The sequence below is a fragment of the Heloderma suspectum genome, chromosome 3, assembly GCF_057233095.1.
Source record: "Heloderma suspectum isolate Gila_16-S chromosome 3, 16-S_ref, whole genome shotgun sequence".
Lineage (NCBI taxonomy): Eukaryota > Metazoa > Chordata > Lepidosauria > Squamata > Helodermatidae > Heloderma > Heloderma suspectum.
In genome coordinates this window covers 86,867,322-86,939,410 of record NC_139460.1, presented here as the reverse complement: position 1 = coordinate 86,939,410, position 72,089 = coordinate 86,867,322, and the positions used below count along the sequence as shown (strand labels likewise).

The 72,089-nt window shown below is 42.5% G+C and overlaps 2 protein-coding genes across 14 annotated transcripts in view; one reads left to right on the top strand and one right to left on the bottom strand.

The window, feature by feature from the left end:
- The window catches only part of RUNX1 (RUNX family transcription factor 1), a 243,420-nt gene extending 223,228 nt beyond the window's left edge, over positions 1 to 20,192 (top strand). For 10 of the 12 annotated variants that reach the window (XM_084843683.1, XM_084843682.1, XM_084843686.1 and 7 more), the window contains 2 exons: positions 4,034 to 4,195; positions 8,621 to 20,191. In XM_084843683.1, coding sequence (XP_084699809.1) covers positions 4,034 to 4,195; positions 8,621 to 9,114 — 656 coding nt within the window. In that variant the 3' untranslated portion in view covers positions 9,115 to 20,191. Of the gene's footprint in view, positions 1 to 4,033; positions 4,196 to 8,620 lie in introns of all 12 variants that reach the window. The other 2 variants (XM_084843692.1, XM_084843681.1) reach the window with 2 other exon arrangements.
- Positions 20,193 to 39,705: 19,513 nt separating this feature from the next.
- Positions 39,706 to 70,335, bottom strand: CLIC6 (CLIC family member 6). 2 transcript variants are annotated; one of them, XR_014789108.1, is made up of 7 exons: positions 68,860 to 70,335; positions 49,830 to 49,939; positions 47,861 to 47,986; positions 46,552 to 46,658; positions 43,300 to 43,481; positions 39,839 to 42,789; positions 39,706 to 39,783 (listed from the first exon to the last, which is right to left on the bottom strand). XR_014789108.1 is itself a non-coding variant. In XM_084843680.1 (6 exons), exons 1-6 carry the CDS (start codon positions 70,138 to 70,140, stop codon positions 42,628 to 42,630), a joined length of 1,968 nt encoding a protein of 655 aa, XP_084699806.1. In that variant the 5' UTR covers positions 70,141 to 70,335; the 3' UTR covers positions 39,706 to 42,627. The 2 variants fall into 2 exon arrangements, 1 of the variants encoding a protein (XP_084699806.1); XM_084843680.1 differs by having other exon boundaries at positions 39,706 to 42,789.
- Positions 70,336 to 72,089: the final 1,754 nt, after the last annotated feature.

Below are 72,089 nucleotides of genomic sequence, written 5' to 3'. Positions count from 1 at the left end.
GAAATCAAACACAACATTTTTGTGGCTGTAAAACATGACTGGGCATGAACAGTGGTGTAGTGCTTTGAATCCAATAGCTTGTTCAGCTGGAGGCCGAGAACTTGTGTCTAACTAAGCATGGTGTGACTTATGGTACTTTAGTTCTCACCCTGAAGTGTTTTATTGCAATAATTAACTGTTTACATATACTTTCTCACACTATGAAAGGCAGAATAGATAGCACTTGTTCACTGGGAAAAAATTGGTGTGAATCAGTAACTCTGAGGATCTTCTGGACCAGCTTTCCCCAACCTGCTGCCCTCCAGATGTGTTGGACTACAGCTCCCAGAATCCCCCAGCCAGCTATGCTGGAGGGCACCTGGAGGGCACCAGGTTGGGGAAAGCTGCTCCAGAGTAGGGCCGGCCCTTCCATTAGGCAGAGAGCAGCAGTCGCCTCAGGCAGGATATGGTGGGAGGTGGCAGCAAGGAGAGACAGCTGTGGGCCACACAGTCTGCCCTGCGCCCCTAAGCTGGCATGCTGCCTTCATTTGTGGTGGATGATGCTGTCCCAATGCGAGTGGCAAAGAAAGATTCAACTGCCAGTCCAATCAACTTTTGTACATGGAATGGGAGGGGGCGCCATCCTGTCATTTGCCTCAGGCAGCAAAATGTTTTAGAGCAGCCCTGCTCCAGAGGATTCCACCCTTTGCGCCTTTAATCTCTTTTTAAACCTTTCTGAAAACCTGTTTTGCTTCCCGACCAGAGGAGCCTCAATCCCATTATTTTCATTGCTTTTAAATTGGAAAAAATTTGTACAGTGTGGGTACTCTGTTATTGTGCATTAGCAAGAACCTAATGAGAGTTCCTACATTGGATGAGGCCACCAGAAGAGAGGGAGGGTTGATCTTCTAATTTGATTTGGGTGCTTTGTGTCAGAAAATGTCAGAAAATGTATTCTGTGTGTTGCAACAATGCTGGTGAAGATGCTTCTTGGCAGTGATTGACTCAACTGCCTGCCTGTTACACAGGGGGCTGGGCAATGAGAAAGGCATCTGGCACTGGCTAAATTGCTCTGATCCTGGATACAGGGCATAGCTAGATGAAGGTACTAGGGGAAAAAGGGCCAAAGAAGTGGAGGCCTAGAAAAATATGGACTGGAGAGGAAATGCTCCAGTGGAAGGAGGGGGAAAGGGAAGCTGAAAAAGAATCAGCAGAGGACAAGCGCATATAGGGTTGGATCCAGACTTAGTCCTATTTAGAGATCCATTGAAATCAATGGGATGGGAGTTAGTCATGACTAACTTATGCTCTATTGATTTCAAGGGGTCTACTCTAAGTAGGACTAAGCCCGGATCCAACCCAAAGTCAGGAGTTGCATGATGGGAAGGCCGAGCTTAGACATGCTTGAGGAATTCAATCTTTGCAAATTCCTATGTAAAGTGACCTAATCTGCACCTCCTAGACTAATATGCAGGTCATAACTTGCTTATCTACCAACTTTTGCACTTCCCAAATGTTCTGACACCATTCTCGGCTCAAAAACTGTATCAAAATATGTTTTAAAGTGTGTATTTTGGAGGGAAAGGTTTTTAAATACAACTTTTCATGCAGACTTTTGTGGGGGTTGGAGGGGGGAAATCATAGATGAGTGTAGAAATGGGATGGGATGGACTTAAGGGTGAACATAGACAATAAATAGATAGATCCACCCACCCCTAGCTGAACATTCACAAATTGGTTTGAAATCACTAGCCAGATCTTTGGCAGTAGGTGTCTGGTCTTCAGCTATGCTAGCTGAAAACAAAGGTTGTAGATACTTCCAGTTCTCTTGCACGCAGGCTTACTTCCTCTGACCTTCCCTTGAGATGATTCTCAGTGGCTATGAGCCTGTCTGCTAACATTTGACAAAAGCAGCTTGCTTGCCCTACTCTCCCTCTCTTTCTACCCCTAAATACATTTTCAGTGTAGTCACAACTGGCTACAACTGGACTGAGCACAAAGCCAAGATAGGTCCCTTTGATTTGGGTTGCTCAAAGGACAGGCGTTTGTCATCACCCTGAGTGGTGCAGAAGCACAAGCAAATGCAGACCACAAAGCAGTTGCTCAGCTGTCACTGCAATTTCGAGTTCTGCAAGCCAGACTTCCAGAGACAGTACAGTGTTTGATATCTGTCCAAGTAGGTTCTTCTGTTTCCACTTGATGTGATTTGTAAGGATAGCCCACAAATTCCTAAATCCATAGGACTGAAATAAATGTCCAAATGTCTCATTGAACTATGTGATACAATGCCATCAACAATGGCCCTTCTGACTGGTACAGCAGTCCCCTAGAAACCATGTTCTGCAGACACATATGGTTCTGTTACGATTCTGTCATGGCTAATTGAGTTATGGTTGAGAGAACAATACAACAAGGGGATACCTGCCCAAACATACACACACATACACAGAAGTTTGTATTTGGGGGGTGGGGGATGGAGAAAGCAGGCATGATATATAAGATGCTTTCCTTGGAGCCAGCATGGGCGAACAAGAGGAGTGCTACCTTTTCTTGTTTGTAACACTGATATAAGCAGTTTTTTAAGTTGAAATGTTGGCTGACTCCCATGTCACAGCAGCAATTCGTGGGTTGTTTAACCCAGGAATTGCAGAGAAGAGCAGAGCATACAAGCTGTGTGCTCATCATTTCTGCTTGTAATTAACAACCTCAGGAATGCCTTGTTTCTCGGTTGTTTTGTGACATGCAAACCAGGAAACTCTACAGTATTTATGGGTTGAACAACCCAGAGTTAACCAAACAAGCCATGGGCAATTGTTGGGTTAACCCTGGGTTGCTTAACCCATAAACAATCCAAAGTGTCTATGTTTGTATGTCACATAACTAATTAAAAGTAGAAACAGCGAGTGTGCAGCTCATACACTCTTGTTTGTCCCCACAATTCCTGGGTTAAACTACCCAGGAATTGCCACATGACATGCAATCAGTGCCCAAAAGACAGACAGACAGCTTGCAAGGAATCCAGATGTTAAAACTAACATGTCAGTTACTACAAATCTAAACAAGGAACTTGAAATAGTAACAAACTGTTATATATAACAAATGCACTCAAATGTGAGGACTGTATTCTGCCCTCTTCTGGTCAACTTACAGGGGTTTGTGCTTGGGCATAGAGAGCTTTGTTGGTCTTGGTAGTTCATTGACATATGAATGCAACTTCTGGATCTGAACAGAAAAACCCTGTTTAACGTGAAATGCTGAACGACATTAGCAAAGGACAGCTCTGTACACTGACACTTGCACCGTTGAATCCTTAACCATTTCCCCCTTGAAACCATCAATGTAAATTATTTAAAAATCTACATAAGAAAAAAGTTCTACTAATCCAAAAACAGGGAAGTACAAATAATGTTTTAAAATAAGCAATTCATCTTCAGGCCTTCTGACAAAAGGGAGTACTAGATTTTAAAATGTAGTTGTGAACAGTGCATAACTTTCTCTAAGTCAGGGGCAGTCTGATTTTAATCTTTCATGGTCTACTCTTTTTTGCAAACTCAGGATCTCTTACCAGTTATAGCATAACTAATCTGTGTTTCATGATGGTGAGTCTGCACTTTTGCTTTAGGGTGGTATCCAGTGTGACACTAATGCTAACATAAATTACATTGTGCTAGAGTAAGCAAGCTCTAGTGCAACAGCAATAGCATTAGCTGGCATGATGAGTTTTCTGGGGAATCCCAGCATGCCAGCTAACACTATTGGCATTCACTAGAGGTCACTTATACTAGCACAATGTAATTGACATTAGTGCTCATGTCACATTGGATGCTGCCCTTAGAAAAGAAATGTCTTGCTGGATCATATACTTCATCCATCAGCATGCATACTCTTTACAAAGGGTCTTTGCATGAATCTCAGCAACTAGCAGGCACTAGGTGGTCCACCAGAAATTGGCTATTGCTTCACTCCTGCTTTAAAGAATAACATCTGATGATCACAGCATAGGGCAAAAAAAAAAAAGAAAGACAATTATTTATACCATTTTCCCCCATGTCAGATACAAGGCAACTTCAGCCATCTCCTCCATGGCCTTACGACCCATCTTATCAATATTTGGGATCAATTGCAACTCCTTCAGTCCATCCAGCAACACCAATTTCACCTGGAAGGCCTAGTGGAATGACATCCCTCTCTGCAGAACTTTCAAGCCGACTGACAAGTAAGTCTCGGAAAGAGTTGGGTGTTTTTTTTAACTTACTCAACCCAGGATTCTCAAGGTCTGCGGCAGGCATCAAAAGGAGACAACAGCGATTGACAATGAAGGAAGAATCCTCTCCTAGACTCGTCCTCCACTTCATTTTAGTGCATATCTTTATTGGGTCATAAAGTAGAATCTGGCTTCTACTTTATTACATTCACAGTAATATGACAGTACATTATCTTACAGACATCAGTAATTGGACTTGAATCAATCAAGCATTCAGTAGCTGTGATGACGGATTGGTTAGCACCCTAGCCCAAAACACACTGAACTGGAACCAAACCCTCCAATTTCACTATGACTTTCTCCCAAGTTTAGATCAGGGCTTATGGAGAGCCAGTGTGGTCTAGTGGTTAGACTAGGACCGGGGAGACCTGGGTTCTACTCCTCACTCTGCCATGAAGCTCACTAGATGACTTTGGGTCAGTCACTGACTCTCAACCTAACCTACCTCACAGTAGGGATGGCAGAGAATTTCTCCCCGAAACTTCGGGGGCCGAGTGCCAACGTGTTCGGCCCCCCGAACAAGTTTCGGGGAGAAATCCTACGCACCCCCCCCCCCGGGACGGGACTTACCTTCGCCGAATGTCCCTCCCGGCGGCGGGTCCGGCCGGCGGTTCGGCGGGTGTTCGAGCGGGGCGGGAGCGGCAGCCGGTCTTTCGACCGGCCGCCGCCGCCGCCATTCCAATAAAAGAAAAGGAAAAAAAAACGCCCCCGTGATAGGCTACGTGACGATTAACGTAGCCTATCACGGCTAGATTTGCAAAGTCAGCCGTGATAGGCTACGTAAATCGTCACGTAGCCTATCACGGGTGACTTTAAAAAAAAAAAAGCGCGTACGGATAATGGCGGCCCCCATAGGGAGCTGCCATTCGCGTTCCTTATTTGGTCGCTGTAGTCTACATAAAGATTTACGTAGACTACAGCGACAAAATAAGGAACGCGAATGGCGGCTACCTACGGGTGCCGCCATTAGCGTACGCGCTTTTTTTTTTCTTTTTTTTTAAAGTCACCCGTGATAGGCTACGTGACGATTTACGTAGCCTATCACGGCTAACTTTGCAGATCTAGCTTTGCAGATCAAAGTTAGATCTAGCAGATCTAACTTTGCAGATCTAGCTAACTTTGCAGATCTTTGCACGTCTAGTGACGTGATTAATCGTCACGTAGCCTATCACGGGGGCGTTTTTTTTTTTTTTTTAAACAATGGAGTTCGCGGCCGGGCGAGGCGGGAAGCCTCCTCCCCGGCCTGAATTTCGGCCGGGCGAGGCGGGAAGCCTCCCCCCCGGCCTGAATTTCGGCCAGGGCGAGGCGGGAAGCCTCCCCCCCTGGCCTGAACTTCGCAGGGGGAGCAGCGAAGCGCCTCCCCCCCACCGCGAACAAGCTTCGACAAAAGGTAAGTGCCTTTCGTCCACCCCTACCTCACAGGGTCATTGTGAGGATAAAACAGAGAGGAGTAGGATCTTGTAAGCCAGCTTGGGTTCCTTGGATAAAAAAGGTGGGGATATACATGTAACAATAAATACATGTCCAGACCAGTATACCATTGTTTTGCCTGCTGGCTTTCCTTCAACAAACACAGCTGCTCTTTCCTTACTTTTAAGTCTATGTGGATGGGTTTTGCCCTTAAGCAAATGTAAGTGGTTTTGTAATTAACCTTTTGCATCTGGGCAATGATTTAGACTTTTAAACACCATTTTTGTACACACATTAAAAGCCTCTCATCTTCTTCCCTTACTAAATTCACCTTCTCATAGTGCATAAAACCTACATCAGTTTCTCCTTTTGCAGGGAAAACAGAACACAAATCTGAAGTTCATGATGTGTGACAGATTTTTAAAAATTAGCTTCACACACTGACTAAATAATAGGAGACACATAGCACAGCTTTTATATTTTGATTATTACATAATATGGATCATATCAAGAAAAATCAACCAAGATTAGGAAGAGAAATATTAGCTTTTCCACTAACACTGATGGGCAGCCAGCATAAAGCATCTGCCTTTTCTCTAGCATGTTTTCTTGGTCTTTTACTGTTCTGGGGCAACCAGGTGATCAACAGATGAAGCTTCTGTCACAGTACCTCCATGCTATACAACCGCATTACCAGTTGAAGATCTCCCTATCATGCAGCTTCTGAGGGCACAGGAAACCTACTAGGGAGTAAAAATGGGGCAATCCTCTTTACAGCTGACACTGAAAGTTGATGTGCTAGGGAGGGGTTCCCAGATGCTCAGTTGTGTTAAAGAGAAATCCAGATGGTTATTATACCTGGCACATCCAGAATTAAGATTATAGCATGTCACAGAAATCATCTGAGAAAACTGTGGAAATATGTCAAAGAGGCCTAGCTGCTGGGCTGACATGTTTTCAGAACCTGACACTACAGTATGTGTCTGCAGTGCCTTCTTAATCCAGTCACGGGTGCAGCTTGTTTTTGTTTCTTTCTCCCACCTACCGACTCTTTTTTTTCTGAACATACACATTCCTTTTATGCAGACTCTGTATTGCATCTCAGGAGGTGTTGCCATGAGGAAAGGTTTCTTTATTGTTATTTTAATGCCTTGTAATAGCTGGCAAGAAAGAGGAGCCAGGTCTCTGTTAACTGGAGCCTGTCTAGAAGCTCTCTTTTAGGAGGCCATTATCTCTTTAATCTGTTTTGGGGGGCGGAGGGGGACAGCAAGTGAAAGTTCTTCGATCAACATAGGAAAAGAGTTGCCATTCAACCATCATTTCAAACATGGATCATGTTGTTTGGAAAATTTCCATTCCCAAAAAGTTCAGTCCTTCCATCTCTTCTGGCAGAAGCAGCAACATAAATTTTGTAGCTGGTTGGGATGAACAGAAAAAGAGAGGGAAGTTCGATGTTCACAAACATTTTCCTCTATACTGAATGGTGCCCCCTCCTTAGGCAATCTTATGCCAAGGACAAAAGTTTGTGGCCATTCAGGAAGAATTGCCCTTAACAGGCTGCCCTTGCCCTCACCTTCCTGATTGGTTAGGAATAACCATGTGAACAGTCCACAAGCATTTAGTCCCTCTAAATGAGCTTTGTTGGCTTCAGCAAGATCAGTGCACAACCATATTGATTAGCTACATGGCATTGTGATGCCATTACATTCTCTGTGTGATGCCTGATTGGCAGAGATCACAGAGTGAAGGAGGAAAAACCCCTCTTCGAAGGGGGGAAATACAAAAGAGCAGCAGAAAATCAAGGAACAGTGGCTGCAAACATACATGGTGAGACAAGGTGAACATTATCAGTTGTTGGGATTTTTTCAAGAAATATTTGAGAGCTCCCCAAAAGCAGTATTTCTGCCTTGAATACCAAAATAGGTGAATGTTTAGCATGCTGCCGCTGTAATAGCTCATCTTAAGTAATTAGATGGAAAGGAAGATAGAGCTCATATACCCTTAGTAGTTGTGAAAGTATTTTGGCAGATGCAGCTTGCTAGGTAAGGGGCGGGGGGAAGCTGTACATGTTAAATTTTTCTCTTCTATACAGTATATAAATGTCCTGCCCTGGTTTGCATTAGGTCACTCAGCTGTAGGGTCAAAGTGGGTTAGAATCATAGAATCATAGAATAGTAGGGTTGGAAGGGGCCTACAAGGCCATCGAGTCCAACCCCCTTCTCAATGCAGGTTCTCTTTTGGCAGGCCAAAGATGAGCTGTCTTGTTTTGCTTGTTTGTTTCATGTGTTTTGTACCACTCTTCAGGTACAAGCAAGCTCTCACAGCACACTGTGAATTCTTGCTGCCACCCCATCACCAGTTGCTAACTCTTTGTAGGGACTGCAGGGTCCTGCTGCAGAGACCAAGGCTGCACGGTCCTGGACTTTCACCCTGATGTCTGGCCCTAATGGCACCACTGTCCTAGATCCATGCTCACCTCACCTCAGATGATGGATGGATCCAAGAAGGGCTTCCAATGGGTATCTTAATACCAGGCAGGAGGAAACAGACCTTGACATATGCTGCTCCTAAGCCTTTAGGGCTTTAAAATTTAAGTCAAGGACCTGGAATTGGGCTCAGAAATGGACCTGGAGCCGGTGCAGCTGTTTCAAGACTGGCAAAAAGTGTTCTATATACCCACTCCCAATTAGTAACGTAACTAGACATAATTTTTTTTATTACATAATACACAGGGGAGAAAAACGCTGCACCCTGGATAATGTGGTTTTCCCATTCATTCTGAATTTACAACACAATCTCCAAAATACCAATCTATTGCAAATGTTTCATTGTTGATAACATAATTTATTTTGTACTTTTCATGTGTGACAGATCTGGTTTATAATTGTATTTTTTTCTAAAGTGCAATGAAATCAATCTTATGCCTTATTACTTAGATCATTTTCTCTGTCCTCTTTCCCAAACCAGGTGCTTCTGACTTAACAGCATTCAGTGATCCAAGAGTAGGAATTGACCGTCCTTTCCCTGCAATTCCTTCAATTTCTGATCCTCGCATGCACTATCCGGGAGCATTCACCTATACTCCAACACCTGTCAGCTCAGGAATAGGAATTGGTATGTCTGCCATGACCACTGCCACCAGATATCATACTTATCTACCCCCTCCATACCCAGGTTCTTCTCAGGCTCAAGGTGGCCCATTTCAGACCAGCTCCCCTTCTTACCATCTCTACTATGGAACATCAGCAGGATCATACCAGTTCTCCATGATGTCTGGAGGAGATCGGTCACCCCCACGTATTCTTCCTCCTTGCACTAATGCTTCCACAGGATCTACGCTCCTCAATCCCAACCTTCCAAACCAAAATGATGTTGTGGACACAGAAGGCAGCCACAGCAATTCCCCTACCAACATGGGAACCACAGCAAGGCTAGAAGAAGCAGTTTGGCGGCCATATTGAATTATTAGTACAGATGTTTTATCTGCTAATGTCCATGGTTTTCTCATGAGCGGTTGAGGGTGCTGCCATGTTTATAGATCACACCAAGAAGCAATCAGTCCAGAAGTCAGTGTTTCTAGGAATGGTGTCATGGTGTTATCCAATTGATTTTGCTCAGAGAGGTGGTAACATTCCAGAAAAGTACACTTGTCCAAGGGCTGAACTTCTGAAGATGTTGACCTTTTAAGATGGTATAATACTCACTCACTCCGTCTATAGATATGGGGAAGGATAGATACTCAATATGGTTGCAGAGGTTGAGACTTCAAAACTAGTTTTGGCACTCCTCAAAGCTTTTTTAAAGAGTTTTTGTCTGGCATCTGCTTTTGAGGCTTAAAGCCTGACACAATCTTAATAATCTTAAATCAATCATTTTGACATGTTCGTTAAAAGGAAGTATAGGAAGATTCTCAGAGAGAAACTGTGAATGCTTCTGATTTAGCAATGCTGTGAATAAGAGGTTTTATATCCTGGAATTAATTTTTTTTAACCAAGTTGTATATTCCAAAGAGTATGGGAATTCTTTTTATTTGTTATTATTTTTTAGGATGCAACTCATCCTCCTTTGCATATCATTTTTTATTTTATTTTTGGCACCTTAAAAATTGCAAAACATTGTAATCTTTTTTTTTAAAATGTGCTCGCTTTTCTTGTACTTTGTCAGCTGAAGGCATCCCCCCAAAAAACCCTTCCAGGGAGGTAATTTAATGTTGTCCTTTAATATAAAAGAGTGACAGCCTAGAGTCCTTTTCAACTACTGAAATCATATATGATGAGTTGCTCGATATTTATGCTCAGCATTGAATTTTTGTGTGTGATACCTTTATTATTTAAATACGCTTGAAAGATAAGCACATGCATTTTGTAGCAACCAAAGTTTAAAATTATCACATATAAAATGGCTGGAATAATTATGGGTAATGTGACTTTTAATTATTTAGAAGTATTGTTTACATTTAGCTCCATTTCACTTTCATCAGTCATTTAATACCCAATGAAGTCATTTTTGTCCAGTTGAGAACCCAGAATTATTTAACTGTTGGTATGATGGACATAGTGTCAGAGTGTCTCGATTCTTTAAAAAAGCGGGGGGGGGGGGGGACTACTTTGCAGTACATTTTGCCACAATTTTATCCCACCAGTTTTAACACAAGGTCTGCAGCATGAATGGGGCACTGGAGGCAGGGATTGGTCTAAGAAAGAATACTTTGGGGTTTCAAGGAAAGCTGGATGTTCCACTCCATGTCATACTTCACCAACATCCTTAAAGGCAGAAGTGGGCAACTTGTGGCCCTCCATATGTTTTAGGCTCTGTTTGAAGGCTGCCAGAGGACCGTCCTCTGTTTTGAAGGCCTCTTCTGTTTAAAGGGCTGTCCAAGTCTGGTTTAAAGATAACAATTCATCAGAAGGAAGAGCTGGGCCTTGAAGTTGCCCATCAACAGCATCTGGGCAACAGACTGAGCAAGGAACACAGTCTGGTCACAGTCACAGTCACAGTCTTCCACACTATGGTGGGATGTACTGTGTTTCTGTTTAAATTATTATAATCATTTCTAAATTTGCATCTATTCACATAAATGAACATGTGCAAAGTTTATGTGAATTGTTCTCTTTTGTCCTTTTTTATTAGTATGCATTTGCTCTTCTTTGCCAATTCGTAAGTGGGCGCCTTACCTACAACTCCCATCACGGCTCACCGTTGACCATGCTGGCTAGGCTAGGGTTGATGGGTTGTAGGCCAAAACATCTGGAGGGCCACAAGTTGCCCATTCCTGCTTAAAGGCAACAGCAGTGAAAAATAAATCAAACCCCGCTAGATACCAGAATACTACCTTAATACTTCCATGTCTGTATATTGCAGGCAGAATCTGATGCAACCTGGACTTCCTGCTTTGATTCAGTGGGAAGTATGGGAACTTATTTGAGGCTGTGGCTCAGCGCAATCATTTGGACAGAAGTTCCACTGAAATCAATAGGACTGAGGCCCACACTAGATGTGAGGCACAGTTGCAAGTATCTTTATCGCAGCTTTAAACAACAGCAACTAAAGGCAACCTTAGGAGGCTGCAAGTCTGAGTGGAGGTATGGCATGGGTATGGGGCTGCTAACCCTTTCCCATTTGTCCACTCACCCATCCCCAGCTGTTTTTCATGCTGCAAGAGAAAAGATATGTATAGCTATATATTTTCTACCATGGGAAAGCAACTAGGCACTTTTGACTGGGAAAATGATGGGAGGGGAAAGGGTTAAGCAGCCCCTCCCCTACACCATCCCTTCATTCAGGCTTGAAGTTCCTTTTGGTTAAAAATAAGAGTCGGTGGACTACTTGTCACAGCCAGTTTGGAGCTCAGCTGCACATAAATGTATTTAGAATCTGGAACAGACTAGAATATGCTGCATCTTGCAAAACTGTGCCCATAGTTGAGAAAGGAGAATTAAATAACAGTCAAGACTGGTAGACTGATATAGCCCACCCTGTAGCCCATTTGTAACTTGATTGTAACAGTCAAGTCATAATAACTCAACTTGATTGTTGTTATGGAACTTTTATTGTTGTCTAATACACCTCAAACATACCAGACATCACTGTAAATTATAAGGCACTATTTAATGTGGAGGATTGATCAGAATGCAGTTGTACTCCTTGTTAAATGAAAAATGCTGAAGTGAAGAGATTCAGAAATATCTTTTGATTGTTAATCAATGGACCTTTAAAAAACATCCGTGGAACAATTGCAGGTCAGCTCTTGTGAGTATTTGAAAGCAGGCCTTTAAATCAGTGTTGGGTGTTTAAAAAAATAAATAAAGGATTCGGTTTAGAAAGATCCTTGGCTGCAGGCAGCAAAACAGCTGGACTTATTTAAAACACTTGTTTCTTTTATACATATATATATATATATATATATATTTGTAGATTTTGCTTTTGCATTATTTGTGTGTCTGATGCAGTAGCACTTTGGTATAAAATGTTACAGAGTTAAGCAACTCATGTCATCAGTAAGGTCAACTTCAAGCAGAAAATTATTTCAGCTGATCTCAGCCAAAACTCAAAAGATCACACAATGACATTTTCACCCCACTCAGATTAGTATATTACCTGGTTCTTGAAGGTGTGTTTCAGGCTTTATTTGAGTTAGTGCGTGTTTTGCAATTGGAGGATTTACGTTTGTTTGGGGGAGGGGGGTAACCCATTTGGACGAGATGAGATATTTCTGTGCTTCTGTCATAAAAAAAGTATTTCAAAATAGTTAATTATACAAAACTGTTGCAACCACCGCCTCTGATTTTTCCCATTTTGATTCCTTGTATCGCCAATGACATTTAAATGAATCTTTCATGATAACTTTTCTACAGGTTTCAACTTAAAGTACAATGCATTTTCCTCTACGCTACAAGTGAGTGCTTACTGTTGACATCCTTTTAGATAAAAATGACAATAATTTATTTTCAGTAACTAAGGCCACTGTATATTCTTTATGATTTATGCCTGAAAAAAATGTCTACCATTTTATCCAGTGTGAGAAGAATTCACTGTCTAGCCACATGCACCATTAATGATTGACAGCACACTCCTATGCAGCTTCACTCAGAAGCAAGTCCCACTGTGTTCAATGGGGCTCATTCCCAAGTAAGAATGCTTGTGGATGGTTTACCAGCACCATCCACAAATGGACTGAGATTGAACCATTTTAACCATTGAGTGTGACATTTCTCTGGCAGATAGTCAAAAACAATGAGTTTCAGCAGGACAAGATTGCGTGGGAGACTGAGGTTTTTAAAGCCCTACAGATGCCCAGCCAGGAAGCAGAAGGCCACAACTAGGCACATCATCTTCATATGAGAAGTGCAGTCAGTTGTAGGAACTTAGGAAGTGGCCTTTTAGTCAATTTATTTGTCCATCTAGCTCAGTATTGTCTATTCTAGCCTTCCCCAACCTGGGGCCTGCCATATGTGTTGGACTATAACTCCTATCATCCCTGGCCAGCATGTCATGTGATGATGGGAGCTGTAGTCCAGCACATATGGAGGGCTCCAGGTTGGGGAAGGCTGGGTCTGCTCTTACTGGAAGCAGCTTTTCAAGGTCTCTGGCGGAAAGAGGACTTTCACACCATCTTCCATATGTTCTTTTAACTGGAAATGGCAGGAATTTCACCCAGACCCTAGTGCATGCCAAGCATTTGCTCCGGCAGTGAGCTACCGTTCAGTTTCTGCAGGTGTGCTGGTTTCTTCTTACATCCATTCTACGTGCTTTCTATCCTCTCCTTTTTGCATATCATAAACATTAAAAAAGGAGTGGACTAATGTATAAAGGATCAGGCTAGAGAGCAGCATCTAGCATTTCACTTTTTGCTTCTGCCTTCCTTCCATTCACTCTGCCAGGCTCCCTGGAATAAAGTTTATTTAGCACTTCCTAGAACCAAAATCAGAGTAATATCAATTACTTATCCCCACCTCATATTAAATCTTCATTTTCCCTAGGGAACTCTGTACCTAATGTTTAACGTGCTTGACCACCACCCAGATATTCAAAATTCATGACTATTTTTTCCCCAGGAGACTAAGCAGATTTGCCTTTCCAAAAGCCGTTCTTTCTCAGTGTCAGTAAATTCTGGGATTAGAAACCTAAATGCGGTTAGTCATAAATAAATGCCAGGAGTTTCAATTGAACTTCAGAGAGCATATTTAGGACTGAGAAATTTGACCTTGATCATTAAGTGCTGAAAATGCTGTACACATTTCCCCCACATTTTCTGGGGGACAAAAGGTTCCTTCCTTGGCAGTTTAGTTTTACTAGGTGTTGATCACATTAGGTTTATGCTGTAAAACACTTATTTGTGTTTAATCACATAAGCGGTACCACAGTTTCTTCTAAAGTCATGGCTTTCAAAGTGTAAGAGGGTACCTGCACATCCTTCTGATGTCTTCTGAAATGGTACAATCCCATAAACATGTAGTTTAAGTCTATGTTGGGCCTCCCTAAGAAAGGCTGAGTAGTTGCTAAGGGAGGTACAAACTGAGCTACATCACTACAGGCACCATGGGAAAGGCATGTTCTGTCTTTAAGTAAATCCAAACTAGCTAAATATGAGAATTCCATTTGATTAATAAATCTTGAAAGAAAAGTATGTTCCCATTTAATTTTTTTTTTTTTGCTCTCCAAGGAAGATGTTAGGCTGTTCCCTTTTGTAAAATATAACTGTGTTTAGCAAAATTACCACCTTTTAAACGAGATTATAACAACTAGATAATGGTTAATAATGAGGAACTCATTTTTAAAAAAAATATCCAGCATAATCCACAACAATTAAGTTGAAGCAGTGTGGTTAAACTATTTTAAATCAATTTGGCTTTAACTGAACTAAATTAGCTTAATTTTTTTTCAACACAGCTTTCACTTCAGTGTTGAGTTAAAGAGCTGAGATCCTAAATATTAGTATTAAGAAACAAATCCCACTAAAATAAATGAGTCTTACTTTAAAATGAATGTGTTTAGGATTGGATATAAGACCTCTAATATTGCTTTGGAAGTAACATTTCCCCAGGTTTGAATGCAGTGGTGCAAAAGGATCTTATTTATTCCTGCATACTAAGATTTCCCACACAGATATCCCACAATCAGAAATAGCAGGTAATTTCATCTGCCCTCAAACTAATAATTATTTTTCCCATATGTCATTCATTATTCAGTGTTCAAAAGTCTTGTTTACAACATTTTATAAACATTTTATTTTACAAGGGTTGTTATGCCTTGCAACCGTTTTCTTGATTTCCCTTGGCCAATATTATCCATTAGTCATTTTTCTTTCCACTTGTCATAAAAGGGTTGCGTCAGGAGAGTCAATTGTATTTATGTATGTAAATAGGTTTTAAAGGCTTCATAGAAAAATATTATTAATGCTTGTAAGTATTTGACATTTTTTTCATTTGCTACATCTTTTCTGAACTTGCCTTTGCTAAATACTGTAGGAGATTTGTTTCTTTCCAACAATTATTTTAGGTTTCGAGATAAACTATTTTAGTTACTTTGTAAACAGTTACAGCATGGTTTTGTGTGGCACATCAAAAGCTCTTCACCTTTTTTGTTGTAGGAGAATATGAATGTGCAAACAACTGTGGGTTATTTGTGGTATTCTGAAGGTAACAGATACAATTTCTGAAAAACACACACATTTCAGTGAGAAATTACTGTGTGGTAAATCTGATGGGTGAACACAATGGAAAACAGGGCCGTTTGGGAACATGTATTTGGTTATGCAAGTTCTGCATTTTCTCAGTGTATTTACAAGCAACTTGTGCTGTGTACTGGAATTGCCACATCTTCTCCTGATACTGTTATTTGGATCACGTTCAGAAGGGGGATATTCTTTTCCCAAACAATAGCTGTTGCCTCTAATTGGGAAGAAAACAGGAGTCTGTTCCCCCCCCCAACCCCCGCTCCACCATGTCTCTAGATATCGTATCTGAGTGAGTAGGCACTTCCTCCACATAACAAGGTCAGTGTGTCCAGGAGAATTCATTGTGAGTAGCATGCAGAGCAGCTGGACTGCTGCATTTGTTCTAATGGAAACTTGCTTTCTTTGTACCACAATTTCTTCTGTACATTCAATATTATAATTAGTGTGAATGACAAATAAACTGTTTGAGAAGTATACAATTGTTGAATTGCCTCATTCTTGCACGGAGCTTTATGAACTTGGGTTTGGTAGTTGGATGGCACCCTAAGGCTGCCATCCTAAACACACCAATTAGGAAGTAAGCCCCATTGAACATAGTGAAACTTACTTATAAGTAAATATGTGCAGAGGATTGCATTGCAAACTATCTTATTACACAAAGTTCCACAAATGTTTGGTGGCCTTGGTAACCAGCCATGATTTGTAGCTATCAGTAACCCCACCCACACCCATCCTCTTATTCTTCTGGGACACCCAGAAGACCCAGGAGAAGGGAAGGGTTGATCTCTGTCTTCACAGTGAGCTTTGGAAACTCTTAGAAGCAATGAGAACCTTGCTGTTTCTAAGTGTCTCCGAAGCCCCATGTGAAGTGAGTGATTGACCTTCTTATTTCCCCCCAAGTTTTCTGTGTCTGCCCTTCTTAGCGGAGGTACAGGTTGTCTCTCTTCCTCCCAGTGCAAAGTGAGATACACACACACTCACTCACACTCTGAGTTCTCTTGGATGTGAAGAGAGCTCTGGGAAGGGGAAGGATCTCCCACTTGATGTCAGGCAGCTGCAGCAAGCGTTTGCCGGAAAGAAATTGGCTGTGGGCCATCTGACAGTGACATTTGTGGCCTTCTGTTCTCACAACACCTTGTTTTTGAGAATACAACAAAGGTGCAAACGGGAAAGGATTAGGCCCCCATTTCAGTGTAGTTTAAATGGGAAAGCACTGATTTAAGCAGTCACCATCCTTCCCAGCTCACCCAGCACATTTATATTTTGTATTGTTGTATTTGTACTCAAATGCAGAACACCTGAGAAGTGGTCCTAAGTTGTTGCAGATAAATGTTAAGGTGAATGTGTCTGCAACTTAAACATGAAAGGCACAAATGCACTTTTAAGTACCTTCCCACACACCCCGCCCCAGTGTGCTTTACTTTCTTGTTGAAATCAAGTGATTTAAAAATGCTTAGCTGTAGCTGAAGGCTGGAGCATGCCCTGAATTTAAACAAGCAACCCAAATCCATATAGCTCTTCTCAGAAATATTTAATTCATGACTTCAAGAGTTTGCTCTCTGGTTTGAAGTTATAGGGACATCTAAAAGTTTCCCAGACTATTAGTCAGTACGAGTCATTGTCTGGGAATTGTTTGGGTTTGTAAGAAAAGGGTAAAATAAATTAGGAAGCAAATCTAATACACCGGCTTTAGAATGAAGCTTTCTGTCTGACATAGAATAAATAATATTTGGTCTCAAACTTTTAAAAATGTGGTATCGTGGAATTGCAATAAAACCTATCTCTTTTCAGCATGTCTGACCAACATTTTTTTCCTGTTTTAAAAAGCTGCATTTCCAGTATAGGTTTAATTTCAGTCTCCCAAGGAATGTTAACTACTTATTTCATATTGATAATATTGCACATTGGGGAAGATTGATTGCTGTTGTGTTTGAATCTGAGTATGTAAGGGCTAAACCACTCTGGATTTTAAAGCAGTGAATTCTGGACTGAGAACTTTGGCCCACTTGAGATGCTTACATGTGGTAGAGAAGCAGGTAGATGTGTCCTCATCTACCATGCTCACAATGTAATGTGTAGCATAGACCCTGTATTTATTTATTTATAATGTGTAGCATAGACCCTGTATTTATTTATTTATTTATTTATTTATTATATTTCTATACTGTCCAGTAGCCGAAGCTCTCTGAGCAGTTTACAAGACAAAGCTTAAAACCATAAAAAAAATAGCAAAACATAATATAAAACCATACATTTAAAAGAAAATAAAACCAAAGTAGTAAACAAGATAAAGGGACATAGGTGCCCATATGTGTGGAGGACAAAGATGTGTCTTTCCCTTTCTTTTGTGAGGGGGAAGTATTTCATAATTCAGACTTCTGCACATACAGATGCCCACCTGGAAAAACCTTGTCAGACATTACATTATTAGTGTGGTAGGAGATAGCAGTGGCCTGGTTCACATATAATACTAAGCCATGGTATGGGTTGTTGAATTCTGGCTTGTTTTGTTGTGTGAACATGGTTGTGCTAACAAACCATGATTTGTTCACTATGAACAACCAGAAAGAAAACCCATGGTTTGTTGTTTAAACTATGGGTTGTCATTATATGTGAACCCAGAACCATGGGTTATTCATAGGTTGTTTCGCAAGGCTACAGAGGTGATGGGGAACAGCAGTAAAACAACAACCCTGCAGTGCGGCAAAGGCATTTGGGATACACGGAGTAAGTGGGCAAAGGAGGAGGGAAACAAACAACCCAATTATTGAAAAAACAAACCACAGTTTGATCATCTGCAAGACAAACCCTGGGTAGGCCAACAAACCATGTGTTAAATAGACCATGGGTTAGTGTTATATATGAACCAGGCTGGTGTGCACTTGCTCCTCCTCCAAGGAAATAGGATCTTCAGACTAAGTGGTGGTCTGTACTGGGTCTTTGAACCATCAACAGAGCAACAACCAGTCTGTCCAGGTGTGCAGGCATATCTGTACCATCCCACTGGTATACATCAAACCAACAAATAACCAGCCTTGCATTTATACTGGAACAGCCTTGGAGAGGCAGCGCTGCTGTGATGATATGCCAAACGCTGTCATCTTCCACAACACTCCACAGAAATAAAAATGCTGTATTGTTTTTATATGAGATTTTCAGAACTGGGCTCATGAAGAAGCTAATATATGCCTCAGAGTTCACAAGCTTGATATAATTGCTGGCAATTATGCCTTATTGGCTCTGTCATCAATCCAGAGTTGTGATTATTCCCTTGCCAATTGAAATATTACTATATTGAGTGCAGAGTTCTGTAATAGTTTCCAACTCTTTGTTCTCTAGAATGCTCCTTCCAGACATCTGACTGTGACAGCACAAGCTGCATCTGGACATATTAGCCTGTATACACAGTCTCTCTCACTCTCTTGACAAGTTCTAAAGGAAGACAAGGGGTGGATTCACTAAATTTTAACCAAGCTGATAATGTTTTAGGCAAGTCACTCAAATGACTGCTTTAGATTAGTAGAGGGATTCTCTCTTCCACAGCTTTCACCTTACTATAATGATGATTATTAGTGTTTATATAGCACTTGCAAATGTTCATTGTACTTCACATACATGATGTTAGAGGGCTGCATCCTTAAAAGAAGCCTAAAATAATTTTAAACAAATAAAACATACATTATCTTCCAGTGGCTACAAGTGTTCTATAAGGTAGGTCAGTATTATGATTCTCATATTACATATAGGGGGCTCAGAGAGAGCTCCTTGCCTTATATATTTATTACATTTTTATACCACCCAATAGCTGAAACTCTCTGGGCAATTCACAAAACCACGTAAGGCCACCTAGTGAGTTCAGGACAGAGGTGACATTTGAAGCCAGGGCTCCTGAATCATTGCTCTCTCTGTTGGCCATTGCCCTATGCTAGGTCTTACTCTAAGAACACTTAGAACACTATCATTTTGTCTTTGTTTCCTTGGGGCCAGGTCTGGCAGAGCATCAGCAACATCTCTTGGGTGCATATGATTCTGTTGGGTGCATAGGAGAGCATTTCATATGGGAATGGATCATTCGCACAAGGAGCTCGTAGGCATGTGAACTGCATCTCCAATGCCCTGCTCTGGAATATAAACTGGATAGTAGATTTGATGGGAAGGAGAAAGAACTTCAGGAGATTTTGGAAAAGCGGGGTTGGACAAAGCACTGAACATTGTTGGGAATGACAAGACTGGGAAAGGACAGGAGAAATGTAACACTGCAGAGGTATTAGACTGCTAGTTTGGGACTTGAGAAACTTCAGTTAAATTTGATACTCTGTCAATGACTTGTTTCAGCTTGGGTAGATTACTTATACTTAAGGTTGCCAGTTGCTTTCTGGTAGAGCTCCTACAGATGCATTACATTTAGCCAGTGAAGCTTTTCCCATCATTGCATCTCCATGCTGGGAAAATCTTTACCTGCTCGATTTGGGCATGTTAAAGGAACATGAGTCCTCGAAGAATAAAATTGATGACTTTCCTATGAATCCACTAAAATCAGTCCAAAGGCTCCAAAACCAGTTGAGTCACCAAGAGCTTTGGGTCAGGCCCTGCCATCATAAATGAAAACACATTGACTTGGTAGGAAGCCTTATTAATTCACCGCAAATTATTTTGAACGTTCAAAGCCAAAATGAGGTAAAGGAAATGTAGAAAGAGAAATGGAAGAAAAGATCCAAGGAGAGAAAAATTCTAGAGAGAAACAACAGATGACTAGAGGTTTGCTGCCCAAGAAGTGGCTGGCTAGTTAGTTGTTCAATGTAAAGTTCACCACCACCCCACTACCTTTTGGTCCTTGTGGCCTCCTTAGAACTGATGGACTTGGGGGCCAAAGTCCAGGGCCTTGCAGATCAGTCCTGCACTCCAGATGACCACCCAGAGAGCAGCAGGTGATGGGGGCAGCAGCAAAGGGGCCCAGCATCGGTGCCTGGGCCAGCATGGGCATGCCAGGGCCTACCAGGGCTAACACTGGTCATGCATCATCTTTCTTCCTTGTTTGTAAAGACATTCTATCATTGGGAGTGGCTGCATGGGCAGGGGTACGGATGCTTCTTTTATTAGCTCAACTTTTAAAACAGATTCTATTTTTTACAACAAAATGCTGCTTATTCCCAAGTAAACATGTTTAGCATCAAAACAGCAGAAGAAAACACCATTTTATGATGTTGCCATGATTTAAGTGAGTTTGAAGTGCAAAACTGCACATGCTCAGAGTGCTGCTTTTTATCAAGGTTGGCACACAAGGTTTGTTTGTTTGTTTGTTTGTTTGTTTTGCTTGCTCTAACACATGTTTCCCAACCTGGTACCCTCCAGGTGTGATGAACTACAACTCTCATAAGTGACTAAAAACTATCCCAGAGGGAAGGAAAAGCGGGGGGGGGGGAGCAACAAGGGCAGCATGGTTGGGTCCAAGCGGGGGGGGGGGTGGGGAGAGAAGGCAGATAAAGGTTGAGAAGGAAGGGATGAATGGGAAAAAGAAAGCCAGATGATCAAGCAGGAGGGATGGAATGAAAGCAAAAAAAGTATCTATCCTTCCATTTGCTGATTTAAATGGCCTTGATTTAAATCAATCCACCTTGTATCCCATGTCACTTGGGATTACAATATTCCCTATTCATGACAATCGAAGGTGGTGGCTGGGCTTGGTGGGCATCTTTGTCTGCGGCTGCTAACCCCCTGCCAAATTAGCAACTTTTAAAAAGAAATTGCTATTTACCTAATACATAATGATATCATAATACCTAATATGTAATAACACCAAATACTGCTCACAACGGTCACATTTTGACATCAAAGATAATCACAAATTAAAAGCAGCCTTAAGAATATAAACACAATCAATTTTTATACCAAAGCTGACATTAAATCATCCCCAGAAAAGGAACTGGTTTTAATTATTCCTCAGCTTTTTCATTCCAATAAAGAATTAAAAGACTCCACTTTTCAGGTAACTTAGGGTTAGGCTTTCATGACAATAGAAGGCTGTGGTGGGCATCTTTGTCTGTGGTTGCCACCGCCTGCCAGCTCAGCAACTGTGAACAGACAAGATGGAAGCTCAGAAACTACATGGAAGTGTGAGGACAAAATGGAGGACATCTGGCAACAGTACCCATTGCCAATTTTAAATTGTTAACTGTAAGTCCCTGTCTCATTTCTCTTTCTGTTTCTAATCTTTCAGCTCACTTTCCATCAAGACAGCCAACCCAAATATTTTTCTCTAGTGCCCCTCTCCCTCCCCCTCTCCCTCCAGCCTTGGAAATAAACAGGATGAAAGGGCCCATCTTTAAAAGCCTCTATGTTCCATTGAAATTCCCTTTAGTCACCTGGCTTCAATGACAGATAAATGTATACCATACATGTAATTAAGGATATAGGTTGAACACAACACACACACGCACGCACACACACAAACGCCTCTTGGCTTTAGTAATGAAAGCCTTTTGGATCGGTGTGGCCTACTTATTTTTCCTCACACAGCAGTTTATCCCTTGCAAGCTGTGATTTGTTTGTACCTAAAATAGTTATTAAGTTTACTGTCTCTGAAAGAGAAATCTGTAGGGTTTGAACCGCCCTGCCCTTCCTTCCCCCTGCTCTACTTATTCATCCTTCCCAGCAAGATATTCTCAGCACCTTGCGCTTGTTGTTTTCTTAGATTAAGTCAAAGTAGTCAATTGCACTTGCATCACCAGAGGGCAGTCTTGGCCAATACTGCAACCCAGGCTGATTAAACGAGACTGTTGGATACAAGTTCCGGTAAAAAAGGTGCTCTTAGTAGAAGGCTGAAAATTTATGTGAAATATTTTGTGGGAAATGAAGGCCCATGCACTGGTAATTTGGCCATTTGGCCAAACAGCCTTATCTTTCAATTGCACTTTAGTCGCCAGGGTATGAATTGTGGCTTGTACCATCTAAACTTTAGTTACTGAAGGTAGATCCTACCTCACTTGCCATATCCTACCTGTTATTACTAAAAACAGAGAGAGGTGCACTGCAATGCCCAGTTAGGAATGCCACCTTTTTGTCTGGCAGGCAACCATTGCCTTTAGCTTCTGTAAGACAGACACAAATTCAACAGGTGCAGCTTTTCCCAGACATGAAGAAGGAAATGCGTCACTTTAGGAACTGTATTTATTATAATGTATTTGAGGGTATATTCTGCCTTTCTGCATATATCACCCAAGGGCCTTTTCAGTGGTTGCACCCGGGTTGTGAAATGCCCTCCCCAGAAAGGCTTGCCTGTTGCTTGTATTTTGTGTTGTGCCTGTTGTGGTATTTTTGACACTAGGTGAAGACCTTTTTCTTTTCCAAAGCCTTAAAAAATGTCTTGGGATGCAGTCCTATTGGATCCACCCTGGGTACTCATCAGCCTCCAAACTTGGCGCATTGCACCTTCCACTCTGCATTTAAGCTAGACCAGTGTTTTCACCTGTCTAGTGGAGGCTTTGGAAGGGGACTGAAGGAGGCTGGGGCAGCCATAGGATACATCATATGGCTGCCGCCCCGGTCTCCTCTCCTCCTTGCCCCTGGGAATGCCCCCTTTTCCCCATCTCTGCACTCTGTTTTCTGAGCATGGAGAGGTAGCCAGCACAGTTCTCTCTCCACACTGGCTATGGGGGAGTAGGGGGAGGGGAGCACAGCTTCCTGGCTCCAAGAGCCAGGAATCAAAATATCCTATGTGCCCCAGACGCTGTCTAGGGACATAGGTTTGCTCCCTCCATGTGTTTTAAGATCCTTGGATTGCCGCCGCTGTTTACCTTGGGTTTTTACTCTAGTTTTATTCTCTTTTGAACTTTTTAATGTTTTTATATTATGTTTTATTTTATTATGTTATTGTATTTTAAGGTTTTACGTTTTGTTTTGGAACAGCCCAGAGAGCCTCAGCTATTGGGCTGTATAGAAATGTAATAAATAAATATGGTCACCTATAGCAGTAATGACAATAAAAGTATATCTAAACCATTGTAAAAAGTCAATATAATTTTTTAAAAGTTATTGATCAATAAAATAACAATGAAAAGCTGCTAAAACAAATCACTCATACCATCTGTCACGTTCTTACATCCTCTCCCTTCACAATCAACACACTCCAAGAAACAAGGCTTCAGGCTAACACTACTTTATTAGTTAAGGACTGGCTTCATTACAAATGAAGATTCTAGGAAACTGTCAGGCTGGATCTACACTTACCACCTTTTTTCACTTCCAATGAGGTTTCACATTACACAGTACCCACCTCGAATTGGAACCGGAATTTCCCACTTCCATGCTCCCACTTTCAATACCCTAATATCCCAGTATTTCCTCTTAATGTGCTCTGATTTTCTGCCTTCACTACCATATACAGTCGTAGTCCCCTTCCCCACCTGTCCATATACGACGGTGTTTGTATTTCCCTCCTGTCCGATCACAGCTCTCGACGGCCCCATGACTTCTTCTGGCTACTGATTGCATAGCTTCCTCAGCAGCCCTCATTTCCTCAGCAACAAGCAAAGTTCTGGATATGCATGCACTTGTCTGATTTCAGAAGCTAAGCGGGGTCGGCCCCGGTCAGTAGTTAGATGGATGACCGCCTGGGAATCAGGCTTCCTGCACTGAGAAGGGGGTTGTTGTATCCCTTCAAATGAGATTAAATTTTACCCCCTCTTATCCCCCGCTCTGGATGTTTTTTTAAAAAAATTAAGGCGTTATCCTCGCAGAATCGGGGCTTCTCTGCAATGTTTTTTTTTCTAATTGAGGCATGATCTTCCAAGATTCAAAGTTGTGAAGCTTCACAACTTCAAATCTTCGAAGATCATGCCTCAATTAGAAAAAAAAACATTGCAGAGAAGCCCCGATTCTGCGAGGATAATGCCTTAATTTTTAAAAAACATCCAGAGTGGGGGATAGGAGGGGGTAAAACTTAGTCTCATTTGAAGGGATACAACAACCCCCTTCTCAGTGCAGGAAGCCTGATTCCCAGGCGGTCATCCATCTAACTACTGACCGGGGCCGACCCCGCTTAGCATCCGCGATCAGACAAGCGCGTGTAGGAAAACAGCAGGAAAACAGCACAGCACTCGAGTGTGAACCGAGCTCGCGCATTCGATGAAGCACTGAAACGACACCGAATTCATTGCGATGGCGGGCGCAATGTAGATCGGCCCTCAGACTGCATAGAACCAGCTAATGCACACATCTACAAATATCAATAGAGGATACAAAGTGGAAGTTAAAGAAGTTACCAGCAGTCTGGGCATGAACTTCACAGCCAGACTTGCTTCACAGGGATGCCCCTCCCTTAGGGTGTCTCCCTCCTACTTTGGCTTCCACAAGTGGCCAACCTGGTGGAGCGTCTGAGCCCTGCTCCTAACTTTACTTGCTTCGTTCTGCGATGGACCGTAGCATCCCTCAAGTCACATCCCTTGCCCTCTTCTGAAATTTGAGTTCTCCTGGTGGAGGAATGGGGGAGCATTTCAACCTGGGCCATCTGTGTCTCAAGGTCTTGGGAAGAAAGTCTTACCATATCTGGGCTCACTAAGGAGGGTGCCCCCCTCTGTTCTTGCTGTTCCCATTCTGATTCCAAATCTGAGCTGCCAGAGGTCTCCACATGCTCAGAGTCATTCCCGACAGCATCAGAGGCCACACCAAGACATATTAAGGCAAGCCATACATTTTTTAAAAAGTCAAGTCAGTTTGATAGGCCAAAGGCCTGACTAAAGAAAAATAAAGTCATCATCTGACAGTGGAAGGACATCAAAGAGGGGGCATAGCAAGCCTCTCTAGGGAGGGAGTTCCACAGTTTGGGCAAAGCCACGGAGAATTTCCAGCTACCTGACAGCTGTTAGAAGAAGACAATGGTGACAATTCTATCCAGCTCATTCTGTCAGAATCTCTGGGTAAATATTCGTAAGGCTTGCTGATAAATTTTTTCACATTGTCAAAAAAGTGAACTTTCTCTGCCACTCTGATTAAATTTTTAGTGTTGCCAAATACCCCATCGCAACATACCTTTTATATATATATGCAGAAAAGCCCCATTCGGTTGTTCTCCCTTCATGCAACTACAACTGCATGGGGGGGAGGAGAGAATGGGGCCACGCTGGCCCTGCCCCCTGCTATCCTCACCTTGGTCCTGCAAGTCTGGGGCAGGAGCCTGCTGTGTGATCGGGTTTGAAATCACACAGGGAGCCTACACATGTAGAGCATGTTCTCCACTTCAGATCTTCAGCCCCAACATGTGCATGGTGGGGCTGGAAGGGGACATAGGGGCAGGGGCAGCAAGCACAGAATGACTGAAGGGGGCTGCAGTAGTTTAGATTTTATTTTTTTTTTAATCTGGTGGTGATGCCTCCCCTGTCTGACCAATAAACCAGGAATAATTTGCCTTCTTTTTTCTTGTAATATGGCTTATAAAACTGGCAGGGAAGGAACAGCCAGCTAGGGATGGCACGGGCATCCAGTTGGGGCTTGAAGCTCAGTGGTTTCTCGCTGGCTTGGCCCCCTGGATGCCAGTCCACAGACTGCCACACTTGCCTAACACAGCACACACCAAGCCAGACAAGTGCGGCAGGCCCCGCTGCTCCGCCGAGCCGCCATTCTGTGCAAAATGGCGGCTTGGCTTTTTCCGTAAAGGCTGATTTTGCATAAATAGTGGCCATAAAGCAGCCATTTACAAAACATTAGGGGCGTAAATGGACCATTTACGCCTGTAATGTTGCACAAATGTCTGCTTTACAGCCACCATTTGTGTAAATGGCCCTTTATGAAAAAGGCCAAGCTGCCATAAAATGGTGGCTCAGTGAAGGAGCTGGCAGCCATGCACGCTGCTCACCGGGCACCCACAGACTGCCCAGCTCACCGCATGCATTGAGCAGGATTAGGCAGCCAGTGGGGATTCCGCAAGCGGTGCACGCAGCAAGCTAGGGTGAGTTCTCCCATCCCTACAGCCAGCTGGGCCAAGGAGGTGATTAATGAATCCATATGAGAGGGGGTAGTCCTGGGCCGCCTGAAAGAGGTGGTGGTGAGACCACTCCTGAAGAAACCCTCCTGTGACCCAGAAAATCTTAATAATTTTAAACCGGTGGCAAATGTTCCTTTCTTGGGCAAGGTCCTTGAGTGAGTGGTTCCCAACCAGCTCCAGATGCTCTTGGATGAGACCGATTATCTAGATCCATTTCTATCAGGGTTCAGGCCAGATTTTGGCACAGAAACAGCCTTGGTCGCCCTGTATGACGACCTGTGTTGGGAGAGAGACAGGGGGAGTGTGACCTGATTGATTCTCCTTGATCTCTTGGTGGTTTTTGATACCATAAACCAAGGTATCCTTCTGGACAGATTGTCTGAGTTGGGAATGGGAGGTCCTGCATTGCAATGGTTTCATTCCTGCTTGGATGGTCAGCTCCAGAAGGTAGTGCTTGGGGAACATTGTTCAGCCCTTCTCCAGGATGGAGTTCCACATGGGTCGGTTTTGTCCCCCATGCTATGCAACATCTACATGAAATCACTGAGTACCCCTGGGGTACTCTGAATACCCTCTGAGTACTCATCCAGAGTTTTGGAATGTGCTGTCATCATTATGCTGATGACACGCAGCTCTATATCCCCTTTTCATCTTCATCAGATGAGGCTGTGGATGTGCTAGATCAGTGCCTGGCTGCAATAATGGACTGGATGAGGGCTAATAAACTGAAACTCAATCCAGACAAGACTGAGATGCTGTTGGTGGGTGGTTCTTCTGACCAGAGTGAGGGTGCTCAACCTGTTCTGGATGAGGTTGCACTCCCCCTGAAGGAGCAAGTTCATAGCTTGGGGGTTGTCCCATCTTTGGCACTTGAGGCTTAGGTGGCCTCAGGGGCATGGAGTGCCTTCTACCAACTTCAGTTGGTGCCCCAGCTATGCCCCTATCTGGACAGGAATAATCTAGCTTCAGTTGTCTATGCTCTGGTAACCTCCAAGTTAGATTACCGCAGTGTGCTCTATGTGGGGCTGCCTTTGAAGATGGTTCAGAAGCTGAAGCTTGTGCAAAATGCAGCATCCAGACTGATATCAGGGACAAGAAGTTCCAAACATATAACACCAATTCTGGTGCACTTACACTGGCTGCCTGTATGTTTCAGAGCTTGATTCAAGGTGCTGGTTTTGACCTATAAAGCCTTACGTGGCTCAGGGCTGCAATACCTGATGGAGTGCCTCTCCTGGCATGAACCAACCAATATAATATGTTCATCATTGAAGGCCGTCCTTCAGGTGCTTCCTCCTGCATGCTGGGGGTTGTAAGACTTTTTTCTGTGTAAACAGGCATAGGATTGTGCCCTAAATATGTTTTAACCAGGCACCAGAATGGTAGCAGTGTTGGCGCCAATCGAGCTTTCATGTGGAGAGCATTCCAGCAATGGGGCAGCACAACGGAAAAGGCCCTCTACCTAGTAGGGGCTCCACTGGGGTCTGCAGGTGAGGGGAGGCGATCTGTTCCTCCCACCAGAATCCTCAACAGGGGAAGGTGATCCGTTCCTCCCCCTCCGGAATCCTGCCCGGTCAGCTCCGCTCCATGGCCAGTCTGCGGAGCCACCAGCTGGGCCAACCCTCCACCCACTGCCGGTCTGCTGCGGACGCAAATGGTGTCCTGTGTAGGGGACACCATTTGCGTCCCTACGCTGGCCCGTGATAGGCTACGTAAATAATTACATAGCCTATCACAGCTAAAGCAGAGATGCAAATGGCATCTCCTATGTCATTTGCATCCCTGCTTTAGCCGTGATAGGCTATGTAAATATATACGTAGCCTATCATGGGCTAGCGTAGGGACGCAAATGGTGGCCGCTATGACGGCTGCCATTTGCGGCTGCAGCAGCCTGGCAGTGGCCGAAGCCGCTGTTGCCGCCGCTTCATTCGCCACCAGAGCCGCCGCCAGAGCCACTGCCGCCACCGCATCCACCACCAGGTAGGTCCGTCCTGGGGGGATTCCACAGGGGGGGAGGCCATTCCACCACAGACTCCAGGGGGCCGGATTCTAATAGGGATGTGCGAAAGTCACTTACCTTTTTGAAGGGGTGATTTGTGGGGGGGGGGAGGCGCTCCGCACCTCCCCCCAAAATCCTAACCCGGCCGGGTCCGCTCCACGGCAATTCCGCGGAGTCGCTGGCCGGGTGCATTCGCAGGCATGCGGAGCCTGTGGATGCAAATGGCGGCAGCTATGGCGGCCGCCATTTGTGTTCCTGTTTTTTTGCTGAGATAGGCTACGTAAATATTTACGTAGCCTATCACAGCAAAAAAACAGGGGCACAAATGGCGTAGCGGCCGCCATTTGCACCCCTGTCTTTCACCATGATAGTCTACGTAAATATTTACATAGCCTATCACAGCAAAAAAACAGGGGCGCAAATGGTGGTGGCTACGGCGGTTGCCATTTGCATTCCTTTTTTTTGCCATGATAGGCTACGTAAGTATTTACGTCATGGCAAAAATGACCATGGCAAAAATGAATTACTATCATGGCAAAAATGGGGACACGAATGGCCGCCATTCGCAAAGCAGCGCGAATGGCACCAGGTAAGTGCTCTGTTTCGCGCGCTTTTTGTGGGGTGGTGGGGCGGGGGGGCTTCGTTCCGCCATGGATTTTGGGGGGCCAAATGCACTGGCATTCGGCCTCACTGAGATCCGTGGCCAAATCCTCTGACATCCCTAGATTCTAAAGAATTCGGCCTCACTGGAGTCTGTGGCGGAATTCTCTGCCATCCCTACTACCTAGTTCCATGCAAGAGCTGTCCCTCCCAAGGGAATGTGGAAAGCAGACTCCTGTGAAGTTCTTAAGACACAGACTTGTTGGTAGAGAGAGAGATGCTCCTGCAGGTATTTGGGTCCCAAGCTTTTTAGGACATTAGAGGTAAGCACCAGCACCTTGAATTGGGCTGGGAAGTGAAGAGGCAACCAAGGTAACTCTTTAAGGATCAGTGTGATGGGATTCCTGAGCATCTGTTCCAGAACCTTTGTGCACAGTAGTGAAATGTAGAGCGTATACTTTATTCACACGGTGTGCTGGCCAGGCCTATTGGGCCTCACTGTTCACTACGTGAACTTAGCGTGTGGATCAGGACTAGAGATGTGAAGACCTGGAAAATAAACTGGGAAAATTGGGGGGAGTGGGGGACAATATAAGAACCTTGGGTGGGGGTGGGGCTACAGATTGCTGAGGACGATTTGTAAAGGGGAAGCAAGCTGTCTTTCAGGGAAGTTTGTCCACCATTATTGAACGTCTCTTCAGAGAACACATGATAAGCTTCTGAAGAACCCCTGGATTCCCAAAGGCACAGGCTGAATAGCACAGATGGTAATGTTATTTATTTCTGAATTCCCATATGCATCAACCTAGAACTGACATATGTCATCTTGAAGAACTGCTGTCAGAATAAAATGACCATATTTAAAATGTTTGAATTCCCTGTTATTCTAGGTTTAAATGAATTGCGAGGGTGTGGGGGGAGAGAAGCCTCACGGCAGCAGGCTTCCCCCCACCCCCAAATTACAAGCATTCATTAGAACTAGAACATGGGTAGAGAACCCTCTGCACGTGTATATGGAGGGCTCTTCACACATGCCCTAATGAGCAGGATGTAGGTGGAATCTACTGCCATAATACTTTCCCTCCCTGTACTTCCCACATACATTTAACCCTAGAATAATATCTGAAAGTGTCGAAAGATTCAGTAGATATGTATCTAGGAAGTCCATCTCTGCAATTTGGATTTCTTTCTCCTGTCAACAGTGAGAAGCTTTCTTGCAAACAGTGGGGACTTGTATTTTCAGAACAGAGTTTGTGGCATCTTTGTACAATAATTACCATTAAAATATCAGCTGACCTGCCTCATTGCCACTCACTATGCCTTTATTGTTATGCAGCATTCAGCAGATGGGACATTTTGGCTTAGGAAACCTGATCTGACCTGAGAATACCTCTACTATGGTAAGGGAGATCTCTTAGAAAAGGTGAAGGGGATTTGGCATGTGGTAGGATGTTTACTGAACTGGACACACTTCCAACAAGTGCTTCTGGGCTGACTTTATCATCCTACTTTTTATCTCATCCTTTCCTTTAGCGCCATTCTCCATGTGCCTCACTTTGGGTCTTTGCTATTTGTTTTATTTCTGAGATGTTTGCCAGGTCACCTGCTGGCGTCACCAGCGTGTTTCAGAACGTTGCTTTTTAATGAGCGTCCCCATTAAGAGTCAGAAGGGAGACAATGGAAAGCATAAGATTCTTTTCTATGTCTCTGATAGTTGGCCTTCCACTCCCCCTTCCCCCTCCCCCCTTTATCCCAAAGTTTGTGTACGCATTTTGGAGGTTCTCCTGTTCAAGCAGTGATAACGCAAAGTTAATGTGTTTGCTTAAGCAGAGAAAAGACCTCTGACGTTGGAGACTATCACTAGAAGGGCACAAAGCAAACCTCGGAAAAGACAGAGAGACATGTCGCCAAATGTCAAAATGCAGGTTAGTAAAGTGGAATTTGATTGGGAATTTATTTTCTGGCTAACGAAAGGAAACAAGGGTTTAAAAGTCCATAGCTAGTGCAGTGCACTTGACCAGAGAGAAAACTTGGATGAAAGAGTCTTAACAAACCTTGTGGAAAGGCGATCACAGTACAGACCTGGGAACCCAAACATTCCCATTTTCTTACAATGGAAAGCATCTTGTTAGTTAGTCTCTTAGTCATCTTTTCCTTTTCTTCAGCAGTTCAAACAATTAGTCCTTCAATGATGCCTAACAAACTACAACATCAAGGAGGTAAGTTAAAACCCTCTACCAAAGTTCCAGTTCAATTTAATGCCTTGCCCACTGCAATAATTTTAATGGCTTTCTAAATTAAATGCTTTGAGAAAAGGAAGGTTTAAATATTTTTAATTATTGCATTGGGGGCTGCATTATAGCAAAAAGCAACATCTAGCAGAGATAAGACTGAATCTATAGAACTCTCTCAAATTCATTTGGTACCAACAGACTTTGTACAAGAAAGGTTTGTTTCCATATGAATTACATTGCAAATATGGATTTGACTACCATATTTTTCCATAGATGAATGAAAAAGCTCACCATTTTCCTCACATTGGAACACTTCAAGAGGTGCATGAGACCATGGATCATTTCCTTTGTTTTTCAGATAAAAACCAAAGAGCTGGGAAAGAGTCTGCAGCTAATCAACAAAGGACAATCTTGGAATTTTTATCAGCATTTGATGAGGTACAAAAAAGTAACAACCCTAGATTTCTTCCCAAGACCACCGGACTTCAAGGTAATTAAACAAGCATTAGTTAATTCATATAATGACTGTTGCCCCCTATCAACTTAATGGGTGCATCAAGCCATAATGAATTGTTTTTTACAATACATTAAATAACATGTCACTAATTCATTATTTCAAACAGGTTAGATTCCCTTAAAGGTCATTCACTACTTAAGTTTCAGATCCATTATTAGTGCATGATTTGTTTATATTACAATATAAATTAATTATATTACAATAACATAATTAAATTAATTATTAAGTAATATTATATAATCATAATGAACCACTTGAAACAATGAACCACTTGAAAGGGGCTAGAAACACTGTCAAATGATGAACACATTAAGTGAATTATTCCTAGCCCAGTCCATATTGACAGCACCTGACAGGCTGGTAACCTTTGGACAAAAATATGATTATATAGGATCATACAATCACATTTTTTTTCATTCTAGGAATATATGCATTCAAGCAGTGTATTCTATTCTATTCTGTATTTCAGTACCATATGTTAGTTATCACATGAGAAACAGAACAAAATAATCCATCTGTTTGATCAAATCAAATTATAATGCAAGTTAGCAAAAAAAGAATTTAGTTTTTTGAAAAATATTGTTCATCTCTTTATCCTGTAGGTTCCAATGTTTACATTTTGAGTACTAAAATTCCATGCTGGATTTCATAGAACTGTGTCACACAGAGTTCATTGCTATACTAATACTTCTATAGTGAATTACAATGAATTTAGTAATCTAAATGAATCCGGCAAATACCAATGCCTTCTTGTTGTCCCTTTGTCTAGTCTGTATAATGGGAATAACAACAACAACAACAACAACAACAACAGATTAATTGGCCTTATTTGCCTTACATACATGTTTCAATTATTCATGGTCCTTGCATAACAAAGTGAATTGAAATAATATATATAATATAATAATTGAATAATAATTATAATAATATAATATGTATAATGATATAATATGTATCAAATACTAGAATGCATCATGTTTTGACATATTTGGACATAGGCAAAATTCAAAGCATATCTAACATTAAAATGACAGATTGCAATGATTGTTTAACAATTGATGTGTACTGTATCTGAGAGAGAGAGAGAAAAGAGTTAAAGCATTATAGCACTGTATATTTATATTTTGTTGAGAACTAATTCCATAGTTCCATATTTAAATGTTAAAAGGCACGCTGAAATTATAAAGGTACAAGGGCAACTTTAGTTAAATATTTATGTATGATTCTTTATCAAACTACTCCCGTGCTAACATAAGAACGCAAAAGCAAGAGAAGTCCATGTTCACTTAATTGGGGAACAGAAAATGTACAAACACATTGCTGTGTGCAGACTTATCTGAAGAGTTGATGGTAACTCTATTGCTGTGATACTGGATGCCTTGAAAGGAAGAATGTGACTCTGTGTGCACTGACCACTCTTCTAAATCACACTAATTGTAAGGGTTGGCATGGGATGCAGCAATGAATGCAGCTTATCTGCAAAGGGTATAAAGTCAAGGCAACAAAGCTGTTCAGGTAAACATAAGGCCAAATAAAAGAGGGATTTTCAGCTTTGTTAGGTTGAGCCTAGATGAGGTCAGAGTGCCAAAGCATCATTAATTTCAAGTTAAAGGCACCAATGATCCAAATGCTAGAATTAGAGTTGCTTCCAAAGTTTCTCCTAAATTGATATTCATTGTGTGTTTGGGGTTCCTCAAGTAAAGCATCCAAGACCTTTCAACAAAAAATTTTCACACATCCCTAAAACGAATGTTGATGCTTCTTCTCAGGGGAAGCATCTAAGAAGTGTTGAGGGAACCCGAAGAGTTTCTATAAAACTAACGTTTCCCAAGGGGATTTTACATATTTGAGTTATAATATAGATTCAAGTTCCAAGAAAAATGCTTTGTTCTGTCAAAGTCTCCATGTAACTGTGTAAAATTGTGGGTTATCATGAATGAAGCAGCATGCAGGTGTACGCTGTCTGATCCCTTCGGCTACAAGCAATAGTGGCTAAACAACCCATGGACCTTCTGGCTGTGGTTTGTTTAGGGTTATGTGCAAACAGGGAACTGTGGCTTGTCTTTCCTCTGACAAGCCAGAGTCATAACCCAACAGGAAACCATGGGTTATGACTCTGGCTTGTTGAGGAAGACACAAACCAAAGTTCCTGGTTTGATTCCAGTTTTATAGTTATTTTCCATCACAATAAAATATGGCCACTTTTGCAGTCCCAGTTAATTTGAATGGTAAATAAAATAACCAAAGAGACTCGAATTGAGGACTATCTTCTATCTTGCTATCACTTCAATTTCTTTGCTTTAATAGTTAAAGCAACTATCCTTAATACTCACCTTTGCCCAGCCATATAGACATATAATTAATTCATCTGGGACTAAGGTGCATATATCTGCCTATGAGGTTGTGTCTCTTACTTGGACATTAATATCTATTGAAATAAATAAAAATTAGTTCCAAATAATGAGCTGGATCCAGGCTAAGTAAGATGTACTTAGTTCCCACTGAAATCAACACTCTAACCCTGGAGTCCCTAACATGATGGCTGTGGATATGTGTGTTATAAAGTGGTAACAGCACTTTGAAATATCTGCTAAATAATTTTCCCATTTGTGTTTCAGCTTATGCCAAAATATTTGGAAAGACAATCAAAAAGGTAAGAAATGACTAGCTTAAAAAAAAAAAAAAACCCTCCTACCAATATTTCCATATCCAGGGTAATTGTTCTCTTTTATCAGGGTGATCTTTAAAGACTGATTCCCCAATACAGATCTCCCTGTGAGGTCCCTTGCAGACATGGAGCACCTGTGAATATGGGCTGTTTAAGGAGGGCTAACCTTGAGCATAAGCATGCAAAGGATGTACTTAGAGCAGCCCCCTCATTGAACTGAATGGAACAGACCTTGTGGGAGATGAGCACAAGATCTGAAGAAGAAGAAGAAGAAGAAGAAGAAGAAGAAGAAGAAGAAGAAGAAGAAGAAGAAGAAGAAGAAGAAGAAACCACTGGATCAAGAATGATTTTTAAACTTTTCTTTCTGGTTCCCATTTCTGCATTTTAGGTGTAACTTTAAACCACATTTTCTTCTTGTGTGCTTTATTCTGGACAGGATGGGTTAGATGGTCAGTCTGGTCCTCCTTTCTCTCAACAAGAAGGTGTTGCTAAACCAGACGAAGATCTCCTGAAGATAAATCCTTTAAGTGGGAAAAACTTCAGGAAAGCAGCACCACAGTCTTCCAAAAAATCAAAGAAAAGAGGTGTGTCTGCCTGCAGGGAAACTGTGTTCCTTTCTGCATTTGACAGTGCCAGTTTGATACCTAAAGCACCGGAGACATGAATTAAAATCCAGTTATGCCATGATCCAGCTCTTTTGTGTATGGAGGGCAGGAGGCTGAGGCTTCTTGCTAGACTAGAGCTATTGATCTTGGGAATTACCATTGTGTCCCAGATGGCGTCGCACTAAAACACTGGCAACAAGAAGCACTACTGCAGTGGTGGGCAACTTGTGGCCCTCCAGATGTTTTGGCCTACAACTCCCAGGATCCCTCAGCTTTGGCTGTGCTGGCTAGGGCTGATGGGAGCTGTATGCCAAAAATCTGGAGGGCCACAAGTTGCCCATCCCTGCACTACTGGAAGGCTGATGGGGGTGGGAGATGGAGCTCAGGTGGCTTTGAATTGGTCAGTGAAAACGCTACGGTTAACCCCGTTGGATGCAAAATCCATATTAGGGCAATATCAGGCCAACTCAAAGGTCACAAAAATGTGCATGATAGCAGACAATAAGTCCTAATCAGTTGCAAACAGATCTATAAAGATAAATTAAAGCAGTTCTAAATACAGAGACTAGGCGACAATATAAATCAGGGCCGGCATCAAGGGTAGGCATGGTCGGGCACCTGCCAAGGGCCCATACCACACTAGGGGCCCACTGACAACAGCTTCCTTGACTTGCTCCTCCTCTTCACCATTTCAGCTTGCTTCTTCAGCTGCCTCTCACTCTGGCCCATATAATGAGGGTAGTGAGAAGAGCTGTGGATGCTACTGCCTGCTTGCTCACTGGCTCTCTGCCTGTCAAGCAAGCAAGTGGGAGCAATGATGAGAAAGAAGATGAGGAGCAATAGCAGCTGGTGACAATGGAGGTGAGATGGTAGACTCACTGAGGGAGAACCATTGAGGGTGTCTTGCCTAAGAGCCCTCCAAAACCTGGAACAGGTGCTGAACAGTTGTGGGAGAACATGGGGAAGAGAAGAGGGGTGGAAAGGCTAAGTAGATGTTGAATTCAAGATATCTTCATAGTCAGGTCTTACGGTGAAATGTGGGAGGAGCTTGCAGACATTCAAATTAGGCACCTCTACCAGGTGCTGACTCCAGGTTGCAATTTGCTTGTAGGACTGCTGGTGTGAAGCAAGAAACAAACAATGGTTGATCTTCCTTATAGGAGAATGCATGTAATAAGTTGTAGTGCAGTATGTTATGGCCCTATATGTAAGGGAATTAGAAAAATGTGAAATATTGACAAAATGGGGGGGGGGAATGGGGAGGATAGTTTGTGGTGAACCAAACCTAAGGTATGCTCAGAATACACTAAGACCAACATTAGAGAGCAGTTCTTATGAATCATGTTTTAACTATTTTGTTAAAATGCCGTTTGTTCTTTTCCAGCCTGCTTTTGGAAATATTGTGTGCAAAGCAAATAGTTTTTTAATACGTCAGACCAATGAACCATTCAGGTGAATAAGGAATTCAAGCCTGACAATGAAATCTTCAAAATCTGAAGACTTTTTCCAGAGTGAAGATTCAGCAGGGATTAGCGAAAATAACTCTTTGACCATATTTGCCTTGCGCACATATGTATTTAAAAGATTTGTGTTACTATTTAAGACTCATGTCAGTTATTTTTTATTTACAATAATAATATAATAAAAATTTTATAAGCAATGTTCCGTAAATGGAATACCTACAGGAATAAGCAGAGGGATATTTGTGGGTAATATTAGGACTCTTAGACTACATTTAGGAGGAAAGGTACATGGTAAGCAATCCTGTTTCTTCTAATTATACATGAAAAGGTGTGCCATATACTTTTCCAGGATTGAGATTCCAAAGATGCTGTGAAACTTTCCTAGCATGTCCACTTGCTCCAATGGAATGATGAAGATATCAGAAGCAATCTCATGTACATGAATGCCACTTTTCTCTGTTCTTCCCTTGATCCACAAAGCACTTTCAGAGGATACTGAAACAAATAATTTCAGACAAAGGAAATCTAAGAGAAAGTAGTACCAACACTAGAGCTGGACTATAGATTTGGTGGCCTGTATGCTGAATTCTTACTCCACCCCTAATCAGCCACAACTTGTGATTGGCAAATTTCCCTCAGCTTGATTTGGAATTGGGCTCAGCAAAAAGAAGCTGTTTTTCTGTGCTCAGTTCCAAAATTTGAACCCTTTCCAATGACATGATTGATGCAATGGGGTCCAAATCCTGCCCCCATCCTTCCCACTTATTTGGCAGTAGCAACTGTAGGGACTGAGAAGTCTAAAACAAAAGGTCTCTGAAAGGCCTATCAGCCTCCTTCTCTGGTACTTAGAATGTTGCAATGGCAGCATCCTATATGCCAAGAGCCTTGAGAAATATAGTTTTCTGTAGTGTCTTAATATGGACAACAGGCACCTGGAAATTATGCTTACCAAGTTTCTTGTGCCTGAGATGGCACTGAATATTCACATGACAGCAGTCCAGGTGTGAGGTTCCTGGGCACCTGATGCCCATACTAAGATTCAGTATTTGTGGAAAATTACATTTCTCTGGTGCCAGAAATGCTGCCATTCAGGATGCCAGGGACACACTCAGTTCACATGCTTGGCTTGAGAAGAAGTTCTGGAAAAATGCTGCTTGATTAGTAATGCAACCAAGAATTCCAGGCTAGATAATGACTTTAGTGACATCAGGAACCACAACCACAAGTCAGATGTAAGAAAATAAAGGATCAGCAGGGCAAGGAAGCTAATGCTATCTGCAGCAAACCAACCTTGCTGGGAGGTTGTGGGAAGGGGATCGGGGACAGAATCTTTCTAAAGACAAACAGTTGAGACAGAGTAAAGGAAACTGAGCAATGATAGAGGTGAAGGTGAGTTATCTTCCTTGGGTGGGTTGAAAGGTGTTTCTATCATTGCTGGCGGGACTGTCATTCCAGTCCAGCCCTGTAGGGGATCCCATGTGCACACCATTTCTTTACTCTCTCCTAGGTATGGCAGAGAATTTCTCCCCGAAACTTCGGGGGGCCGAGCGCCAACGTGTTCAGCCCCCCGAACAAGTTTCGGGGAGAAATTCTCCGCCCCCCCGCCCCCCCCCAGGACGGGGCTTACCTTTGCCGAATGTCCCTCCCGGCGGCGGGTCCGGCCGGCGGTTCGGCGGGTGTTCGTGCGGGGCGGGAGCGGCAGCCGGTCTTTCGACCGGCTGCCACCGCCACCATTCCAATAAAAGAAAAAAAAAACACCCCCGTGATAGGCTACATGACGATTAACGTAGCCTATCACAGCTAGATTTGCAAAGTCAGCTGTGACAGGCTACGTAAATCGTCACGTAGCCTATCATAGGTGACTTAAAAAAAAAAAAAAAGCCCGTACGGATAATGGCGGCCCCCATAGGGAACCGCCATTCCCATTCCTTATTTGGTTGCTGTAGTCTACGTAAAGATTTACGTAGACTACAGCAACCAAATAAGGAACGCGAATGGCGGCTCCCTATGGGGGCCGCCATTAGCGTACACGCTTTTTTTTTTTTTTAAGTCACCCGTGATAGGCTACGTGACGATTAACGTAGCCTATCACGGCTGACTTTGCAGATCTAGCCGTGATAGGCTACGTTAATCGTCACGTAGCCTATCATGGGGGCGTTTTTGTTTTTTTAAAAAAACTTTGGAGTTCGCAGCCGGGCGAGGCGGGAAGCCTCCCCCCCGGCCTGAATTTTGGCCGGGCGAGGCGGGAAGCCTCCCCCCCCGGCCTCCCCCCCACCGCGAACAAGCTTCGACGACAGGTAAGGGACTTTCGTCCACCCCTACTCTCTCCCTTGCTATTATTTCTTTGTGAAACCTTTGTGAAAGTCAGAGGCAGTGGGACTGTCATCATCGTAGAGTTTATTTACTCGGAATAGAGGGACTGCCAGTCAAGCTCCCAGTCTCCTGCTGGTCAGGGTCAGCCCGTCACTCCTCCATATCTCCCACATAATTAAAGTCAGTAATGCAATCATTAGAGAGGGGCCATAGCTCAGTGGTAAAGCACCTGCTTTGCATGCAGGCAATCCCAGGTTCAATCCCCAGCAGCTCCAGTAAGGGCTAGGAAAGAATCCTGCCTGGAACTCTGGAGAGCTGCTGCCAACCATTGTTGATGATACTGGGCTAGATGGACCAATGGTTTGACTCAGAATAAGGCAGCTTCCTATGTTCCTAATCCAAATGGTCTAGACAATGTGGAGAGAAACTCAATACACTGAACCAGAGTAATGATCTACCTGATCCAATACTAAGCAATCTAACATAGCAAGCACTTACGTCATAGTCACACCAGCACTCAGTAGCTTCTTGAGATGGCTGAAAGATGAGTGACAAAATATAAGGGGCACTGTGCCATGTTTTATACTATTTAATGGTATTTTTTAGTGACCAAGGGCATGATACAACCAGGGTGGCCAGGTGAAAAAGACGACAGAGTTCCTGTACCTTTAATGGCTGTGTAGAAGAGGGAATTTCAACAGGTGTAATTTGCATGCATGACAAGGTACACCTGCTGAAATTCTCTCTCTTCCACACAGCTATTAAAGCTGCAGAAGCCCTCTCCATTTCACTAGGACCCTTAAGCTACAGTTAGACACTTTTAAGTGTCATTGATTCCAATGTGAGAACATTAGGCAAATGTCTAATGCTTCCATTCAAATCAATGAAACAAAATTTTTACATTTGGCAGAGTTGTGTTTCTTGATTTTATCCCTTTCTCAAAGTGTACACTAGCATCAGTACATGCTTAAACTAAAATAAGCACAGAATAACATGTTTAAGTCAGAATTTGTATATTTTCTGTTCAAATTTGTAAGGCATATTAAATAACTACAATGATTTCATGTGTTTACATATCTATAGCCATAGCTATAGCTATAGCTATAGACAGAATTGTTATATGAGTTCTGACTATAACAATTAGTAGTATTTGTAACTTGAGCACTAAAATATCAAACCCTGCATTAAATCTTGGTATTGTGAAACAGCTTAAGGGGAGGGATCAGCATTGAACACCTTGTTAAAATTAATCACAAGAAATATGAAACAAGATATACAAAGAATATTTTCATGATTATACAGTGCAAGAAGTAGTATACCTTAAAAGTAAAAAAAAAAAAAATTACACTGTAGTAAAATTGGTAAGAAAAGCGGACAACTTGATATGAAATAGATTTCCTATTCTAAAATAAATTCAGTGTAGCAAATATACCGTTCAGCCAGTCATATAGCTATAAAGAGAAAATAGCTGTTTAATTTAATAAAGGAGATAATTCTTGGTAACCACAGTATAACCAATCACTTGGATTATGGTAGTTGATGTGGATCTTTCATTCTTTTATATGTTGAATATGAAGTAAACAAGCCAACCCCAAACAATGTGTTATGAAGCAGACTTGTTTAACTAACTAGTTTGTTTTAAAACACGATCTCTGGTTCGTACACGGCAACCCAGCTTTTGTGAAAAGTGAAACTAAGCTCTGGCAAAGTCATTCTCCCAGCCACACAGGAGAAAGAGAGAGGAGAGGAGAATGAGCAAGCCCAAGGCTCATGGCAACTTCTTTCTCCTTGTGCACACAGCGCTAAACCATGGTTTAGTGTTAAGTGCAAATCAGGCCAGTATTTTGCTACTAGGCAATGCATATTCTTCAGGGACCATCAAATGACTCCTGTTTCAGAAATGAGGATAAAGCCCCCCCCCCCCGTTCCTCAAAACTGAGCCACATTTGTGAATGTTATAAAACAGTGGGGTTAGCAAATAGGAAGAAACCCCATTTCAGTAGCTAGAGGAAACATTTTTTTCAGTTAGGCCTGGTTGATACGTCCATGTTTGTCACTTGATGACTGCAGCATGTGGAAATAAGCCATCATAGATGGCAACACCATGGCAGGACTTTCATATCACATTAAAACACGATGCTTTTCACTGTATCCATTTCGCAAACTGAGCTGTTTTGTTTGTTTGTTTTATTTATTTATTTATTGCATTTATATCCCGCCTTTTTTCCTCTTGCAAGGAACCCAAGGCGGCTTACATTATTCTCCTCCTCTCCATTTTTTCAAGTGTTGGTTAATTAAGTGATTTGCATGCATGTGTTCATCTGCCCTCAGTCTGTGATCTTCAAAATGCCCCACTAATGAAACACCTCATTAACTTTGAGCTAGTTTGAAAATTACATGCCTTGGATCATCAGGATGGGATAACAGTTATGAAATATACAGCCTCTACAGAGGTAAATCTGGTAAAGAATCCAGAGGTTGTTCAATTTTTTCAACTGAGAGATGGAGAAATTCTGGAACGATAGAATGCGTTTCTAATACAAATTGACCCACCCCTTTGATTTGTATTCAATAATATAATTTGTTGCTTTTCGTTATTTATTGTACGTAAGCCAGTGTAGAGGTATGCTGTGAACAGGTGTTTGGGGGAGGGGGGGGGTCACATGCATCTTCAAAGAGAAATGAGCTGATTTCTTCTTTAAAAGATTTCAGTCAATTACAAATTTGGCAATAGTTCTGAAATAAAACGAAAATTGTGACACCTATGACTATGAGAAAGAGGAATCTGTTACCCCCATTCAAAATGTTTATGCTATCTGTTGTAGGCATAGCAAGAGGATTTATCAGTTCAGCTCCTGGGCCTGTTTGGATGTCACAGGCAACCACTGGAATATTTTCAGTAAGCATGCAATATAAGTTTCCCTCACCAGTAAATAGCCATCACTACAGCCAACATCTGGAATTAGAAGTAGGAGCTTTGAGGACAGAGGGCCTGGCCTGCAGGTAACTTTAGTCCCTGGGATGACTCTTTTTAGAAATCAACCACCGCATTGTAATATTGCTACAGTGCCATGTTTTGAGATATTGTACTACCATCATTGGCTGTATGCCCCATCTTAAGAGGGGCCGATGCAGCAAATCATAGGGCTATAAGCCACATGATATGTAAACAGATGTCTGCAGCATGTCAACCATAATGTTTGAAGGGGTCTAGAAGCATATGATAAACACATGCCTAAGGGCTACTATTCCTGGCTGAGATTCAATGGATGGCACATACGGTCTGTGAATTATATAAAGAGGCTCTGACCCTGAAAATACTATAGTCCACATTTATTAAAATCCATAGATATTCTCCCACTGAGTTCCGCAGAAGATGGACTTTATCAAACCATCTCAATCTTGACTGACTGACTGATGTATAGAAATGGATTTTTGCATACAGATCTGCTGTGGTTGGTGCTCAAAGGCTGCTGAATCTGAACAGACAGACAAAAATGATGGCTACAATAATACATATTACATGTAAAATAGCATGTATTGCTTCATTCAGATTCTTTTATAGCAGCTTTTTCACGTGAGTTCAAAGTGCAGTAACATATCTTTAACCATTTATCAAAAGTTTAAAAACTGCAATTACTATGTAATCTAGATTCTAATATTGCTGCAAATGTTTGAGTTTGATCCATTGCTCAAACATAATACCCATAAGATGTGTGTATATATGCACAAATTGGCAAGGTAACATATATACAATTATACATGAATAAGTAGATCAATAAAATAATTAAGTCAGGAGGATTGGTCAGTTTCAGAACATAAAACCTTGATGCTGAGTGGACTCTTCATTTTGCTCTCAGATTTTTTTTCCTCTTTGTTATCAAACTCACTGAAGAAATATAGAAATAGAAGATTCTTGACTTATTTCATTCTTTTTGCAACATCCAAATAAGCAAACTCTATTTCCCGATCTGCAGGACAAGTATTTGTGAACTCATCTCTAGAGTACGCATTGTTCAAATACCGCCAGATTCCAGTCATTTCAGATGGAAATTCAAAATTTCTATATTTCTTTGCCACAACCTTTAGAAAAAAGAGATAAAGGAGGAAATAATTAGATACATGACATGAGTAATCAATAAAATACTTAATTTTCTCCAGTTTTCATTAAGTTACTGAAAGATAGGCAATTATCTTTAAGAAGACACTAAGTAGTCATTTTAAGGAAACATGTTCTGAAGAAGGGGGAAGTTCACAATTTCTGGCACATTCCATTTTCATTCGATATTTGGCCTGAACCTAAAGGGAAAGGACAGGATACAAAGTTTTTAAAAAGTAAATAAAAATGCCTCATATATTAAATTTGATATAAATCTGGGTAGAAATTAAGACCTTCTGGAAATTACTTACCCGAAAAATTGGCATAAATACTGCACTGCACTGAAGTACATATAAACCAAGCTGCAATATCTGCAGCATATCTGCAGTATCACCACAAAGCAAAAAGTATAGGAATTATTATTCCACACATTTTATTGCCTACCCTTCTAGTGCAAGGGGAGGAAAGCACAATGAAGAGAAGAAAAGCCAGACCTTGATGATATGGAGCTTTGGCAAGAGATTGCAATCTGCTAACGTGAGTTCATCACCATCTAAGAATTTCCTTGAGGAAACAGTGAGTTCTTCAGTGCTATAGGCATCAATTTCTTCAGGCAAGGGGGTATTTAAGTAGTTATTCAGTTTCCTTAAAGCCTTAAGCAACGTTTTTTCCAAATCTAGAATCAAAGAAAAATGGATAATAGAATATCATTCCTATTAAGAGTGTTGTTGTGATTATTATGTAGCCAGAATGACACCACTGAGGGAGAAGATGGAGGTATCAACATGCTTGGGAAACCCTGAGGTTGGCAGCAGTGGAAAGATCTTGAGAAAATAAACTCGTTTGGGGTATGCCCCCAATGGCAAGACTGCACATGTGTGGATGAAAGGGCAGGGGGAAGGAGCAGAGATTGAATCCAGAAGTGGAGGGCCACTCAGCCAAGCAGCCCACTCAGAGCATTAGCTAGATTCAAAAGGGCTTTCTACACGAGTCATTTGTCATGCGCTCATCATTCCCTATTCACAGTTGTTTACGACGATGTCATGACCCCCAGTTTCACTTCTAACAAGTACTTTTGGCAAGTCTTTTTAGAGCAGGGAAAATGCAGCATGGAGAGTGCAATCCTATGGGGATAGCTGGCCGCCTCCAAACTCCACCTCCGACTATCCAATGCAGGGCGGGTGAAGCGCAGAGGGGATCTTCTCCTCCATACTCCGGCTGCCCTGCTAGATGGCTGATTTCGGCTGGAGCAGGGCAGGGGAGGCTGGACGGTGCATAGGAAGTATTATAACAGCGTTTCTGCAGTCCCCTCCCTGCCCCAGGAACACCCCTTTTTTGGCTGCTCTGCACTGCTCTTATGAGCGCAGAACTGTCAGGAATGCCTCTGTTGCCTTCTGACTCCTCCAATAGCCAGAATCAACACCCAGACAAAAGGGTTGCTTTCCAAGGCTTTATTTCCATTCAACCTAATGAAGCTTACAAATGCTAATTGCCTGAGACTCAGAGGAAATACAAAGGAACAGCCTACCAGGGGTTTCTAAGAGTTAGGACGTCAGTTGGTCTCCATTTGGAGAAAAGCGTGGCAACTCTCTGAACTTAAGGAGTAGGAGGGAAAGTCTCCCCCTCTCCCGTGGGGCCTCGGGGTGCAACTGTTGATGTTGAGCCAACTGGGCTGAGCGCCTCAGCTCAGCTCCTGCAACCTCTTGCTTGTGCCTGCACCTGGCGTCTAAAAGCTCAAGTTGTCCCTCCCTTTCCCTGCCAGGGTCACTGTCGCTCCCAGGGCTCCCCCTCCTGCTGTGCCTCTGAAACCTGAGAGGGTTCCTCTCCCACTGATTCTATCTCCTCCTCAGAATCAGAGCTGCTTTGGGACTCTACAGGCTCAGATCCAACCCTGACAAGAGCCAGGGATGAACCGCACCACCTACGTAGTGGTAGGGGAGGGGAAGGGAGTCGGGTTTCTGGGAACTGAGCTTGGAGCACTACCTCCAAGCTTGGTTCCCAGAAACTGAAAAATCCTATGGCTATCTAGACACTCTCTAGCAGCCATAGGATTGCATCCTGAATTGTGAAAATAAAAGAAACTGCTTTTTTCACTTGTGTATTTCTACTATTTCACTATTCCACAGTGTGCTGTGTGACTGTTACACATACTTTGGGTGTTCTAGTGTGTAGTGTGCAGCAGGCACTACATCAGTGTACACTTTAATCTATTCATCTACTCTATCAAGGATGAAGCAGGAGTATAGGAAAGCTTGTGTTTCCCCCAAGGCAGTTTCTGGAAACAGCAGAGGTAGCAGAGGTGGCAAGGGCAGTTTTCCCCTCCCAATGAGAGGGCTCTACCCTTAAAGGCAGCCTAGAAATATATATATATATATATATATATATATATATATATATATATCATTTTAAATACAGAAAATAAAGAAAAAAAATTAAAAAATCCCCTCCTTAAAAAAGTTCAAATGTCAAAAGTGCCTTACACAAAACCTCCACACCTATTTGTCTGAAATCTGGCAGAAGGAGCGACTAGGCTGGCCAGTATTATCCAATTCTGCAAGTAAGTCAAAATGTTACAGCCATTTGTTGATTTCACCATTACAGTTAAAAGAGAAGACATCCAAAACTTTGGGAGGAACCTGAAATGAGGTTCTGCCTCAGATCCAGTCTGAAGCACAATGTGTATCCATGGCTCTGAGCTGAAGTGGCCCCCTATCCTAACAAATGAGGCAGCTCCTGAAACTCTTTTTTTCCCTGTGTAGAGGCCTACTAAGCAGCTTACAAAAGATAACACAAAGTGACTTACAATGGGCTATATCACTTATGTAACACTAATTATGCTAATAATCTTCTATATTAACAACCCATACCAGTGCAAGTCTGTTTGTTTTCTTCTCCTGAACTGTTTTGCCAGTGTGAGCAGGTGAGGTACCATTGGGAAACAGAAGGAGGAGAAGGAAACACACTGTGATTAGGGAACCTGCAACTTTCATCAACTCATTCAACCCCACCCCAAATGTCCCTTCCCCTACGAACTATAGGGGAATATCACTGCTTTCCCCTCCTTTAGGGAACCATCTGTATCTTTATGACTCCAGCCGGTGTTGTACCAATCCCCATCTCCATCTCATACATATTTGCATGCCTTGCAATAAACATATGGGAAGAGATACAAACTGCACAAAGTGGTGAACAGCCATGGGCATGTCAGTAGTTTGCTTACTAAGACTCACCATTTTGAACATATTACTCCAGTACTGTGTCAATACACAGGTTGCCAGTCTATCTGAAGCAGCACCTTTTTCCATATGTTCCTGCCTGATTGGTAAAATCATCTCCAGAAGCTCATCTCTGGATGCCATCACCCACGTTAAAAGTTTTTTAAAATTTAGCAAACACATCATTTCCTGCGACGGATGGCTACTAGGCAAAGAGCCCTCTCTGTAGTGGCCCCCTGTCTGTGAAATGCCCATTCCAGGGAGATCTGCCTGGCATCTTCACTGTATATGTTTAGACACCAGATTAAGACCTTCCTTAATCTTCCAGCAGGCATTTCATTTCTAATCTGGTGGTCTGAATTAAGCTTTATCATCATTGTTGTATTTGTTTTGGTTGTTGCATTGGGTTTGTTGTTTTTATTATTGTAAGACAACCGGCCAGTTGGGTGGTATATACATTTAATTAATCAAAAATATATATACAGTACATAAATAGTTAACAGTAATTATACGAAGTTTGTAAGTACATACTTTCATTGGCATCTTTCCTTGCATTTTTTATGTATGCAGAAAATTTAGCAAACACATCATTTCCTGCAGAGTAAGATTCCAGATGAACTGGTGCAAGTTTGGGATATCTGTAGAATTCAAGACGTAAGAATTTAATACCAACAAATTATTTATCAACATTTTACATTTATCAACATTCAGGAAGACTCCTGAATGGATCTCATCTTTCTGTAAGACTCAGCTGCGTCAATTATAACCCTTAACCAAAGAGTAACCACTTTAACCATCCTTCACTCACCTGGTGCCCTCCAGTTGTCTTAGACTGCAACTCCCAGCATCCCTCCAGTTATCCCCTCCCAGCCATGAGCGAATGCTGAGAGTTGTAGTCCAACACATCTGGAGGACACCAAGTTGGTCAAGGCTGACCTTACTTAGCCTTCTTTATGGCTGGATCTACACACCACCCGCCTTTCACACTACGCAGTAGCTGCCTCGAATTGGAACCGGAATTTCCCACTTCCGTGCTCCCGCTTTCAATACCCTAATATCCTGGTATTTCCCCTTAATGTGCTCTGATTTTCCACCTTCGCTACCATATCTTGCTGTAGTCCCCTCCCCCGCCTGCCCATATGCAGCGGTGTTTGTATTTCCCTCCTGTCCAATCACAGCTCTCGACGGCCCCATGTCTTCTTCCGGCTACCGATCGCATAGTTTCCTCAGCAGCCCCCGTTTCCTCAGCAACAAGCAAAGGGCTGGATGTGTGCACGCTTGTCTGATCTTGGGAGCTAAGCGGGGTTGGTCTACAACTTCTAAGCTTTGAAGATCATGCCTCAATTAGAAAAAAAAACATCGCGGAGAAGCCCCGATTCTGCGAGGATAACGCCTTAATTTTTTTAAAAAACATCCAGAGTGGGGGATAGGAGGGGGTAAAACGTAGACTCATTTGAAGGGATACAACAACCCCCTGCTCAAAGCAGGAAGCCTGATTCCCAGGCAGTCACCCACCCAACTACTGACCGAGGCCGACCCTGCTTAGCATCCAAGATCAGACAAGTGCGCGCAGGAAAACAGCACAGCACTCGAGTGTGAACTGAGCTTGCGCATTCGATGAAGCACTGCAACAGGGAAAATGGGTGAGTGTGAATAATCACGTTTTAATGCGAGAGCATTTAACCCGACGGGTAACCGAATTCATTGCAACAGCGGGCACAACGTAGATCGGCCCTATGCCATGGTCTCATAACACCCAATGGCCTAAGAGAACAGTCAACATATATTCTGTGTGACGTCAAACTGCTCCCATTGTATACAGCACTGCAGAGTACAATACCTTGGTGGTGCTAATTTTTCTTCTAGGAACTCCTCAATTTTATTCACATCTATTTTCACATCACCATCAAAAGTCATAAATGGAGGGTTTGTTCCTGGAGCTAACTTCTGTAAATCTGCAGGCTTCCTAGAAAGAGACAAACATCCATTTTGAGAAGGAACCTGTCCAACTGTGTACATTCTTCTATTTTTAGGTTAGCTAAGCTATCTGATTTGGCATTAAAAATATTGATTGCCTATATAACTGAGTAAGAGTGCAATCCTATGCATGCTTAGACAGAGAAAAGACCTACAACTCCCAGCATGCCACAGCCAGGAGTAAGTCCCATTGGACTCAATAAGGCTTACTTCTGAGAAGGCAAATTTAGAATTGCTCTGCACTTCATACCACTTAAAAATTATATTTGAGGGCATTAGATAGTCAGACATAGAGCAATCTGGAGAAGATCAAGTATGCTTAAATTCTCTTGAGCTTAATAAAATGATTAACTGAGAACTTAAATTGGTTTAAGTGGCCTTCTTAGCTTTGTTTTCCATGGATTGCATCCTGTGTGAGAAAAAATCAGTTTATGTCTCATGTTACCCCAATCCTCAAGGCATCCATGCAACCCCTGAAAACAGGGGCTGCCCTATTCTTCTCAATGCTGAGAAATGTTCTACATGTAGAGCATTCCTCAGTGCAGAAAGAAATGAGACAAACCCTGCTCATTCAGAGCTCAGTCCACCTCTGAAGCAAGTAGCCCTGGCCTACTTTCTTGAATACTGGGGCAAGTTCTGTATCTGGGGCAATAGCTAACTTGAAAAGAAGAGGGCAATTCCTGCTTACAGGCAGCTCCTAAACAACTCAGGACCAGATTAACTCAGAGAGGGTTAGAGAGTCTCGGAAAGACTCACCCATATGTCCCTGCTCAATCTTTGCAGTCCTCAGAAGGAACATTCCTGAGGGTGCCACATGCTCCTGAGTTTTGCCTCAGGAGCACTTGTAGTAGAACATTTAGTGTTTCAAGCACCCACCCTCTGAAACAGGGGTCCCCAATGTGGCACCCATGGGGTCCCCTTCATCCATCTCTTCACACAGGCTTTCCCTGAAGTGTGACCCAGCCAGCCATGGTAGAGTGTGCGGTTTGATTGCTGATTAATTTGTATTGTGTTGTTTTTATTGTTATATTTGTTGTTGTTTTAATGCCATTATATTTTATGTTCACTGCTTTGGTATCTCTGTGGAAAGCGGTATATACGTTTGGGAAATAAACAAACAAACAAAATGTGTAGGGTCCCAGTTCATCTCCATTCAAGGACCACTGGTGGCAGAGTTAGGACAGACTGTTGCCTGAGACTTTGAAGAGATGTGGCCGGTCAGGGATGACAGTACTGGGCTAGGTGGAGCGCTCATTTGACTCTGCTTCATATGTCCATATACGTTCAAATAGAGGCATAAATGAAAAATCGGGATGCAGAGAGACCTTTGGGTATGAAACAAAAAATAGGAGGTAAATGAGAGATGAGGAGAAATGCCTGGTGGTGATACAGGGAGAGAGTTCTGTGGATGGGGCCAGGAGAAAAAAAAAGAGGCAGCGGAGAAAGAAATTCTGAAAGATTTGTAATAGTGCAGAGACAGGAAAAGGCTATAGGATACAGAGAGGAAAATGAGGTTAGCAGCAAATGGGTTAAAGGAAAAAATCAAGTTAAAACTGTCACAAGATGCTTTCCCACTATTAAAGTAGCAATGTGGCTGAATCTAGACACAGCACTTTCACCGTTATCATACTGCAGTGATAACTATTGGCGCCCACTGGTGTCATGTGCACCAACAGTTATCATTATCACAGTACAACTGCTATGTGTAGATTCAGCCTTATAGTAAAAGTCTGTAAGTGGCTCTCAGAGTCATTTGAGTTGTCAGTTCCTGGTGTGCAGGCTTCCAAAGACATCATGTTTTTTATTTTAAAAGAGAGTGAACTATAACTCACCGTTTCAAATCCACAGTTGTAACATTAAAAATAACACCCTTTAGCCAGAGAATCATGAAGAGGCGCTGAGAAAATGGACAGTTTCCAATACATTCCCCATTGCTACCAGCCTACAACAAATAATATTATTTTTAATTAAACTGTTGACGAGAATGTGAAAATGATCAAATGTTATTGAGAAAATGCACAAAATTCAGGCCTGCAATAAGCAAATGCAATCTTATTGAAATAATTTGTTTCAGTGCAGTTTCTTTCCAGCCTTCTTCCAGTCAAAGTGATGAAACCAGAGTTGCTACCATTTTCCTTGTCAGGTACCTCTCTGCAGAAATAGAATGCATTGAATGGAAAGCAGAAATTCCACAAGTTATGTTTTACAGAGACCCTAAACAGAGACCCCCGAATACCCATACAGCCTTGAAAATCACGGTATGACTTTGGACCAGTCACTGTCTCAGTCTAATATACCTCACAGGGTTGTTGTGGGGATAAAAGGCAAGGGAGAACCATGCATGCCACCTTGAGCTGCTCAGAGGAAAGATGGGATATAAATACAATTTTAAGAAGTAAAAGCTGCATTTGCCTCATTTCTGTCAGTTGTGCATAGAAGCTTTTGTCAGAAACAAGTGGCAACCCCAGATGAATCTCATGTCATATAGTCTGAGGTTGTTTATAGTTTCATATTATCTGCTGTACTGATCCAGAGGATTTTGATCCAAGCTTTGAATTACAGTGTTTTGTAGAGTTCTTTTCAAAGCTGTAATTTCATCTTTACTTAACCCATAAATTAAAGTTCCAGTTTAATAACTGCAGTCCCAGCAACTCACCAGCTGCCATCAATGACCATTATAGTTGCAATAGCAAGGAACAAATTAAACAATGGTTGTTCTTCATTTATATCAGGGGAAGAAAACCTTCAGCCTGTGGATCTAATCCTGCCTGTGGAGTTTCCCAATCCCAATGTTGGGGAAGGCTGTCCTAAGAAGAAAACTTTAAGGATACTATATGAGATATGGCATCTTTTCTGTAGGAGTCAAGTATGAAAGGTCAGAAAATTGATCATGGAAGCATAATTGTCATTCCGGCTTTCTCCTTCCCAGCACTGCCTTGTAGCAGTTCCAAACACCAGCAGGCATACTTGGCTAATATGAATTTGAGTTTGACAAGGATGAGATGGATACACTTGTCAGCTTAAAAAAAAAAAAAAAAAAAGGTGATTTGAAAAGCCTGGGGCTGAATCTACACATAGCAGTTTTACCATTATCATACTGCAATGATAACTATCAGTGCACATGACACCAATGGCCACCAATAGTTATCACTGCAGTATGATAATGGTAAAACTGCTATGCGTAGATTCAGCCTTTGTCACTTTTGAATTACTATAACCATCAGCAATAATTACAAAGAGTTTCAAACAGTAATTTTACCATAAACAACTGTAAATTACGTATTTTACTACAAAGAATCTAAAAAGGTTTTCTATACTGTGTTGGATCCGGACTCTCCTCTCTGTGAATGGAAGGGCTCTTTCTATTCACAGAGGGCATGGAGAGACACAGCGGAGGCTCCCTGCTGGAGGAAGGGGGTAGGACAACAATTTTTGCTGGTTCTTCCTTCCTCCTGCAGGCCCTAGTGCCTTCTCTGACACTATTCAGGAGAGTCCCTTAACCCTCTGGAGAAGATTTTCAGGGGCATAGGGAGCTGCAGGGAAGAAGGTAAATTAGCAAAAATTCCACCTTTCACTTGTGGGAACATCCAGTTCACTGAGTTCCATTTCACGCAACTCTGAATGCAACCCACTATGTCTATATACTGACTTAAACTAATTTTAACACTTTTCAGAATTGTCATGGCATTGAAATAGAAATTTTGGGAATTGTAGCTGAAATAAGAATTTTCTCTTATACAGCCCTAGTTATATAGCCTATTAAAACAGCGAAAGGTGGTACTAAATCCTTCTTTTAAAAAAGTTGTATCTATTTTTTACAAACTATCTGATGTTCATTCCTTGTCAGGTTTAGCATTGCTATTCATATTACAGAAGTTTACAGAGTCAATTAAAAGTTACCAATAGTACCAATGCATTAAATACTTCTTCAAAATCAAGTTCCTGCTTGCTTTAGATATAAAGCAGTGATGGGGAACGTGTGGTCCTCCAGATATTGTTGGACTGCAATTCTCCTCACCCCTCACCATTGGCTATGCTGGCCAGGGCTGATGAGAGTTGCAGTCCACCAACATCTGGGGGGAACATGTTTCCCACCCCTGATTTAAAGGATGAAAATTTGGCTTGCTCTAATTCTTCTTGTTGGAGGTAAAAGAGATACAGGCAAAGTGCCGGCATGAATTCTCTATAGTCACCTTGGTGACTCAGAAAGTCAGAACCAGCAATCTCTCCCTTCCTTTCTGTGTAAACATCTATAAATAAAGCCAGATATACAGATGAAGAATGTGTTACCATGACAAATGCAGAAGCAAAGTAGACAATGGATTCATCAGTTAGGGTGCAATCCTATGCATGTTTAAACAGAAAAAAGTCTTACAACTCCCAGCATCTCCAGTCAGCATGGCTGGTTGGAGCATGCTGGGAACTGTAGGCCTTTTGTCTTTCTAAACATGCATAGGATTGCACCCTTAATTATTAAACTGCAAAGCCCAATAAACAAAAAACTAGTTATTGGTTTTCTTTAACTATTGACTCTGTAACACTTGTCAATATAATCTCTTGAATTGCCCTATATAAGAGGTGTTTGGATGGAGCCCTGCAGTAATTCTATACCATGAACCACAAAAATGCACATAAAATATTAGAGCCTAACACACCCCTGCTAAAGTCCAGCAAGCTTCTGTCTTGCACAACACAGAATTTTCACAGCAAAGCTTCTATATTTTGATTTCTCTGTTAACATAATATCACATAAGTGCTTTATATTCATGTCTCAACAGAAATGGATTTAAATGAATGCGACAGGTTAGGTCTAACTAGACTTGGTCTGGTTACAGACAAGGTATTTATTGTGGGATCATGGCTCATTCAGTCACATTTTACAGGGGGCGTTCAGAATGACATCATCCACTTGTAATCTTCCCACGTTTTCCCAGTGCTGCTTTTGTCTTTTTGTTTATTGCAGAATGTCTGACGTTTTTGAGGATGACAGAAGACAAACAGTCTCCACAGATGCAGATGCCCCTAGCACTAATCTTCTGCCTTTTTTAAGAGGCATAGTTTTGACGTGGGCAATGGCTTATCAGGTAGATGAACGTACACATTCAGTATAACTTCTGCAGTGGATGCCATTTTATCACTTTTGTTTACTAATTTTCTAATCTAGCTTTAAAGTACAGAAGAACATAAGAAGAGCCATACTGGATCACAGCAAAGGTTTATCTTATCTAGTGCTCTACCCCTATATTGCTAAAATGCTCTGTGTGTATGTGATAGAGAGAAAATTCCATTAACCACCATTTTAAGAAGATGGTAAATGGCAGTAATCAGAAAGGGGTTTATTTATTTTAATTAGCATCATAGTGCTATAGCATTATACCTCTATAATGTCATAAGACTTTTTCTTTAAAGTATAGCAGTGTAATGCTGTAATGCACATTTTTCAAAATATTTTTTAAAGTTTTTTCTGCTGGTCACTGCCCGTAACCACCTTCCTAAAATGGTGGTGAATGGAAAAGGGTCCTCCACCCCCATTTTATAACATTATATCATTATAGGGGTCTAGTGCTACAACATTTAAGTATGCTATTTTAAAAAATATATAGCCAGGGAAGTGTTTTATCAGTATTTAAAAGATCTATTAAAAAGAAAATGGTGTCTACTGCAAAGCTTATAGTGGGTATATGCTGGGCTGTGATAGCTTTAGCTGCCTGTTAAGTCACTACCCACATCAGAACCAAGGCCCCTTAAAAAAGATGGAAGAGTAGTGCTAGGGGTACTGGTATGGATGGAACATAATTGGAGGTACACACAACAAACCCACAAAATCCTCCAATAGTGTGGAAAATCAATTGCAATTCCACTCGTAGCTTACAGTGGAAGAGCAATGATTTATTGGCACTAGGAACAATCCATCTGGAAGCTCCCACAGGCTTTTAAATTAAGTATTTCCTGTGCTGTTTCGAGACAACAGGTTTTAAAATATAAATTGTGTTGGGTTATTACTCCTTTTCTTGTAATGCTTGGACAACAATGTATGACTCAAACATCCATTAATTGGGACATGCATTCTGATTAATTGAACACACAAGGTTTCTTGAATCAGACAAGAAAATGAGTATAGAAATAGCTTCATTCATCTTTGGAGAATCCATACAGCAGAAGTTGGCAACTTTTTTGTGCGATGGAACATTTGACTTTTTGAAAAACTATCCTAGGCCCCACCACACAATGGCTGGCCTGGGAGGCATGGCAAACAAGAAGTAACCTGCCCAAACGAATGAGTACATGGCAGAGGTGGGGTCTGAGATCAAATACAATAAACTCCTTTGAACCCACAGTTTTCAGCACCAACAGAAACTATTTAACAGCAATCCCAGCTTCCCGTAAGAAAATGAGTTAATAATAATTAAAAAAAAAACAATGGGAGAGGTTGGGCACCTTGGTGGGTGCAAAAAGAGGTGTTTAGGGCTGCATTGGTGCCTGTGGGCACCACATTGCCAACCTGTGATATATATCATCACTTGATTCAGTGATTTGCTGTATGTACAGTAGGCACATTGCCACACTGGAAAACCCCATGGTAAGTGTGTGTGCAGGACACACTGTGCATGGAAACTGGCAAAGGATGCACTATATGTGGGTAAACAAGAGAACCAGTGTGGGTGGGTTTGTATATCAAATTATTTGTCCCTCCTGTCAGCCATCAACTGCTATCTGCTTCTGGATCCTAACGTGAATGTACAGCTCCATAAAATTACCATGTCTGCAACTCATCACACACAGCACCCTTTGGCATGTGGGTGTCTCATTCAAGAATTAAGGCAGCATCATTTGATTATCTCTCTGGAGGTAATTATGGAGTAGCAGTAGACAAATGGTTTCAAGAAAATTACCATTATTAAAATGCAGCCAATAATAATTTTGATTTACATGGTGAAATGCTACTAGCAATTATGGCAATTAACTTCTGTAATGAGCTGACGACTATCTCTGGCATGTCTCCTATAAAGATGTGTTTAAAACAAGGGACACAATCCAGCCAAAGTTAACCATGTCAATCTAATTATTTCAATGGAAGAATTAAATGCAGACTTAATTTTCTCCTACTGAAATAAATTGGATTCCAACATGCTTAAATTCAGCTGGATTATGCCCAAAGTTTTCTGTGTGGTTCTCAGTTTTTCTTATCTTGAAATACAGTGTTCATTTGGTGAGGTGGAACAATCTACATTACAACTTTAAACTGGTTTCAAACCTGTTTTTAGCGATTACGGCTACCAAATACAGGAATTCTGGGAATTGTAGCTCTAGGAAGAGGGGCTGCTTGGGCAGGGGACAGGGGTCTCTAGCAAAGAATTCTCAGTACTCTCATGAAACTGCAGGATCCCTTTAGATAAACCGGTTTGAAACCAGTTTAAAGTTGTAATTTTTAAAAAGTGCCATCTAGTGGTGCTGTAACATCTGGAATTGCTACATTGTAGAACTATAATGGCAACTTTCATTTTTTTATTCTGGAGAAAAGTATCTTAAGGTGTAAAACTTCCCTTCCAACATGTAGGTTTATGCCTTTATTTTTAGAGTCAGTATTGATCTTAACCTATACTATATAAGTGCAGCTAGATGACCTGCATGGATATTTCTAAAAAATGTTTCATCTTATTCACAGGTTTTGAATGATACAGGTGGGGATATAAGTGCAAGCTGGCAACAGACATACTCCTGCTCCGGCAAAAGAAGAAAATAAGCTTATTTTCTTCTCTTTCCTTCCACTGTATAAGCAGCATGCCCTAATACAACCTGTGCCTGTCCCTTCAGCTTGTGAGGCAAAAATCCCCCTCAGCCCTCTGTGACTCAATCAGCCTTAATCACTGGCAATATATATATATATATATATATATATGCGCCCAATGGAAAATAGAGATATATTCCTGATAAAAGGCACACATTATTTCATTATTAATTTCATCTGTACTATTATATTCTAAGCAGCTGCACAAACAAAATGTAAACAAGCAAAACCCTGACTCAGAATTCTGTATTGTTGCATGTAGCTGGCAGTCTTGGGTACTGTACTCCTTAACAGATCACTGGCTTAAAGGGTGTGATATTCTTAGCCTATGTAGTTCAAAAGGGAATTCTTCTTCACCATAAATTCTGCTGAGAGATTCAGGCTGCAATCCTATGGATGAATACTACGTTGAATACCAAGTCCCGTGAACTCAGTAGGTGTTACTTCTGGGTAAAGGATTGCTCACCTAGTTCTTTCTGTGTTTGTCTTAAACTGGGTACCTCAAGGTCAGAAGTACACAAGCAACAAATCAAATTCTGTTTGCTATTTATCCTGTTACAAGAATTATGTTTTCAATATGGCAATGCTATTTCTAATCCGTATTTAATAACATGGCAGGAGACCAACTGAACATGGTACAGCAATAAGAAAAAAAACACCTTTATAGCTGTGTTAAATTCTTAAGGGGAATTATTTTAACAAAAGAGCATTATGTTCTGGAACACACTATAGGACTGGGAAAAGGAGATTAACTGGTATTTTAATTACACATCCTGTTTTACAGTTTAACATATGATACATCACATTTTGTATTTTTCTCACTACTCTAAATGGAAGCCACATTTAAAATAAAAATCTATAATGTACCATGAACAAACAGTTTTAATAACATGGGTGGGCGAGAACTGGGAAAGCTTGGCAGTGATGAGATGGAGAAGAAAGCAATCTAGCAGTGATAATCCTAATTCCTGCCTTGGAGGCAAATGATGAAGTTAAAACGTAAAAAAGATTGTTCTCCCCTTTGTAGACAGAACTTTTTTAAAAAAAGTTTAAGATAGAAAATACCTCGGGTACTTATTATGAATAAAGGGCTTCAACAGGTGGAGGTGACCACACTTTGCCATGAGAAATTTAAACCTTGGTAAAACAGTTGGCAAATTAGGACCTCTGAGTTCACAGAAATAAGATTGTTGAACCCAACACATTTCTAAAAACATCTTCAGGTGTACTCTTAGGCACAACCAACTTGCATCCTTATGGTTGTAGCCAATGTTAGTCTTACTTATAGTAGACTGATTGAAATGAAGTTAGACTGACATTGGATACAACCAATGATCTCCAACAACGTTGCAAAGGAAAGCTGAATATATAATTTTTTTACTCAGTGGTAAGGAAAAAGTACCTTTCATCTGTCTAGAGACATTTGGGGCAGGATCTAAGCTGTTAGAAAGGCACAACCTGTGCCTCTAAATTGGAGTTGGAACTCTTATTCCCAAGAGGAGGGCATAAGAATAACAAGTTGATTAGCAGCTGAAGTGATGATTTAGTAATCTTTTGGCACATAATTTCTTCACTCTTTCATCAGCTACTGAAGCAAACATGGCAAATGGAAATGCATACAGTTCTATATTGCATCATGAGATCTTATTATCAGCACAAAAATCAGATAACCTTCATATGTCATTCTGTAACACAACTCAAAATGACTTGGTTCTGAGAACAAAAGCTGTGTGATTCCTTCAGATAACTGCATAAAGAGCAGGATTGCATGGCTCAATAGCAGTGATGGCTGAGTGGTGGCCCAAAGGCTGCAAATGATTATGACCAGGTTCGCAAGGAATGATCAACCATGGGTTAATGAATCCATGAATTATCAGGGCCACATGTCAGTGCACTGCCTCCCACCCACTTGCTGTTCCGCTTTGCATTCAGTTTAGAAAACAACCCAGGAACCCAGCACTCTGGGTTGGTGAAGGAGAAAAAACCCCAAAATTTTAACCTGGAGGAGAAGGCTATCAATGGCTACTAGTCTTGATGGCTATGTGCTACCTCCAGTACCAAAAGCAGTGAGCCTATGTACACCAGTTGTGGGAGAACATGGGTGGGAGGGTGCTGTTGCACTCATACCCTGTTTGTGGGTCCCTAGTCGACAGCTGGTTGGCCACTGTGTGAATAGAATGCTGGATGAGATGGACCCTTGGTCTGATCCAGCATGGCTCTTCCTCTGTTCTTAACCACATTTGCCATTTTGATGCCCATTCTCCCAGTTTGGAGAGATCCTTTTGGAGCTCCTCACAACCCTGTTTTGCACCCTAAATAATTTAGTATCATCAGGAAACTTGGCCATTTCACTGCTCGCTCCTAATTCTAGATCATCTATGAATAAGTTGAAAAGCACTGGTCCCAATAGAGATCCCTGTGGGACCCCACTGTTTACAAAAGGAGAAGGGGACGGCAGAGGATGAGATGGCTAGATAGCATCACCGATGCAATGAATATGGACTTGAGCACACTCCAGGAGAGAGCGCAGGACAGGAAGGCCTGGCGTGCTATGGTCCATGGGGTCATGAAGAGTCGGACACGACTGAACAACAACAACACCTGCTGAAATGAGAGAGAGATACACATGTACACAGAATAAAAACAGACTGGAGCACAGGGATGGCCAGTGGAGATGAAAGAGACAGATGTACAGACAGACAGACCAAGGGGGTGTCTCCACAGTCAATTTGCTGCAAGCTGGCTCCATTTCAAGGTCCTTTGGGGCACATGATATTGTGGTCATCCTGCAGCCGCTCTGAGCTTTTTGTGGAAAAAACGGGTTTCCTGAGACTACTTTAAGTCCAATTCTTTTCCTTAAGTCAGGTTCTCTGCAGTATAGTTGTTGTGTGCCCCAGCCCCTGCATTCACCTTGGGTATGTTAGACCTGCCCAGAGGTGTGCCTTTCACCATGACCCCGGTAAAGGAGTGTTTCCTGTCCCTGTGTTTTCCATCCCATGTTTTCCAGCACAAACCAATTCGTGTACTCAGAAGTAACACCCATTGTGGTCAATGCGGCTTGTCCCCTAAATGTGGTCAATGCGGCTTGTCCCCCTTCAGAATTTACAGAGATCCCCTATAGAGGAAATTCCACGGAAGACCTTTGTATATTGAGGAGATAGTGTGACATGCCACAACTGCTTCTTTTATGCCTGAAACTCCTATGAGACCTTAAAAACCAGGTCTCTTAGGCATCTTTAAGAGCCTTCTAGCTTCTTGGCCTGACTCCTTGTTCTTCAAACAAGCTAGCATGGTATGGCCTTGGAAGGCAGGGAGGATCTCTTTGGCTGCGGTTCACCTGCTTATTTAGCTTATCTTTAGGGTAAGATGAAAAAATGCCTAGACATCATGAGACCATCACAACAGGTACGATTAGGGAGCTGTGAAAGACAGCACATAGACATGGGAGATTTGGGGCATATAAGTTCCTCTGGAACATCATTCAGTTTGAGCTTCAGCACAGATCGGGACCGTGGAGGTGCTGCATGTTGGCTGATGGGAGTCTCTCCACTGTCGTTATCTGGGGCTCCTGACAGCAGAACAGAGGAGTAAGATATTTTGCTTAGGTTTGCTTTGTAACATCATACGCTTAACTGTAATACTCTGTCTGCTATAGTTAGTAAAGCTTTTTCACTCTTATTCCCTTGTGTAGTCATTGCTCTGAATCCAAGAAAGAACCTCTCTGCCTTTTGCAAAACATCCCCCTCAATCAAAATAGCACATGTTAAAGCATTAATTCCCTAAAGGCTATAAAGCACTATCTCAAACTGCAATTCTCTGTTGTTTCATTTATTGCTGCTTGGAAGTAACTAATTTGCACCTTCGATCATGCCCAGCATTGGGTTAGAAAGGGGGCTCCTTTCCCATCCTTGTCTTTCCCATCCCTGTCTTTCCCACCACAAACATATGTGTGTCTACTCAGAAGTAACTCCCTTTGTGTTCAATGAGGCTTGTCTTTGATGTTTACTTCCTTTCTTTTTGGAAGTAATTAATTCACAGCTTCACTCTTTTGCAGCACTGGGAGCTTCGGGGAAAAAGGAGAAAGAGGATTAGAAAAAGAGCTGGTTGGAGCCAGGGTGCTTCAAATATTCACAGAGTTAAGTCTCCTAAAGGCTCTGAAGCATTTCACCAGCTGTAAGGGAGTAGTTAATGTGGAGCTTCACTCAATTGCAGCATCAGGAACTTTAATGGAGGGAGAATGATCTACAGCTGTGTTTCTGTAATGTTTTGTGCTGTAAGGAAGTAATTGATGGGGGGCGGGGGAGAAGGAGAGTGCTTTTGCGGAGACACAGGAGGAAACCTCCCAGGATTTTATAGAAGGAGAAAGGGGGAGGAAGCCTGGATGGGGGTTGGGAAGGAGCCTCCCTCATTAGTTGAGCAGCCCATGCCAGTCAGACAACTTTCACTCCAATCCTGCCACCTGGAAGCATGTTCTGTGAAGCAACTTATGCTGGTGCAGTGCAGTCATTTGTGGAGCCCTGTGCAGACCAAAGCACACTGAAGCTGATTCCTAGGAAAATCTGGAAAATCCTCCATTTGCTTCTTCTTCCATTGTAGTGGAGAAACCCGCCAAGACATTAATGCACTAGGACACCTGGCACCAACACTGCTTTCTTTTAGACATCAATCAAAAACCTTTTTATTCACACAGACTTTAAAAATACTTTTATGTACTTTTACATATTGTTTACTGTTTTGTTTTATCTGGTGGTCTCATCTTTTATTTGTGGTTTTATGTATAGGTATTTGTGGTGGGAGGATTAACTTTGCAAGCCCCCTGGAATTAATTTTGATGTGAAGCATTAAAATGTTTTAAATAAATACATGTGTGTAGTTCAATTTGAGGAGAGAGCTACTTAGTGGAAAGATACATAGTATTACTGTCATAGCATCGTACAACAAACTAATAGACAACTAAAACAAACGGTATGTTCCTGTAGCACTTAGGACTAGCTACTGTCCATGAACTAGTTCAGGATATGTTATTTATTTATTTAGAATATTTATAGGCTGCTCCTCATCAATGCTCTGAGTGGCATCCTCTCAGACTACCCTTCAGATTCTATAAAGCCATCTAGTAGTTCAAAACCAGAAGTATTTTAGCTCTTAGAAGTCATGGACTGCACTTGTATAACAGACTATAGTTCAATTAAGAAACTGAAATATCAGCCATTGAAGGCATGTAATGCAGCAGCTTTGAAGCTAAGCAGTTAGATATGATGAGTGTCTCAATGGGGAACCGCTTGGGAACACTATGTAGGCTGCCTTGAGTTTCACTGCAGAAAGGTGGAATATGTGTATTAAATAAATTTATAAATCAAAATGCAAGCTAGATAAACTGGGCTTTTATTTAGAATCAGTGATGTAATATCATTTGGGTTACTTTATTAAAGTCTATAGTTAAACAAACCTAGACAGCATAGTAAGAAGCAGAGACATCACCTTGCCGACAAAGGTCCGTCTAATCAAAGCTATGGTTTTCCCAGTAGTAATGTATGGCTGTGAGAGCTGGACTATAAGGAAGGCTGAGCGCCAAAGAATTGATGCTTTCGAACTGTGGTGCTGGAGCAGACTCTTACGAGTCCCCTGGACTGCAAGGAGGTCAAATCAGTCCATCCTAAAGGAAATCAACCCTGAGTGCTCATTGGAAGGACAGATAATGAAGCTGAAGCTCCAATATTTTGGCCACCTAATGCGAAGAGAAAACTCCCTGGAAAAGACCCTGATGCTGGGAAAGACTGAAGGCAAAAGGAGAAGGGGACGGCAGAGGATGAGATGGCTAGATAGCATCACGGATGCAATGAATATGAACTTGAGCACGCTCCGGGAGAGAGCGCAGGACAGGAAGGCCTGGCGTGCTATGGTCCATGGGGTCACGAAGAGTCGGACACAACTGAACGACTGAACAACAACAACAACATAGTTAAACAAGGATCAGGGATTCAGGTATAGCAAAGTCTATTTCTGCCTCAAAGAAAACATTTGTGCAAAACCATTTTAAACACAGCAGAGTTTCATGTGGGAAAGGGTGCTGATGTTATTTCTATAGAATCCCAGGACTTGACCTTGAGGTTTGCAGATTAATTAAGTACAGTGCAGTCCTCTACAAGTCTATTGAGAACAAGTAAGCCACTTTGAGTTCAATGAGGTTTACTCCTAGACACGTGTGTATAGGACTGCAGCCTATATTTCAGATGTATAGGAAGTAATTTTCTTCAAGAACTTATCCACTGGTGTGTATAAAAGAAATTTCAACAGACTACTAAATAAGTGATCAAGTGTTTATTCTTATGCAAGTTAGAAAATGCGTAAAATTTAATAAATAAATGAGTAATGCTATAGTGGTGGGGGGAGGCTCAAAATACCAAAATCAGTTGAAGAGTTATGAAAGGAATTCATAATTCCACCTACTCTTAAGCTGCATTATAGAGCTTTACATTTTCTGCATTCTCTTTCTGTAATAAAACTGCTAAAAAGCTGGGCATTTGTGAAATTTAGCCATAAAGAAAGCTTTCCTGATGTGTTTGACACCCACAGTTGCTTTTACTGACTCAGTTATAAATTATGTATATAATATTTTGAGAAATTCAAGGCATTATTATTGATTGACACAAAATTTTCCAGGTCTAAAGTAAAGGTCTCAGGAATAGAGAAACATAGAAAACTGCTGTATACTAAGTCATACAATTGGTCCATCTAGTTCAGTATAATACACACTGGCTAGCAGTGACTCTCCAGGGTTTCAAACTGTAGTCTTTCCCACCCCTACCTCGACATGCCAGGACTGAAACCATTACATTTTGCAGGCAAACCATGTATTCTACTACTGTGCTACATCTCTTTCCCAAATAATTCTGTGTGTGTGTGTGTGTGTGTGTGTGTCTGTCTGTCTCTGTGTGTGTGTGTGTGTGTGTGTGTGTGTTGTTCAACTTCCATTAAAATAGCCAAGTCTGATGGTGATTGTACACAAACCCTTCTTTAATACATGCTAACAAGGAAACATACAGAAGGAGAGTGCTTGAGAATTCCCTCAGGCTATCTGGATCCCTGTTGATCAACTTATATTATTAAATTGCCAAAAGAGTTTGTCATCTGAAAGCTTTTACTGTAGTTCAACCAGTTCTGGTCAAAATAATTATTTGAGTATCTGCCACTTTTCCACTCTAAGAGAAGCTGCAAGCAACTTTACTCCTAAACAGACAAAACATCTGTTTCAACTCTCCTATGACCTCAAGTTCAACCGCACTCTGTTGCCACAGTTTCACAGTGCAGAAGGTTGACTTGCCCTCTTCTCAAAGCATTATCACATGTTCTGCTGCTCCCTTCCTGATTTGTCCTGGTTTTGCATTTTTTTAAAAAAATCCAGTCACCTTAAGCAAATCTCAAAGGATCTTCCTGGCTGTGGATAAGTATCCAGGCTTATCTGAACTTTCCCAAACCCATTTAGTAGCAAAAGAGCTTTCTCATTTCATTTACAATTAAAATGCTTGCCATAAACCTGTATATCCACATATTCTTATTTGAAATAAAGTAATTCTATTTTAGTGCTGCAACAAATGCAAATAAAACACAATTTTGAAACAAACTCTTTTTCCCCAGAGAGGAGGATGGTTAGGGAATTCATCCCAGGGTTAGGGAGAAACTTAGCTATTCAGGGTTTTTAGGCACAAGAAAACTGGCTAGATATTAATCAACTTAGGCTTGAAATCAAAGGTTTTCTATTTTTGGAATTGTAACAGCTTGAAATAATATCACTAGAATTATTGCAGAAGCAAAAGGCCTCGCTGGGTTAAAACAACAGTTGTGTAAATACATAATATCTTGTGCTCTATTTTTCTTCTTTTCAGATACCAGAGAAAATCCATAACATAAAAAGGTGGTGAGGAGTTGTCCTAGTTTTCCTTCAGCATTTGGGTGCTTTTTGTTCATACTCCTGTTCTGTTCTCAGAACCACTTCCATTGATAGTTAGTTGCAAAAACAAAATGAAAAGCCTTGCTATTCAAAAACATGATCAGCAAATGCAAAGAACCAGAGCCAAAACAGATCAAAGAATATTGTCAAGGAAGAGCAGCTCCTTGCTGGCACCCTTGAGTTGAGGCAAGCTCCTCTCTCATAGATCAATAAAGCACCATGAGAATGTGCAAACTTCTTCTATTGAGTGAATCTTTATATAATTTGGTTATTATCTGCAGTCTCCTGGAAAAACATGAATATGCATACTCACAAGATTCCCTGCAGAAGCACTTATCTCCCAATTTATTTTAACCTATCAGAAGCAGGCTATCTAGATCCTTTCTGGGAAAAGGTACATCTAATACTAAAAGTAGCACATCTGGTAATTTAAACATAAGCAGGAGATTCACTGTTGAAATAGTCCAGACTGCATCTGGATTTGAATTTTTGCCAATAATGGGCAATATGGTTCTGCAAAGGGCCAGTTCTCTGCTTCTCACCAGCAGTAGACAGCTGCTAAACAACACGAAGGCCTTTTGCTGAATTATATTCCAAGACTCCATACTTCTGTGGCCCATGCCACACTAAGAACATAGGAAGAGCCATGCTGGATCAGACCACGGGTCCATCTAGACCAGCATTCTGTTCATACAGAGGCCAACCAGCTGTCGACTGGGAACCCACAAGCAGGGCATGAGTGCAACAGCACCCTCCCACCCATGTCCCCCAGCAACTGGTGTACATAGAGAGCTTCAGCTATTGGGCGGTATAGAAATGAAATAAATAAATAAATAAATAGGCTCACTGTCTCTGGTACTGGAGGTAGCACCTAGCCATCAGGACTAGTAGCCATTGATAGCCTTTTCCTCCAGGAATTTGTCCAACACCCTTTTAAAGCTATCCAAATTGGTGGCCATCTCTACATCCTGTGGTAGCGAATTCCATAGTTTAACTATGTGCTGTGTGAAGAAGTACCTCCTTTTATCTGTCCTGAATCTCCCACCAGTCAGCTTCATGGGATGACCCTGGGTTCTAGTACTTTAGAGAGGGAGAAAAATGTCTCCCTATCCACATTCTCCACACCATGCATAATTTTGTACACCTCTATCATGTCTCGCCTTACCCTCCTTTTTTCCAAGCTAAACAATCCCAGCTTGTAACCTTCTCTCATAGGGAGATGCTCCAGCTCCTTGATCATTTTAGTTGCCCTTTTCTGCACTTTTTCTTCACTGTTCTGCCTTTACTCACTTGAAGGTGGCCACACAATCACAAAGACAACCAAGCACTGTCCTTAAGTGGCAGTCCTTAAGCCATTGATCTTGCACTATGATATATACTTAGCACAGTCATTCTGCGCCTCACGTTCTGCAAGTTACAAGTATTTTAAATATTCCCTCAATTTGAAGCATGAAAATTAATGCCTGAAAATGCTAAAAGAGAATAGTGCCCATATTTTCAACCTCTTAGAGGAGACCAGGGGCCATCTGCATGGCAGCACTTTCAATGTTCACTTCATCGTAACTGCGCAGCATTGCAGCTGTGAATTAGCTTCATGCATGATTTACTGCAGATTTCTCCAGTGGAAAAATTTGCTGTGCCCTGACACATGGCTGTTAAAGTGAAGAAAACTACGGCACCGTCGCTGCACTTTTTTCTCTCTTTTATACCATTGTATTTAAATGTGCAGCTGTGCAGCCACGTGAGGGTGGGGCTACGACACTTCAGGTTTTAGAGCCTGTTTTGTATTTTAGAAGTTCTTTTGTGTCTGTCCGTTTCTCTTTGGAAAGATGTGGGTGGTCTGCTCCTTCATTACCATGCCACCTGTTTGGCATGATAACTCTCAGGATGGCTCGCACATGCGAAGGGGTGCGCCCATGTGAGAGGTATGTGCCTACCCATCATTCCAAAATGGATACCTCTCTGTTACTGTGCACCTGCAAAGGAACAGAGAGGAACAGGGAGGAGTGAAAAGGCATCAGAGAGTGATACAATCACTAAGCACACCTACCCCATGCCCACCACAAACTGCAAAGTCAGTCTGAGGAAGGGACAGACAACTCAGCAACTATAGTAGAGCAAGCTAATAAAAAATTGCACCAAAGCTACCTGTGGAAATCCACATTTTCCCTGTGAAAATCACGGTTAGGCTGCGAAGTGGCGACTACGTCGTATGTCTCAAAGGTCCTTGGACTGCAGCAGCCCCGGAGTAAATGGCTTATGTAGATGGGGCCCAGGAGATGGAACAGAATAAAGATGCCCTCAGATCATTCCAGGGTAGGGCCTCAATTTGCACACAGATATATTTATTCTATGGGGTACAGCTTCAAATTGCCTTTCGATCCTAACTTCTTGTGTCCCCATATCTACCTGCAAATACACTACTTTTCTTGTAATTTAATAATATATCCAAGAGCAGGACTTAAAACCTTGCAGAAAGTCCCCCCACACATCTCTTTATCCACCCTTCCTCCCCCTGAAATCTGAAAAGGTGTCCTGTTCAGATTTTTGAGATGTACGCTCCTTGATCTGTTTCAGTGTTGGGGACTTTTTTGGATAAATGGATATGAGACCCAACAGGACAATCACAGAGTGCCTCTCCCTACTGGCCTGTGTGGTGCTCAGAACTGGCCCTACCATTAGGCAGAGTGGAGTGAGGTGGCTGCTTCAGGCAATTGATGAAAGGGCAGCAAATTGTTAAGTATTTAACTGATTATTATTGTATGTTTACTGTGAGGTAGGGGGATAGTCCTTTGTGGGGTTTTCTGTCTCAGGGGCCAGTATAGCTTGACTGTCCTTGGGTACTATGCACTTTGACTGGGAAGGAGCATTTGCTGCTCTATGCTCCTGTAGCCCAAGGCAGCAAAATAGCTTAGGATAGCCTTCCTGAGCCTCTTTTCTCCCCCCACCCCATGTTTCTCCAGACTTGGGGTGACTGTAAACACCACCAGCTCAGTTTTCCATCTGTATTTTGTTCTCATCAACAGTGGAGCACTGGGCTAAGGAAAACTTCTATAGTTCTAGTGAGACATTACACATGTGGAAAACCTACAGAGAAGGGGTGTGTGATATGGACCAGAGAAGTGGTGGGTGGGGAAATGGGTATGTGCATATACTCCCACAGCCTCTCTGCTCTAAATTGCCCCTCCAGCCAGTTTTTGCCCCATGTATATGCATGTAATGTGTTCTGCTACCCTATATGTCACATAGGAGGCAGAAGACAAATCTTTATTGTGAGCCAGCAAACAGGACCTTATTATTGTTTTGTAATTAATGTACTATTCCTAGTACATATCAGATGTGTTATAAATAAGAAATGACTATGAGGATCTCTGATAGTTCTTCTCACTTCTACTTCTCATGTTAAGATTAGCAGTATGAGATGACTCCTGTATAACACTCTTGTATCTCTCAAAATGCTAAGGTTTTTTGTCTGGTGGAAAAAATAGATCCATCTAACTCTCAGCAAGACATGTGAACTGTAATTCTTCTCAAATATCTCTCTTCAGTCACTTGAAGAGTGATTTATGTGCCTTTAAAATGTAACATTGGAAGTAGCTCTAAACCTGGCTAGTTTCAGCCAAAACTTTTCATATTTTTCACCGCTGTTCTGCTTTTAAATGGGCTGCACTCTTCACTCCAGGATAAACTAGATTTTCAAGCTGCCTTGTATGTTCAGATCCCAAACCTTCAAGATGATCCACACTGATAATGTAGAACTTTTGCAGAACATCATTGATTTGTAGGTAAAAAGACCAATGTCATGTCTAACCTTACAGATGTCTGTAATGGCTCTATTGTACATATTCCGATTTTCCCAAATGAAGATTTTTCAAGTATCAACAAGCTTCTAAAAGTATTCTCTGTTGTGCTTCAAAATGACAGTTGTCTTAACATTAGAAAATGTAACAGCTACCAGCAGAAACAATAATGCTCAGTATAGAAAGACTATACCACTAACCTGAGTGCTTTTTCATTTAAAAAAGAACAAAAACTTAATACATTTAGAGTGAGGTAAATAAAATTGAAAGCATACGCAACATAACTTAGTTTTGAACTGTTCTAATTCTTGTTAATAATGTTGTAAATATTACTTGTCAAATCTACTGTATAAGGGATGTAGTGCTTTTGTGCATGAGACACAGCTCCATAATATGCCCCCATTTAATAATGAAGTCAAAAGTAGAGTTATCTCAAGGCTTAATAACAAAATCATCTTAGTAAAACTGGATTTTCATCTGGCACATTTAAACAGCACTAGCTTAGCAAATGCTCTTTATAATAATGAAAGGATTTATGTAGCTTACATAAGCAATGCAATCTTATACAGAATATGGTGAGTCAATTTACCATTTGTGATGGCAACCACTGGAAAACACAAATTTTTTTTGACTAATTTCTGTTGATCAGAAATAATTGGAAAGTTTTTGGAGGCTTTTAGGAAGATGTACAGCTCTGTGAAGGTCAGCAACAGAATTTGTTCCAAGCTGTTTGATTTATGCTACTTTTCTCTCTGTTTTGATCAGGAACAACAGTGGAAGCCTTCAGAATCTTATAGAGGGTGATCTTCCAGATCACTGCAAAACCTCTTCACATACTGCAAGCTCACATACTCTTGTACTCGAAATATAGTAACCAGGTGGATTTTTCCAGTGCATGTGAAATGAGGATTCTCTAAACCACGTTCACCAGTATGATGAAATCCAAAGCAGTGTAGTACCTTCAAGGAAGGGCTATGGGGCAGAATTCCAAGGCCCCACTCAGCAGAATAAGCGGGAGGGCCCCCAAACCTAGCAGGCTGACTTACCATATTTGGGAGAAAGGGAAGTAATCCACACCACCATCCAGACAGGGGCTCCCTTAAGTCCAGAGTCTAAATTTACCAAACTGCTCCACTGTTCCAAAGGCATGCCTTTGTGCGCAAGCAGTGTTGGACTGCATTAAAAAAAAAAAAATAACGATTTGCGACGCCATGCCTATCCGTATTTCTGATTATCACTCTACGAGATGTTAGACTCCCATAACCACAATCTGCAAGTACGACCGACCGAAATACTTCCCCTCCAAGCGACTGTTACGTTACCTTTACGAAGAGGGAAATGTCATGCTCTTGCTTATCTTCCCCCGGCGCAGCGACCGGGATCTGCTCCTCTGCCGCCGCCGCCGCTTCTTCCGCCTCCTGCTCTTCCCTTCCCTGCAGGCCAGTCACCCCCCGAGCATCATCTACGTCCTCAGCCCCGTCGGCGGGTCCGTCAGCAGTATCGTCCCGTACGTGGCTGCCGCGCTCCCCCTCCTCCTCTCTCGGAGGCCCCTCGGCTCCCGAGGCTGGGGTCTCCTCCTCCTCGACATTCCCCCGGGCGTCGCGCTCCCCTGCGGCGGTGCCGGCGTCTTCTTCAGCGTGGGTTTCCTCGCCCGCGTCCCCCGCTTGCGCGGCGCCTCCCTCCCCTGCGGGCGTTTCTTCGATTTGGGCATGGCTGGGCGGGCTGTCTCCCCTCGGAGTCTCGGCTCGCGCTGGCGCTTCCGCGGGTTCCTGCTGCTCCCCCAGCTGGGCGCCACTTTCCTCCTCCTCCCCCTGCCCTTCTCCCTCCTCAGCCTCCTCGGGCTTTCCTTCTTCGCCCTCTTCTTCTACCGTCTCTTCGTCTCCCTCGTCCCCGGCGCGCTCTTCCTCTCCTCGGACTTCCTCCTCTCGCTCAGCTGCGCCCCCTTCAGACACGGACTCCTCTCGTTCAGGATTGCCTTCTCCGTCGACGGGCCCCTCTTGACTGGCCCTGCGGCTCTCGCCCAGCTCTCCCTCTCGCTGTGGGACTGGAGCCTCGGCCGTGTCCCCGCGCCCAGCCTTTCCTGCTGGGCTTTCCGCGCTGACCGCGCCCTCCGCGCCCTGACCCTCTGCTGCCTCCGGCTCGCCCTCTTGCTGTGGGGGCTCCCCGGGGGCTGGAGCCTCGGCAGCGTCCCCGCTCTCAGCCTTTTCCGCCGGGCTGCCCGCGCTCTCGGTCTTATCCTCTAGGCTGTTGACGCTGGCTGCGCCCCCCGCGCGCGGCCGCTCCTCTGGCCCCGTCGCGCCCCGCTCTCCAGGTCGTCCCGCCGCACTCGCCTCGTCCCCCTCTTCCTCCTTTCCCTCCGTATTCGCGGGCGTCTCTCCGTCTCCGTGGCTTTGGCGGCCGCTGCTTTCTGCCGTCTCGTCGTGGCTCCCACCTTCCTCTTCGCGGGCTTTCTCTTCAGGCGCCACCTCACTTGTGGAGGCAGGGGGCTTCTCCGCCGCCGCCTCGCCCGTCGCCGCTCCGTTCCCTTTCCCGCCTTTCTCCGGCACTTCTTCGGCATCCGGTGCCAGCCCTGCTGGCTCCAGTGGCCCCTGCGCTTCTGCCATGCTGCCCTCCTCAGGGAAAGGGTTTGCTGATTGCAGGCGACAGGTGCGCGTCAAAGGCGCTGCTGCTGCTGCGAGCAGCGCTTCAGCTCCCTCGGGCGGCTCGCGCTCCCGCTATGGCGACTCTGCCCTCCCTGCGCTCCTCCAAGTGGGATTAAATCTGGGACTTGCCCAGCGCCAAGGGTCACATTCTCGACTGCCCCATCAGGGAGCACGCCGGAGCGGTGCGCGCATGCTCGAGAGCAACGGACGAAGCCGCTGCCCTCACCTTTTCCTGCCTTGCCTGTGAAGGGATTTTGCCGCCCGGGCTAAGCGGAGAGGAGAAGCAAGGACGAACGTGCTGTCGATCTGGGGATGTAATAAGGGGAAACCGGGTGGGATGCAGACTGCAAGGGAAGGCAAAGGAGGACATCAAAAAATGCGGAGGGAAAGGAGCCAAAGGGGAGATGCGGGCGAACAGGTGGCAAAGGGCTAAGAACAAAAGGGGGCAGATGGGCGAACCTGGAACAGAGGGGTTAGAGGGGCGCAGCAGCGCCTGATCCTGGAGCTTGCTATACAGAGCTTCTTTCTTACCCGGTATTTCTTATGCCTTGTTTTTTCTTCTTTCCGGGCTGTTTTTGAAAAGTTATGCCAAAATAGTAACTGTAGGAGCTGCGGTAGGTGTTTTGTCCTGATAGACACTGGGCTAGGGCACCAATCTACATGCCATGTTCTGGAGGTGGGTTGAGTAGATATGGATGGAGGTGTCCATGCATTCATTTCAGTGCAAGCTCAACCCACAATGCAGCACCCACTTTATAATGCTGCCAGCACTCAACCCACCGTGGTGGTTCTTTGTGGTGGCACAGTAAATGAACTCCACTCATCCCACATTCACAGTATGGCCAGTTTCTTACAAGCCTCACAGTTAGAAACTGACCAGAGGAAGTTTCAAAGCTGGACCACCACCACCACGACACACACACAGTAGCAATAAAATGGGATAACCAATAAAGAGTTCCCAAAATCCACCATCTGGGAAGCTGCATACTTATTGCACACCAGTTTAGTCATTCACATTGCCTGTTAATGTGTGGTCATGGTTCTGGTGGTGTTATTGGATTGTTAATGCTCCTGGGATTAGCCAACCAATGTGCATACAACCATTTTGGTATGTCAGAAACTGGTTTACTGTCTAGGTTCAGACTACGTGTTCAACACAGGCCTAGCGACAATCTGTATTTTGGGTAAATATCTTACAGTGCAGTTCTATGCATGGTTACCTGGAAGAGGGAGGGGCTGTGGTAACTCGGTCATAAAACACAGGCTTCACATGCAGAATGTCTCAGGTTCAATCCCTGGGATTTCCATTTTGTTTTTTTAAAGATCAAGTAACAGATGATGGGAAAGACCTTTTTCTGCCTGAGACCTTGCGGAGCTCCTGCCAGTCAGAGTAGGCAATTCTGGGCCAGATGGAAAAAGTATTTGACTGGTGTAAGGCAGCATGCACTGAGGCTGAACACTGAACACTGAATATTCAGCATACACTGAATCAGATGAGTTTGGATTTCCATAATCCAGCCTGTGGATTCCACAACAGACCCGCTTTTCCCAAGTCACATGGACTTGTGGACCTTTTTTTTTCTTTTCGTTTTTTCATTTTCTGGAATTTTATGCAAATTTAATCATAGAAATATACATACTTTTTTAAAAAACAGCCAAAAATGTACATTTCCCCCATAGGCTAAAGCATGAAAAATGCACATGGGGGGGGGGATTTGCACATTTGGAAGACATTTGCATAAGTGTGAATTTGTACAAATTTGGGAAATTGGGAAAAATCTAATTCTGCGAATGAGTGGATGACAGAACAAAAGGCACCTAACAATCTGCAAAACTCGGAACTGATTTTACAAAATACGTACATCCCTAGCTTACACCCTAGTCAGCATGTTTAGAGTTAGGAGTTATAC

What these genes read in the sequence shown, in the direction of transcription:
- CLIC6 (XM_084843680.1), bottom strand. Translation starts at nt 70,140, where the DNA reads ATGGCAGAAGCGCAGGGGCCACTGGAGCCAGCAGGGCTGGCACCGGAT. An exon ending in GAAAAATTAGCACCACCAAG is followed by an intron (nt 46,659 to 47,860) that starts GTATTGTACTCT and finishes TGAATTCTACAG; the next exon opens with ATATCCCAAACTTGCACCAG. An exon ending in CAAAGCTCCATATCATCAAG is followed by an intron (nt 42,790 to 43,299) that starts GTCTGGCTTTTC and finishes TTTTTTCTAAAG; the next exon opens with GTTGTGGCAAAGAAATATAG.